The 72,089-nt window shown below is 34.7% G+C and overlaps 3 protein-coding genes across 3 annotated transcripts; 2 read left to right on the top strand and 1 right to left on the bottom strand.

Annotated features, from left to right (window-relative positions):
• The first annotated feature begins 18,678 nt into the window (after nucleotides 1–18,678).
• On the top strand, nucleotides 18,679–20,714 carry LOC110713669. Its single transcript, XM_021892128.1, has 4 exons — nucleotides 18,679–19,151; nucleotides 19,245–19,565; nucleotides 19,671–19,770; nucleotides 19,872–20,714. The coding sequence occupies exons 1-4, from the start codon at nucleotides 18,706–18,708 to the stop codon at nucleotides 19,959–19,961; spliced, it is 957 nt and encodes a 318-aa protein (XP_021747820.1). The 5' UTR covers nucleotides 18,679–18,705; the 3' UTR covers nucleotides 19,962–20,714.
• Nucleotides 20,715–24,138: 3,424 nt separating this feature from the next.
• LOC110713668 (protein DETOXIFICATION 14-like) lies at nucleotides 24,139–54,556 on the top strand. Its single transcript, XM_021892127.1, has 8 exons — nucleotides 24,139–24,171; nucleotides 51,684–51,947; nucleotides 52,274–52,818; nucleotides 53,123–53,209; nucleotides 53,448–53,504; nucleotides 53,600–53,838; nucleotides 54,008–54,213; nucleotides 54,302–54,556. Exons 2-8 carry the CDS (start codon nucleotides 51,708–51,710, stop codon nucleotides 54,365–54,367), a joined length of 1,440 nt encoding a protein of 479 aa, XP_021747819.1. The 5' UTR covers nucleotides 24,139–24,171; nucleotides 51,684–51,707; the 3' UTR covers nucleotides 54,368–54,556.
• Nucleotides 54,557–54,855: 299 nt separating this feature from the next.
• On the bottom strand, nucleotides 54,856–60,065 carry LOC110713667 (adagio protein 3-like). Its single transcript, XM_021892126.1, has 2 exons — nucleotides 59,548–60,065; nucleotides 54,856–57,067 (listed from the first exon to the last, which is right to left on the bottom strand). The coding sequence occupies exons 1-2, from the start codon at nucleotides 60,054–60,056 to the stop codon at nucleotides 55,486–55,488; spliced, it is 2,091 nt and encodes a 696-aa protein (XP_021747818.1). The 5' UTR covers nucleotides 60,057–60,065; the 3' UTR covers nucleotides 54,856–55,485.
• Between the last annotated feature and the right edge of the window lie 12,024 nt (nucleotides 60,066–72,089).

A 72,089-nucleotide genomic window follows, 5' to 3' on the forward strand; every position in this document is an offset into this window, starting at 1 on the left:
TGACAAGTTCAATTAAGGGTTTTGAAGTTGGGCCTTTGGATTGTGAGTTGGAAATTAGTGTGGAAATGGTATCCGTGTTTGAAAAGTGAGTACCTCTGAGCTTTTAGGAACAACAAGTATTTAACCATTATATATTTACTTATTATATGGTGGTAGGTGTGACATATATGACTTTACGCGTGTGTAATTTATGGAAAACAAACGTGTGGAACAATACCCTTTTTGATAATGACAAAAAGGGGAAGAATATGTATGATGCTTATGGTATATAGTAGTCTAAAGTTCTTACATCATGATCGTTTAAAGTATATATATATATATATATATATATATATATATATATATATATATATATATATATATATATATATTGATAATGATGTGTACTGCTAAGTTTCTAACTATGTGAAGTTCCTTGTATGTTCCTAACTTGTTCTAAATGTTATTTCCTTGAAGAACTAAGGGGGAATAAATGTACAACGATTGTCCTTTAATGTGTGATAAGCATCATTAGTTTGTCATCATCAAAAAGGGGGAAATTGTTGCGTAATAAGGTTTTGATGATTGTAAACTAATGATGATTATCTATCTAACATGTTTGTTAAGTTGTACATAGAAAGAACAAGTTATACTTGGAACAGGATACAAGGAACTTGAGCAATGACAAGTATATAAGGAACTTAAGCAATATATGATAAGAAATAGAAGAACAAGAACAATGATGAGTGTTATGGTTGATAAGCATGATGATGGCTAAGGAACCATGAAGTTAACTATGTAAATAGGTGTTTGCATATGTTAGCTTCATAAGGTAAGTACACTATGCATACATGAGTTGTATATGTGTAGGAGTATTTACATAAGCTTTAAGTTTAATTAGTTCTCACTTGAAGTTTTTTTATGACAAACGAACTTCAATCTAATGTTTCTCTTAAGTGTTTATGTGAATACAGGAACTGACTTAGGTGAAGTCAATGGGTTGGAACATAAAAGACTTCAAGAGGAACAAGAGAGAATGAATAAACCTAAAGCAGGTTCTCCCACAAGAACTAAACCACGAAGGAACTAGAAGATATTCTCTACAAGATGCAGAAGGAACCTTTGGCAGGCTTTCCCACGAGAGCCGGAGCATGTTCCCTAACAGGTACATGAAGAGTTCCATGTTCCTTACAGGTACATGAAGAGTTCCCTAAAAGGAACTTAGTTCTCTGAATAGAATTATCTAAGTTCCCTAATAGGAACTTGCCCCGAGATCTAGAATACATCAATACTACAAGATTCCAGAACAAGAGTTTCAAAGAAACAACATGAAGACGGAGAAATCAAAGTATATCGCTCTAGGATTCATGTAAGTATGTTGGACATAAAAGTTAGTATGGAACAAGTCTAAAGAATCAAGGTGAACTCATGATAGTCAATGAAATTAGAGTTACTGACTTGTCAAGAACTCAGAGACTGTCAGAGTTCCGAAACCTAATCAGAACTTAGGTCTGCACGTCATTAAAGGTCGCAGGTCGAATTTAATGATATAAAAATTTACCTAATACGTGCATATCTTTTAGGGATTTGGTTTTACAAAATAAAAATATTTATTTTCTAATAAATCCGTTTTGGAAAAAGATAAGTTATTTTTGGAAAATATTTTCAGTAAAATAAGTTTTAAATAAAATCTAATTTTATGGCAGGTATATCTTTTGTTAAAAGATATGGTAAATATATCTTTTGTAAAAAGATATGGTAAGTACATCTTTTATAAAAAGATATGGCAATTATATCTTTTGTAAAAAGATATGGTAAGTATATCTTTTGTTCAAAGATATATTAGTATATTTGAAAAATATAAGATTTAGATAAAATCTGATTTTATGGTAAATATATCTTATTATTATTGATAGAATATTTTCTTAACAAAAGATATATTTTTGGAAAACTTATTTTTGGAAAATATCTTTTATGTCTATCTTTTAATAAAACTTATCTTTTACGAAAAGGATGATTTGGGTGTATAAATATGCTCATATGTATTCATTCAAAGTCGAGGTTGACGAAGTGCAGTGGGCGTGCTTAATGTTTTCATCCTTCACCACGAAGCTAAGTCAAACCTCCAGATCGAAGTTCCAGTCATGTTCCACTTACAGCTCGTCCAGTAAGTTCCAGATAAATCTCAACTGTCCAACATATTAGTTTTATCTCTTTATTCATTGGTATGTATTTAGAGTTATTCTTTGAGATCTTGTAATTGGGAAAAAGGGTTTTGAGTGTTTTATGTATTGGGGTGTGAGAGTTTGTGAGGATTCTCGTTATAATTATATTAAGAGTGTAATGTGTGAGCTTCTAGGTGAAGCTGTGAGTTTTGTACTTAGGTGGTACAAGTATTTTGTACTTTGGCAGTACGTGTAGTACTTTGGTGGTACGAGTGAATCTAAGTTTGGTGCTTAGATTGGGTAGGATAGGGTCCTATCAAGTAGCAAGTCCAGTGAGGAACTTGTGAAATAAAGGTCCGTGTTTAATAGGTTGTAACTTGGTGTTTTCCCTATTATAGTGAAGTGTTTTGTGTATGAAATCCTTAAGGTAGGGTCGAGGTTTTACTTCCAGTTGGGCCCTGGATGGTTTCCTCGTAAAATCCGCTTTGCATTTTCTAAGTTCCTAACAACAATCAGTTTTATATTCCGCGAAAAGTAGGCACTAGGAACATACTACAATTCACCCCCTTTCTTGTAGTATATCATCCGAAATAACACCACTCTTCCATGTAAATGCTAGATAGAGAAGGAGGAGAAAAGAAATGGTAACCCGTGTCATCTTCAGTTCTCAATCTTCTAATTTCAGCTAGCCCATGGGCAAGTTTATTAGGTTGGCGTTTGACATGAAGAATTGTAACACTCCAATCCTTGTATAGCAGGCTAACCACATCATTTATAATGTTGCACAGCTCATGGTCCATATAGTAGATTGGATTTTCAAGCATATACTTCACAGCATGTGCATCAGTTTCAGTTTGTAATTTAGAATAACAAATATTGTACTTTGCAATTTGCATATAAACATCAATTTGAAGCACTTATTTAGTTTACTAGCACTACTTATTATTGTTCCTTTTTAGAATTACATAGTTTCTATATTATAGTTTAAATAATATTTAGGGCTTTTATCAAAAACTACCTATAAAACCTTTGTGAGAAACCATCAAATAAAAAAAAAATGTTGTAATAAAGTACCTAATAAAGGTAAAATGTTGTAAAAAAAACTACATAAGAAATCTATTTGGATTTCCACCGTTGATCGACCTCAAAACACTCTCGAAACCACCGCTTTTATTCTCAAAATTAACACAACAAGCTTGAAATCGCCTCCACCACATCTAAACCACCTTTCATTCCCAAAACCACCAACTCTAACCCCAAAAACCACCATCCCAAAGCATTAATCTACCCTCACTATCTTGGAATCAGGAGCGGAGCCAAGGGGAGGCTGGTAGGGGCCTTGTACTCCCCCTTGGCTCAAGATATTAATTAAATTTGCTCATAATTGTCACAAATTTTGGTGCAGCGGAGTTGGTTTTTTCCATGTGATATTATATGGAAGATGCCAAGGGATCAAACCTTGTAACTAACAAAATTTGTTTTTTTTTTAAAGTAAATGTAATCATTTCAATAGTTGCGAAATTATATATACATAGGTATAATCTTGGACCACCTCATTTAAAAATAATTCTTGCTCCGCCACTGCTTGGAATATCCTCCAATTACCCTGAAAATTACCTTACCACCTTGAAAACCAACCCTGACGATGGTTTCGAGGGTGTTAACGGTAGAAATTCGATCAAAGGTATAGTGTCTTATAACATTTTATCTTTTATTAGATAAGTTTCTTACAAATTTTATTTTTATTAAGTAGTTTATCACAACATTTAGGCTTAATTAGGTAAATTTTCACAAAAAAATCCTAAAATTTATTGATACTCAAAGTAAAACCCGAGATATCCCTCTGGCCACACACTAAAAGGTAACAAAACATCGCCTAAGAATATTATTGTAATCACCTAAGAAGATACAAGAGTATTTACAGTTAGGGTCAAGGGAGTTCAACTAGTGAGATATTAAAACATGGAGTATATGATATGATCTTTATTTTAGATTTATATAATCATTGTGTCATTTAATTTACACTACTAGAAAATAGCTAATTTTCGACGGACCCATTATTCCGTCGGAAAAACAAAATTTCCGACGGATTTTTCTTCCGTCGGATATTTCCGACAAATTCATCAATTCCATCGAAAATCCACCGGAAATTTATGATGGAATAAAAATCCGTCGGAAATTTTGCTTTTTCCGACAGATATACAGTTGGTCGGAAGTTTCCGACGGAATATTCCATCGAAACATTTTAAAAAAAAAAACCCATTTCCTCTACAAAACGCTAAAGGCAGCCAACCCCGCCTCTTTCTTCTTCTCCTCTCCTCTTGTTCTCCTCTCTCTTCTCCCTCTATCTCCTTCTCTCTCCTCTCTGTCGTTCCTCTTCTCTCTCCTCTGTTTCTTCTCTCTGTTTCTCTCTCCTCTCGTTCTCCTCTCTCTTCTCCCTCTATCTTCTTCTCTAAATCTCCTCCCCTCCTCTCTCTGTCTTTCCTCTTCTCTCTCCTCTATCCTCCTCTCTCTCTCCTCTACTTTCCCCTCTTTTAACCACCACAGCACAGCAACATTAACCACCTACATCAACAACAAGTAACCACCGACATCAACAACAACAAAGGTTAACTACTCGAAAGGTTTTTTAGGCCAAATTCGACCATTAAAAGCCTAGATCTAGACTTTTCATGGCCAAACTTTGCCTTGTTAAACCGTTTCCGTGGTGAAATTCAAAGCATATTTCAATTTAAGGTATGTTTTATGTTTTAATTTTTTGATTTTGTTTCTGATAATATTTTTTTTAAAAAAAAATGGATTTCGGTGGTGGTGGTGGGTGTGGCTGATTTGCGTGCGTGTGGTGGCTGGTGTAGGGAATATTTAAAGAATTACCCCAAACTTGAACCCCACTGTGATCATACACTAAAGCATGGTGGCGTCCAAAGGGAAGGAAGCTAGAGCAAAAGAGTCGCCAACAAGTTTTGTGAACTTGTAAACCGTTCACAGGGTGAAGGTTACACCCCTTAACGATCCAGGAGATCGTTAACTCCAATAGATCTGGAACCAAAATTGAAAGTTCGGGGATGAAGGTAAAAATACAATCTAAAAGTGAAAGAACTTTCCCTAATAATAGGCCTCTACTTTATTCTTCTCGTATTCATGTACACTTTCTGACTAACATGCAATCAATAGGTTAACCCTAAACCTATTTAATCTATGTTGGTTGAATATTAATGAACAAATTAAACAAATCTATTATAGGCGATCACTTGAATTATAATCATATTAACCCTAAATAATATTATTAATTTTCTTATTAAGCGTGATTACAAGTACCAATTCCCTTTAAAAATGCATAAAAGGTGTGATCAAGCAATAACAATAATATTAAGCAACATAATAATCACAATTTTAACAATTATAAAAATAATAATCATAATTATATCAATCATGTTAAAGCATAATAATAACAAGAACCTAGGCATGATACTAACAAGATTAATAACAAACTCTAGCATGTCACTAAACATTAAAAATCAAAGCTTTAACCCTAACATGAATATTAGGAAAGACAATAGGAAGCATCATAGAAATCATAAAAGCATATTTGATATTATAACCTTTACCCTAAACATGATACTAGGAATCATTGTTGTCATTCAAAACATCAAATTAAGGAAAACATTCTAACATGATACTAGGAATCAAAATAAAAATCTAGACATGACTTCTATATAATATCAATTAAACAATTAAAGCACTTACTTGGATGCCTCGTATCTCTTTCTAATCACAAAATACACGCGTTAGTAACTTCAAGGAAAATATAAATCAAGACAATTAAATTAAATAATTGAAATAAGGATTTAGGACCAAACCCTCAGAAGTATCAAACATTTCACGTCTAGGGCGAAGGCAACTTCGAACTTGGCTAAGTGTGTCTAGATCTTGTGAATGCGGAATTTTGTGTTTAGGAAAGGCTAGTTTAGAAAAAGAGAGAAAGAGTATATCAAGAATTCCTTGATGGGAGTTGATGAGATTTGATGGAAATTGATGATTGTTGATGATTGAAAACGGAGGTTTTAGGAGGCTATTTATAGAGAAAATCAGCCGGACATGATAAAAAACAAATCAGAGTTTCAAAAAGAATAAAACACGACGCTGTCGCCAAACACGTGCCTATCGCTAGACGACAAGGCTGCCAGTCGCTGCACGTGTCGCCAGACGCCAGGTCTATCGCCAGGCGACAGACGTGTCGTATGGCGCTGCAATCAGTTTTTCACGCGTTTTCTTATTTTGATAAAATTTAAGCGCACGAGAGGGCAAAACTGTAATTTTTTTAAAGCACTTCTTTTGTTCCAATTAAAACTCTTAAAAGTCAATTTATCAATGCTAATTAAATTGTGATTCAAAAGAACGTTCTAGAAGATTTTAAATGACTATAATCAATCCTAATCGCATTAGGAATGATTAACCATAATAGGCCCTCCTCTAGATCATTGGGCCGCATATAAAAATCAAACCGGGCCCAGTTTAGTAATTTGGCCATAACTTCCTCATTATTTATCGAATTTGGGCTTATAATATTGTAATCCCTCGTATTTTTAAAATAATTTATAAATGGAGTTTTATTTCATTTATAATAAATATTTGTATTTTTCCGGAATTTAATTTCAAAAGTTTCAATTTTTAATTTGGGTCGAAAATTATTTTTGTACAAATTTTCTTAAATACAATCATTCTATAATTCATGTCCAAACAATCAAAGTCAACCTCACTTTACTTACTTAATTAGCCCATTAATTTTATGAGGCCCAATATTCATATTTACCCCACAAATCTCTCTCCTATAAATACTCCATACATCCCTAAATTTTCCCCACACAAAAAGGTTAGTATTTTCTTTTCCCTTTTATTTTTTTATTTCCTTTCTTTTATTTTTCTTTTTCCTTTTTCTTTCTTTTCTTTTTCTTTTTTTTTTCTTTTCCTTTCTTTCTTACGTGAGTTTTCACTCACCTTGCTGCCCCCCACTGACTGCCACCTACTGCCACACCACTGCCGGTCACCGACGCCGCCCCCTGACCGCCGGCGCACCACCAGCAGCGCGGCCCACGTGGCTGCTTGCTCTCTTCCCTTTGTTTTCTTTTTTTTTGTTCAATGTTTGTTAAATTAGTTTTGGGTTTTGATTTTATAATATAAATTTTATATTTTTAGTATCAAATTCATGTTTTTCATATCTTAAACTTGTAATTTCAAATTTTAATTATGTTATAAATTTTCAGATTTTGTGATTATAAAACTTAGGGTTTCAATTTATTGAAATTGGAATTTTAGGGTTCTTATGATCAATTAATTTGGGGCTTTTATTCCTATTATATTTCTAATGACTAATTAAGCATAAAAACATGTTTTTTGATGAAGTTTTAAGGAGTTTTAATCTAATTTATATTGCTGGAATTTTTGGTTAAGTATTAATTTATTGTTGTTGGTTGTTTTCTAGAAGTGATTTTTACATATGAGACTTTTAAGTAATTAAAAGTGGCACAAAGGATTGTTTACACGAGGTACGTACATGTCTACTTCGTTATAAGTAGTACCATGTTTAGGTACCAAAAGGAAAGAACTTAGTTTCATGATTAGGGAACACTTGGATGGAAATTGTTTGGTTATACATTGATTTAATTCATGTGGTTATGTTTATGAGGCATGTTTTGGTGTATTGAGTATGTTTGTATGGAATTATGGATGCAAGTATGTTGAATTATATTGGATTAATTGTTTGTATGGAATGTTGATACAAGCATATTTTTATTGGATTGGTTTGTTAACCACATTTGGATTATTATTGAATGGTTTAAGTGGAATGAATTTATTAATTATTCCACAAGGTTGTTATTTATTTTATTACTCAATCATGACTTGTTAGTATGTTGAGTAAAGGTGGATTAAGCCGAAATGGCTAGGTGAGTTGACTATGTTCAACAATTTGGATAATTTGGAAGTTTAATGAAATTAAAGGTCAATTTGTGATGTGATCACCATTGTCCTAAATAAGATTAAAAGTAAATTGATGTATGATTTTTATGTATGGTCTATTGGATTGAGTCGGCTATTAATTAAAATTATAATCACGTAGAGTGAAACATGGATGAGCAACAAAACTCTAGAAAGCGTGCACTTCTAGAGTATTAACAATTATGGGTTGGGGTACACGGTGGTAGCCCGTGGCTTTCCAAGGCTTGTTTGATCAACATGTCCTCTTCTCTTTTGGTATTTACATTTTATTTATAATGAAAGTTAGATGGGATCCTAGACTAACTTTGTGAGAATCGAGTCGCGCCCATTCTTGCATCGCGCTAAACTTTTATTTTAAATGGTCATTTGGGACCAAAATGATTTGGTGGATTGGAAAACCTCGTCTATTGCTTACTCCAAACTAAATAATTATATTAAATATAAAAGTCGAGTGTTTAGAATTGGTTAGAAAGTATGTTGAGTCAATTGAATTGTTTGAATGTGGAGTCTTGATTAATGAATTCAAGTTGTATGTTTATTTACTTTAATTAGTTGAGCATGTCAGGTTTTGTGCGTTGTAGCTTGTATGTACTCAGCTTTGCTGATTGCGTGCTTTGTGTGTCTTTCTTTGGTCATGGCCTTCGCCTTTCAATGACCCTGTGATGATCCAATTCTTACACTTGTATTATTAGGGAGCAGTATTGCACAGGTTAGCTTGATTATGTGAAGTTCAGGGATTTGATAAACGCATTGTCAAGGGATTGGTGTGATTGAGAGTATTCGATTCTTGTGTTGAACTTATTTATGTTTTACTACTTTAATTATGCTTTGGGACTTTGATTATTGGTTTGGTTTTAAATAAGGGCCTTTATGGTTCCAATTTGTAAGCTTTGACTTATTGGGTTTCTAAATTATATTATTTTAATATTTAAGTTGGATTTCCGCTGCAATACTTTGATAAAGCCTTGACGTTTTAACACGTGGCGGTGTAGACACCTAAAAATGTCTCCCCGAAACCAAACCCGATGATGAACAACCTTTCACCGCCATTATTGGTCGGGTTGAGTATTTAATCTTGGAGTGCTTAAATCCATATTTCCATTTCATAAACCAACATAATTCCTAGCCCATTTCCCCAAACCATAACTTATTTTCCTCTTTTCGTGCCTTTAAACCCAAAATAATTCATTTCGTGTCCTTTAAAATCATTCATTTCGTGTCCTTTTTATAAAAATGTTTGATCCAGTTTATTTTGGTCCATAATATGGGTCCAATGATTAAATAGTTGGATGGGCTTGAAAAGAGCTTTCCAACGATATATTATAAGCCCAAATCCGAGTTATAACGAATAAGTTATGGCCAAAATATTAAACTGAGCTCAAACCGAACCTAAGCCCACCTTACCTACGACCCAGTGATCATGTGGAGAGTCCAAATTATTTAATCCCATTCATAAACCAATTAGGATTAATTAGAAGCTTCTATAAGTTTCTAAAAGATCTTAATTATCCTTTTTGAAAAGATAAGATTAAAGAGTTTGAAGTTGAATAAAACTTTTCTTTTTGAAAGATCTTAATTATCCAACTATATCATATTTATCTTATTCCAATTTATGGATCAAAAGATATGATAAAAACAAAAACCGCAAAAACTGCTATCTATTGAGTTTTATTCCGATTTAATTCGGATCTTATCTTAATTCTTCGACCCTTCTTTTTTCTCTATAAATAGAGGTCATATCACCCCTTTTCCAATCATCAACAAGCTTGATCATCAATTAATTCTCTATTTTTTTCTCACTTCTATGCTCTAGCCTAAACACTAGCCTACCCTTATTCTTTCAAAATTCCTTCTTCAAGCACTCCCAGGAGTCCATACTTTACTCGTGGTTCTGTCCTTAGGCCAAGGCGTGAAGGGTACAACTGTTTGAGGGTTTGGCCCCAAATCAATTCTATTTAATTTAATTTAATTATTGTTTTATTATTATTTCCTTGAAGTTACTAACTCGTTTATTATTTTGTAGTTGCAAACAAAAGAATCAAAGTAAGAGTTATGTTCCTTTTATTTCTATTATTTTTCTAACGATTTTGTATTGTTAGAACTATTGTTAAATTGCTTCCAATATTGATGTTATTTTATTATTTTTATGATCACCATATTGCATGTTAAGGAGAATATGTAATTGAAAATCACGCCTAATAAGATAATTTGGACGACCGGTTTAGGTTTATTTTAAATCTTGTTGTTAAATCAAGTGATCACAAATATTTTAGAATTATGTGCTGCATTAATATTAAACCAACTTAGCATAATAATATTTTGGAGAAAATTGAATATTTTGTTTGTATGCCTTTGAGATCGTAGGAATCACTTTTCACTATAAGAATCGAGTAGAGGCCAATACGGGCAAATGTGACTCCATGACTCACTTCGTACCATCATCCCCAATCCTCCTTTTGTGGTTCCGAACCATATGGAGTTAGTAATCTCATGGATTATGAATGGGGTGTAACCTTCATGGGTCAATCGTTGTTGCCTATCATTGTCCCTTTATCGTGGTTGCCTTTTATGATCCGTGAACGGTTTACAAGTTCCTTAAAAACTTGTTGGCGGCTCCCTACTTTCCTTGTCCCTAATCGTATTATGTCAATTCCCACTTCCTATGAGTGCCAAGCATATTTACACATGCTTTTAATGTAGGCGAACTTCGAGCGACGCCTACAATTTGGCGACTCCACTCGGGAGGATTCTTGGTTATTTATCGATTTGAGTGATCGGTATTTAATTAAGATGAGTGTATGAGACTTGAAAGATTCTTGAATTGTATTTCTGCGATTTAATTGGCATTGTCACATATGCATATGATTTTTTTGAGGTTACCTATTTTGCCACAATAGTACGTGTTCTACGTATGTGGCTAGCCCAGGGGATTTAAGCTCTAACAACCCAAAAACGCTCATGGCAATAAGGGTTCATCCGAGTTTTTAAATCCACCCAAACCATGGAGTCAAGTTCGATTTCATCACGAACTCGCGGAGCCGCCCGTTGGCATATACCCTCAAGGGAGGCCGCCTTGCTAACACGTCCAAACTCTTAACCATGGTACCCTTTGACACCCTTTTAAGCTTGACCATAGTCGAACATAGAGCTTGACTTTAGGTTGCGAACTTCATTGCATCATTCGTGACAATGTGCTTATATGTGCATTTTTTTTAATTATTTTTTTTCTCTTATCAAACCCTTTTTATTTTTTTTAGAGTCGAGTCATAGATATTTTTAAATTTGAGTCAAGTCGGATTTTTATTCCCATATACTACATAAGAGTCAAATTGTTTTGGTCATAGCCGAAGTTCTAGAAAGAGTTACGTGTCGTGTAACCTATGGATCTGTAGCCCGGAGTTGTATCTTTCATTTGGAGCTGGTTTTGTCCTAATCAGAGTCACAGATCAAAAGTTATAACCAATATACTACAGCCTGTCAAGTTTATGTGTCTTTTTAGCGTTACCTTTTTTATTTTATTTTTTTTTAAAAAAAAAAAATTTGTGTCAAGCTAGTTTTAGCCAAGTCCTTTAATCCGTGTCAACTTGTATAACATAGGATTATAGATTTTTATTTTTATTTATTTATTTATTTATTTTTATACACATGAGTCATAACTCTTCTAGATTCCTAGTCCTCTTCCTAGTTTCTTGTGATCGATTTTTGTGCTAACCTTAACATGTGTTCTTTGTCTTTGATTGTGGTTGATCTTATTCATGAATAACGATTGACAATGGACCGTTTTCACCTAGTAAATAGCATAAACATTAAAATTGGACAAAATTAATCAAGTTAGTTTGTCTTTTAGTCTTCCATGTTATTTGGTCATTGGGTCTTTTGTTTTTCACAACGTCTTCATGTCTAGCCATGCGATCATACCACGAGTCTTAATAAACTCACCTAATATCACATGTTGAGTCATTGCACATACTTTGTCTTTGAGTAATGCAATATATTGTTTATGATCGTATACTAGGACCATGCATGCATCGATTTCCGTCGTAATAGAAATGAGTGGAGTATTTCCCATCAGTTTTCAAAATTGTTTCATACACTTTTCCTTTCCAATTTGAGTATTGAGTGAATGCATTAAGTGAGTTCATCCTTACATAGTACTTGAGTCTAAAATCACTAGGCAATAGTTGGAAGAATAAGGGGAACATTACTCCTTCCTTCTTTCCTTCCAATCAAAGCATCAACAACAAGAAACTTTTTTCCTCACCAGGCGGCAAGAAGTTACTCATAAACAGCCATGAAGATAAAGCACAATGCAATCTTCTCACCAAGATTTCATGTTTTCTTCTTCTTTTGTTTCAAACCCTTCCCCCTAAAAGTCTAGCATAGGTTCTCCTTATCCATGTGTCTATGTGTCACATTTCTTACCTTCTTCATAAATGAGCATCTCTTTCTTACATTCGATCACGTAATTAGCAAAAATAAAAAATAAAAATTGTCGAACTAAACACAAGGTACACCAATGACTTGAGGCACCTTTGCAACCCATTCATTCCCCATTAACCATTCAATCACATATCCATTTTTTCATCAACCACTTTGAGCCTCGGCTAACGTTTGTCCTTCATTTTTTCAACCCACATTCACTCAACCCTGGAATTAGAAGATGTGCAATTTGTGTAACATTCAAAAAACAAGTAAAAAAAAAAGCAGCAAAGTAAAAATAAAACAATGTCTAAGGGCAAGTGTTCCAATGTCTTTTATACGAACACGTCTCAAATTGCGTCTCTCATCGAGTGCTTGGTACCGTGCCTGAGAAACATGAATGATAAGTGAGTGATGGACCGCATGATCAAAGATTGCCTACATTGATTCAAAAGAACAAAAAAAAAGAAATTAAAAAAAAATAATATATGAAAAATAAAACTTGCAAAGTCTAATACACTACTAAAAGTCGGTGTTTTTACGAATGTTTTATTGCGACGGGCCAAAAAAATGGTCGCAATTAGTATTATTTACGACCGTTTTATAGCATGTCGTAATTTTAATTAATTGCGACCGTTTTTTAATAAATTGCGGCTGTTATAACGGTCGTTAAAATTATTAGAATTAATTTTTTTTTAAATAATAACGACCGGTCTAACCGGTCGTAGAGCCGGTCATAACCTTTTAAATTCTTTTTTTTTTGTTTCGCTAAATCCTAAATAAAAACAAATATGGGCTTTCATTATTTGAGAAGGGGAAGTTTGAAGCAGAGAAGAAGGGGGGAGAGGGAGAACACCAAGGACGGACGCTGCTCCGGCCTTGTTCCCACCGAAGACCTGTCTCCGGCCAGCGACGCTACACATAGCTATGCCGTACTTTTTTTTTTGTTTTTGATTTTAATAGTTTAGTTAATTGGTTTGAAAACCCTAACTTTGGGTCTCAATTCAACCCCCACGCAGACCACCATCGCCGGATTCCCCTCAAGGCCGTCTCTCCTTTGCTTTCCGACGATTGTATCAAGGTAAGTTGATGGTATTATTATTTTGTTTAGAATTTTTGTTAATTTGGCCGAAAACCCTAAAATCGGGTCACAAATTTGCAGGCCGTACGTCCCCGATTTCCTCCTTCTATCTTAGCATCTCCTTATTCCGTCGAGTATAATCAGGTAAGTCATGCAATTTGGGGTTTTTTTTTATTTATTATATTTTTTTAAAATTTATTTTCTGTTTATGGCCTTCTCTCTCTCTCTCTCTCCGTTTTTTTAGAATTTATTTTCTGTTTTTGTTTAATTTTTAAAATTTATTTTCTGTTTCTGTTTAAAATTTATTATATTGTAATGGTAGGGAAACACGATTTGTTGGTCTGAAAAACACAAGTCTTTTCAAGACCTTGATTTTGAATATGTTGGATGAAAATTGCTCGATGAAAATTGACTAAATATGTTTGGCAATTGGCAGTTTGGCACTCATCGTCAATACTCCATTACTTTTTCCACCCCTTTTAATGGAGTAATTAGCTTTCCTCAATTAGCTTAATTTAATTATGATATGATTCTTATAAGCAAAATTAAACTGAATTTTTAGTAACTTTAAAACGTACTTTGAGCTCCTTTCCTTTTTTTTTTTTTTTTTGACAACGACAGCTCCTTTCCTCTAATGTTAAATAATTTACATATTTTAATTGCTTCATAAATCTAGAGCTGGCATATGTATCATGTTAAGAAACCTCAATACTAACCTCATAAGTTTAATCTTGTGTGATTACATATACAAAATTGAAAACATTTGACATTGATATACTTTTTAAGTGTTCCATATCGAAGTGGTGGCCCATTTGATTATGTAGATCATAAACCCTTGACAATAACTCTTTTTTTTTTAATGATCATGTTAAGTAAACTTTTGTCACGTCTTAAAAATTTTCTTTAATTTCATTGATGACATATTAGAATCAAATTCAAGGTATGTAGGAAATAAACATTGTATTTCCTAATTCATGGCCTCTAAGGTGGAAAGAAACACCTAAATAAACATTGTACACCATTTTGATTGGTTACTTAGTTTACACTAATTAGAGTAATTAGACTAATAGAAATATAGAGTATCTAGTTAATTTTAGCTAAAAACAAAATTACTATAGTAGCAAGATAATCTATTTGAAAAGTCCACTCCCAATTCTTTCATGATTAAATTTGACAAGAACAATCACACAAAGCTTTAAATGAGATGGTGTAACATCCCTATTCCCTCATACTAACATCAGCAATAATAACATGTTGTAAGAATTTAATCTGTATTGGTCACGTAAATGGGGAACGGGTGTATGTGTCGAGTCAAGAACTAAAAGAAAATTATACTTGTACTTTTTCATTATTGACCACAAAATATCCCATATAATATCATTGCATAATCATAGGACTGAATGACTAATGAATATTCAGGTGATGAACCTGAATATTATGTTTAATTTCCTTAGTAATAGTAGTTTGAACTTTCTTATGGGCAATGGTGAGCTGAATACTTGGCTCTTTGGGTAAATTACAATTTGAAAGTAAGTTAGGAAACCAACCAAAACAGAAAGTAAAATCCAACCAAAAACATTTTAAAGCAAATCAAAATGCATAAATTAGGTAATTTAAGATGGAAAAATAGGGCAGCCATTATATTTGTTCATTATTTTTGAGATTAATTTTGGATGTAATGAAATTTTTCTGTCTTGAATCGATTAAATAAGCCATGTAACTTTTTTTTCTTTGAGATTTACTGTTGAATTTGTACATGATTTTATCTAATATGCAAGATTCATAATGACTAGTTAAGAATTAGACATGGTAAATGTGCATTCCAAATAAGCTACCTTATCGTAAATGTGTATTAATACATGGGTTTATCTCATTGTAATTACTTTAATATCAGGCTACATAGTTGAATATTTTCCTTAAATAGTATAAATATCCTTTTCGGCTAATTTTTGGTTAAATATGGTGAAATTTAACTCTTGAACTTTTGATTAAAGCTATGTTCTCGATCTTGACCTTTTGGTTGTTTTTTTTTTAATTTTTTTAAATTTCGTTATTCAATCTGAAATAGCTAATTGTGAGTCGCAAATTAACCCCCTTTGCAGCTCCATCGTCGTCGGATTCCTCTTCTGCCCGTCCCTCCTCCTTTTTCTGTCTTTTTCCATCGCCCCCACTAGGTAAGTCGGCTGTAGTTATTTATTTTTTTCATTTTAAAATTTTTTATAAATACCCTGCCTAAAAGTGTAACACCACCATATACTAGGACCACCTTCGTCGCCGCCTCTGCTTTTCTGGTCAACTCCTCCGCTGTGTGTTTTTCTTCCCTTCTTATTTAACTACTTCTTTTACTTATGCAATATGATTCATATTTATGTTAGTTGTTTATGAAGTTGTGATCTAAATTTTTTTTAAAAAAACATCCTTATTAGATGCATTTTGATTTTAGTTTATTATCATTACTTTACTTTGTCAATATGCTACTTGTTTAAGCGGGTTTTCCTAGTGATTCTTAAATGGTCATTTTAGTATTATCAAGAGGTTTGCTATTGATAGCTTGGTTCATTGTTGGATTTTTTACTCTTTATTGTGCGTAGGCTAGAACTTGGATGTGTTTTGATTGGAATAGAAATTTATTTTGCTTTATGTCTAATGTAGGACTATTGGATGGTATGAACTCATGTGTTGGATAATTTTAGTTTTCGTTTTAAAAAAAAATTGATTCTTATTGAATTACAATGGCTTTATTAGAAATATGTATGTTTAAGGGGTTATGATAATCTTTTGAACATTAATTTCATTATGTTCTATAAAGTATTTTGTACATTATTTTGTTTTTTCATGAAGGGTTACATGTGGTTGTTTTTTTTTTAATATTTTTATATTTTGATTTTTGTTATCAAACTCCCATCTTTGTTAACTATACAAATCATATTGCTTCTTTTATTTTATTAATGTTACATCAATTTACTTTGAAATGGTATAAATATAATTTTTTAGTGTAAGTTATAAATAATTTAATCAATATTGTAAATTATATATAATAAGTATTTTAGAAAACGTGTAAAAATTATAAGTATTTATCAAGTTAGAAGCATGTGACATAACATATGTTTAAATCTCTTAATAAAGAATGTGAAATCAGCTTTCCTGTTCAAGTCATGATAAGGACCTTTGGATATCATTTTGATTCTAATTGTATCGTATGCCTTTATTGTAATGAATACAAGTTCAGTGTGAATTATTAATGTGATTTGTTTTTCATAGTGTTGTAGAATTTTTCACCATGAAAAGGAAAGAGCGTTGGTGGATGTACGATAGATACGATGGCGGTAATGCTTGTAGACTTAGGCCAGAGTTTGTGGATGGTGTTGAATAATTCATACGGTTTTGTGAAGCTCATCCTAAGAGCCCGGGCATAGATGAAGTAAGATGCCCTTGTCTGTTATGTAAGAATAGACGTCTTCATGATGCCAACACAGTAAAACTCCATTTGTACAAAAAGGGGTTTATACCTGATTACTATGACTGGGTTTCTCATGGTGAAGGGTTCCCTATATCAAGTGTAGACCAACCAAATAATTACCGTGAAATGGTTCTCGATGCTCTTGGGAGTAATCATGAACCACCAGGTGACGATAGTACTAGTGGTTCAGAAGAAAAGCCAAATGCTCAAGCAAAAGCATTTCACGAGCTTTTAAAGGCTGCCGAGCAACCACTATACAAAGGTAGCTCCATGTCTGTGCCAGAAATGGCATCTCGAATTGTATCTTTGAAGTCGGAATACAATTTTCCCCATAGGTGCGTTGATGGGTTTGCTTCATTACTGAACGAAGCGATTCCCGACAATAATAAGATGGGGAAACATTCTATGATATAAAGAAGATTCTTAACGGACTTGAGCTTCCGCACAAGAAGATCCATGCATGCCCAAAGGGTTGTATGTTATTTTGGAAAGCTGATGCTGAGTTGGATAAGTGTAGAGTGTGCAAAAGGGATAGATACAAGAGGACTTCAAAGGGGTCATTGGTTCCAATAAAAGAACTCATCTATTTCCCAATCACTCCAAGGCTACAACGGTTGTTTGCAACAAAGAACATTGCGGAGGAAATGACTTGGCATTCCAAAAATCCAAGAGTCCAAGGAACAATGGCGCATCCTAGTGATAGTGAAGCTTGGAAGCACTTGGATAGATCCTTCCCCGATTTCGCATCTGAACCTAGAAATGTGAGACTTGGTATGTGTACCGATGGGTTTGCTCCTAATGGAAAGTTTGGGGGTCAGTATTCATGTTGGCCAGTCATTCTGACCCCTTATAACTTGCCTCCATCGATGTGCATGAAAAAACCATTTATGTTCCTTTCTTTGCTCGTTCCTGGTCCTAAAAATCCGAATGGAAACTTGGATGTGTATATGCAACCGTTAATTGAAGAACTGAAAGAACTGTGGGATGTTGGTGTAACAACTTACGACATCTCGGAAAGAAAAAAACTTTAATTTGCGTGTAGCAATCTTGTGGACTATAAGTGATTTCCCAGCCAATGGTATGCTTTCTGGATGGGCAACAGCTGGTAAAAAAGCATGTCCATATTGCTTGGACAAATCAAAATCTTTTTGGCTTGAACATGGTGGCAAAATGTCTTGGTTTGATTGTCACCGACAATTTCTTCCTCCCGAACATCCTTTTCGAAACAACAAAATTGCTTTTTGAAAGAACAAGGTTGAAAAGGGGACACCACCTCACATAATGTCCGGCGATGAGCTATAGCAACAAGTTCAACACTTTGCTAAGGCAACAGATGGACCAGAAGCACTTGCAAGCTTGAAAAAGAAGAAACTAGCTTGGTTTAAGCAAAGCGTTCTTTGGGAGCTACCGTACTATAAGACTCTTCTCCTCCGCCACAACCTCAATGTGATGCATATTGAAAAGAATTTCTTTGACCAACTAATTCACACAGTGATGGATGTGAAAAAACATACTTCAGACACAGTTGCATCAAGAATTGACATTGCAAATATTTCAAACGACCACAACTACATGTGACGGAGGATGCGAGAGGCAAAGACACTATGCCGAAAGCCCCATTCTCACTCGACAAGGCTCAAAATAAAGTGTTATGCGAGTGGGTAAGGAAATTGAAATTTCCCGATGGTTATGCTTCTAATTTGAGTAGATGTGTAGATTTAAAATCATGTAAGCTTCATGGTTTAAAGAGCCACGACTGTCATGTCTTCATGGAGAGATTTTTGCCAGTTGCTTTGAAGGAATTGCTCCCAGTCCATGTTTGGAAAGCTATTACTGAGATTAGTCTTTTCTTCCGTGATCTTTGTTGTTCCACCATCAAATTGAGTGATATGGAAAGATTGGAACAAAACATTGCAGAAATTCTTTGTAAGCTCGAGAAGATATTTCCACCAGCATTCTTCAACTCTATGGAACACTTACCAGTTCACTTGCCTTATGAAGCTAGGTTATGTGGTCCTGTCCAATATCGTTGGATGTATCCGTTTGAAAGGTTTAAGCTCCTACAAACTCATAGCTGCCATTTTCGTTTATACACCTATAGTTGTTTTCATAACATATACTTATTCAATATTTTTTATTATAGGTTCCTTAATCATTTGAAATGTAAAATTGGCAATAAGGCTCGTGTGGAAGGTTCAATATGCAATTCTTATCTAACGGAAGAGATAGGGTACTTTTGCTCTAACTACTTCCAACAAGGAGTGGATACCAAAACATGGGACTTAGGTCGTAATGTTCATGATGATGTTAAAAGCACTTTGGATGATAGTGTTCTAGAACTGTTTAGGGTTGATCATGGACATGCTTCTACTGGTGGAGTTCGTCGCTATTTGGATGAAAAAGAACTGCAACGTGCTCATTTATATGTTTTGGGAAATAGCGGTATTCTGGAACCATATGAGAGGTATTAAATTTGTAAATTATCACACTCACTAAGATTTCATTGAATTTTACATCGTATCCAATGTCGACCACCTTCATTAATACTCTTTCTCTGGTTATATGGAAGGGGGTTTGAGGACCACATTGTTCAATTGCAACCCACTATTCGCAAAGAAGATGTGTGGATTAAACATGAAGCTGAATTCCTCGAGTGGTTTAGGTTGAAAGTGAGTATGATACGCATTTGACATCAACACGTTTTCTTACTTTGTGTCTATAACTTCACGACTAATATCAATTTATTTATATAATTATGCCATATGAGCAGGTGATTCAAGAAAAGCCAAATGATGAAATATTGTTTGCTTTGGCTATGGGCCCATCTAAGCGAGTGCGTACTTGGAGACAATTCATGTGAATGGATACAAATTCCAAACTTATGGCCATGGAAAACATAAGTCAATAATGAACTATGGAGTAAGCGTATCGAATGAAGATGGTGGTGATTATTTTTGTATTCTAGAGGATATCATCGAGTTGGAGTTCATTGGTGCCCTACGGACTTATAAGACTGTTCTTTTCAAGTGCAGTTGGATGGATTCCACTAGGGGTATGAACATTGATCCATACAAGCTTGCAGAAGTGAATCATACCAAAAAATATCCCAAGTACGATCCATTTGTGCTTTCTTACCAAGCAAACCAAGTCTACTATGCACCTTACCCAAGTCTGAAAAGAGACAAGGCTCAATGATGGGCAGTGTTCAGGACAAAGGCGAGGTCTGTTGTTGATGCACCAGTTGACGAAGACTTTCTATAAGAAACCAGTGCTGACATTCCAACTCTTTGTGCTCCGGATGACATTCTGGACTATGAAGGTGATGAAGATGGTTTTGGAGATTCAGATACTGAAAATGAAGTGTTGCCCGATGCCCCTCCAGACGAGTCCAGTTTCAAATCTACTGATAGTGAGGACGAGGATGAGGATGACGGATTTTGGGATGACGATACCGATGATGATCTTAGCGCTGATGGGGAGGATGATTCAACTGAGTTTTAGGATATTGATTGTAACCTTGTTTTGACTTTTTAATTATGTAATCTTAATGGATGTCAATTTATTTTAAAAGACCATCCTAGTTTCAATGTGATATACTTGTGTAAATATGTTATTATTTATATTTTGCAAAGCCAAGGTTATGTGTGACAGTAGCTTATAAATCGTGATATAACATGGATATATGTGGGGAATAGATTTCAAGCGTTAATCCCACTAGCTTGAACCCCACTGTGATCATACTCTAAAGTACGGTGGCGTCCAAAAGGGAAGAAGATAGAGCAAAAGAGTCGCCAACAAGTTTTAGGAACTTGTAAACTGTTCACAGGGTGAAGGTTACACCCCTTAACGATCCATGAGATCGTCAACTCTATAAGGTCTAGAACCAAATAAGGGTTCGGGGATGAAGGTACAAATCCAACCTAAAAGAGATTGAACATGCCCTAATAATAGGCCTCTGTTTTATTTTGATCGTATTCATGTGTGCTTTTTAATTAACATGCAATCAATAGAATTAACCCTAAACCTGTTTATCTATGTTGGTTGAATATAATGCACAAATAAATCCATTATTGGCGATCACTTGAATTATAATCAAATTAACCCTAAACAAGATTATTAATTATCTTATTAAGCATGATTACAAGTACCAAATTCCCTTTAAACATGCATAAAAGGCGTGATCAAGCAATAAAATAAATAATAATATGTATCAAGAAACATAATAATAATCAATATCATGAATAATAATTATAATAATCATAATAATATAAAATAATCATCATCAAAATAACAATAATAATTATATTCACAATCATCATAAATTATAATAATTATAATCGTAATCATGTTCATGTTAATATTAAAGCATAATAATAGCAAGATCCTAGGCATGATACTAACAAGATTCATAACAAACCCTAGCATGTCACTAAGCAATAAAAACCAAATCTTTAACCCTAACATGATACTAACATGAACAAATATTAGGAAGAACATAGGAAGCATCGTAACAATCATATTTAATATTAAAATTACCCTAGACATGATACTAGGAATATCATAATAACAATATAAACATGATTTCTACATCATAATATCAATTAAAACCATTAAAGCACTTACTTTGATACCTCGTACCTCTTTCTAATAACAAAATACACACGTTAGTAACTTCAAGGAAAATAATAATCAAACAATTAAATTAAATAATTGAAATAGAGATTTGGGACCAAACCCTCATAAACTAAACCTTTCACGTCTAGGGCGAAGGCAACTTCGAATATGGCTAGATGTTTCTAGATCTTATGAATGCGGAATTTTGTATGCAAAAGAAAAGTTTAGAAAAAGAGAGAGAGAATAATCAAGAAAATCTTGATGAGAGTCGGTGAATATTAATTAAAACTGATTGTTGATGAGAATCAGTGAATGAAAACGGAGTTTTTAATACGTTATTTATAGAGAAATCAGCCAAAAAGATAAAATATCAAAACAGAGCACTTGGCGCACGCAAAACAAGGTTGGCGCACGCAAAACAGAGCTGGCGCAAGCACCAGCTAATTGGCGCCAGGCGCCAGGCCTGGTTCTAGGCGCTGATTTTAAAAATTCACGCGTTTTTGTTTTTATCATATCTTTTGATCCGGAAGTCCAAATAAAGATTATAATATGTCGTTGGAAAGCTATTAAAGTTTACTTTCTAACCCAGTTAGAATCAGATTAAAAGATTTTGTAGATAAAAATATATGGCCGAAATAGTGGGACGGTGTAAGTTTTGGATAGAGTTCCATGTCTCATTCATATCTTTTTCGTTATAGATCGGATTTAATATTATAATATATCATTGGAAAGATAATTTCAAGATTTATCCAACCATATAAAATTTGGATAAAGATTATGAGGCACAAAAATAAAATCTGACTGTCTTTGAACATCTTTAAATTCGAATAGAATTAGGATTTAAGAAAAAGGAAAGTTTTAAAAACGGAAAGTTTTTATTTAACTCAAATTCTTTAATGTTATCTTTTCAAAAAGGATAATTAAGATCTTTTAGAAACTTATGGAAGCTTCTAATTAATCCTAATTAGTTTAGGAATAGGATTAAACCTTTGGACCCTCCTCATGATCATTGGGCCGTAGGTAAGATCCGGTTCGAGCCTAGTTTAGTATTTTGGTCATAACTTCCTCATTATTCATCGGAATTGGGATTATAATATATCGTTGGAAAGTTCTTTTCAAGCCCTATCCAACTATACCATTATTGGACCCTTATCACAGACCAAAATAAACTGGAATGTACGTTTTTCATAAATAAGGTAAGAAAATAAATATTTTCAAAAACATAAAGAAGAGATATTTTAATAAAAACATCCTCATCACTAGACTTTTCACACTTTCGCTTTATTCGATAATCAAATGACATGAAAGGTATTCATCACTGGGTTTGGTTTTGGGGAGACACTAATGGGTGTCTACACTATATGATTTTTACCGATGTTCATAATGTTTTTCTTATTGTAGGTTGTCATGGCCGATGGTGGTCGTCAGAAGCTGGGACATGCCACCCCGAGAGAATTGTTTCCGTCAACAAGTCATGCAAATACGGAAACTTCTCCGGAAGTTACCCCATCCCCTGAGCCATGTGTAGGTGGTTCTAGGACATCTACTCAGGTTCCTAAGACGCAAGACGGTAACTCTCCCATGGGTGAGGTTCCTACCCCCGTTGCGAGAAGGACTTTGCACCCGACGGGGTTATGGTAAGTTACTCATGGTTATCTTAATTTGCATTCCAACTTGAACAATCTTGGTTAGATTTGTATGTAATGACTTCATTTGTTTGCTTATTGGTACAAAGGTTCAATGATAACACCGTGAGCACCTCCATTACAAATATTTTTCAAGCACATTAGCGCGAACCATGGCTTAAATATGACATGGTTGACAAGGTTACTAAGACCCACTGGTGGAACTCGTTTACGGTATTATAAAACCCCCAAGTTTAGTTTACTCATATAACTTTGTTGTTTTTTAGTTACTTATTACAATAAATTATTATACATTTTATTTTTCTTGTTTGCAGAAACAATACCTTTGGAATGCTGATCTTGATGCCCTCGTGAAGAAGGAATATGAAAAGAAGGCACATAAGAGGATGAAAGAGATTACATACAATGTTTCGGTCAGAAACAAGTCAGTTCCCAGATGGATGGGAGAGGCTATGTTTGAGCGAATTATGGAGAAAAGAAAGGATCCGGTATTTCTGGAGAGGTCTGAAAAAGCGAAGAAGAACAGGAGGGGCAGCTCCCTGTCTAATCCAATTGAACCGTCACACTTCCAAGGTTCTATCTCTGTATCAAAGCATGCAAAGAAAATGGTAATACTTAATGGTATATAATGATACTGATAAATTTTAGTAGTTACATATACTAAGCATTTATGGAGTTATTTGATTTGTGCAGGCTCAGAAAGCCGGTGGAGTGCTTCCAACTGCTCCTGAGGTGTTCCTAAAGACACATTTCAAGGAAGTTCCAAGAAAAGGAAAAGTTGCGGCTAACAAGAGGGCACAACAAATCTTGGTAACACATCTAACTTTGGAAACTAATGAAATTATTTTTTAAGGAAGCAAGCAAAACATAGGCACTTATACTTGTGATTTGAAATTTGAGGAACCTATAGACTTGTAAATTCTTGAAAATATCTATGATTAACCAATTTGAACCTATAATCATGTTTTTTATGCTAAATTTGAGTTGTTTGATCGATAAAATCTTAAAATATTGTAAAAACAAAGAATATGGCTAAGTTAGAATGCCATTTATGCCATTTTAGCCTCGTCATGAACCTATAGCCATGAATATGCATGAAAATGTGGAATTTTTTGCAATATGAACCTATAAACATGTTTAATATGCTTATTATGAGTTGTTTGATTTCTAAAATCTTAGAATATAGCAAAAACAAAGAAAATGGGTAAGTTAGAAGGTCATTTAAGCCATTTTAGCCTAGTCATGAACCTATAGCCTTGTGTATGCTTGAAAATGTGTATGCTTTAGCAATTTATTCCTATAAACATGTTTTGTATGCTAAACATGAGTTGTTTGATTGCTAAAATCTTAGAATATAACAAAAACAAAGAAAATGGGTAAGTTAGAAGGTCATTTAAGCCATTTTAGCCTAGTCATGAACCTATAGCCTTGTGTATGCTTGAAAAAGTGTATGATTTAGCAATTTATGCCTATAAACATGTTTTGTATGCTAAATATGAGTTGTTTGATTTCTAAAATCTTAGAATATAGCAAAAACAAAGAAAATGGGTAAGTTAGAAGGTCATTTAAGCCATTTTAGCCTAGTCATGAACCTATAGCCTTGTGTATGCTTGAAATTGTGTATGCTTAAGCAATTTATGCCTATAAACATGTTTTTTATGCTAAATATGAGTTGTTTGATTGCTAAAATCTTAGAATATAGCAAAAACAAAGAAAATGAGTAAGTTAGAAGGTCATTTAATCCATTTTAGCCTAGTCATGAACCTATAGCCATTAATATGCATGAAAATGTGTAAGTTTTTGCAATTTTAACCTATAAACATGTTTTGTATGCTAAATATGAGTTGTTTGATTGATAATTTCTTAAAATATAGCAAAAACAAAGAAAATGGCTAAGTTAGAATGTCATTTATGCAATTTTAGCCTAGTCATGAACCTCTAGCCATGAATATGCATGAAAATGTGTACGTTTTTGCAATTTGAACCTATAAACATGTTTAATATTCTAAATATGAGTTGTTTGATTGCTAAAATCTTAGAATATAGCAAAAAAAAGATAAAGGGTAAGTTAGAAGGTCATTTAAGCCATTTTAGCCTAGTCATGAACCTATAGCCTTGTGTATGCTTGAAAATGTGTATGCTTTAGAAATTTATGCCTATAAACATGTTTTGTATGCTAAATATGAGTTGTTTGATTGATAAAATCTGAGAATATAGTAAAAAAACAAAGAAAATGGGTAAGTTAGAAGGTCATTTAAGCCATTTTAGCCTAGTCATGAACCTATAGCCTTGTGTATGCTTGAAAATGTGTATGCTTTAGCAATTTATGCCTATAAACATGTTTTGTATGCTAAATATGAGTTTTTTGATTTCTAAAATCTTAGAATATAGTAAAAAAAACAAAGAAAATGGGTAAGTTAGAAGGTCATTTAAGCCATTTTAGCCTAGTCATGAACCTATAGCCATGAATATGCATGAAAATATGTAAGTTTTTGCAATTTTAACCTATAAACATGTTTTGTATGCTAAATATGAGTTGTTTGATTGATAATTTCTTAAAATATAGCAAAAACAAAGAAAATGGCTAAGTTAGAATGTCATTTATGCAATTTTAGCCAAGTCATGAACCTCTAGCCATGAATATGCATGAAAATGTGTAAGTTTTTGCAATTTGAACCTATAAACATGTTTAATATTCTAAATATGAGTTGTTTTATTGCTAAAATCTTAGAATATAGCAAAAAAAAAGGATAAAGGGTAAGTTAGAAGGTCATTTAAGCCATTTTAGCCTAGTCATGAACCTATAGCCTTGTGTATGCTTGAAAATGTATATGCTTTAGAAATTTATGCCTATAAACATGTTTTGTATGCTAAATATGATTTTTTTTATTGCTAAAATCTTAGAATATAGAAAAAACAATGAAAATGGGTAAGTTAGAAGGTCATTTAAGCCATTTCAGCCTAGTCATGAACATATAGCCTTGTGTATGCTTGAAAATGTGTATGCTTTAGCAATTTATGCCTATAAACATGTTTTGTATGCTAAATTTGAGTTTTTTGAATGACAAAGTCTTAGAATATAGTAAAAAAACAAAGAAAATGGGTAAGTTAGAAGGTCATTTAAGCCATTTTAGCCTAGTCATGAACCTATAGCCATGAATATGCATGAAAATGTCTAAGTTTTTGCAATTTTAACCTATAAACATGTTTTGTATGCTAAATATGAGTTGTTTGATTGATAATTTCTTAAAATATAGCAAAAACAAAGAAAATGGCTAAGTTAGAATGTCATTTATGCAATTTTAGCCAAGTCATGAACCTCTAGCCATGAATATGCATGAAAATGTGTAAGTTTTTGCAATTTGAACCTATAAACATGTTTAATATTCTAAATATGAGTTGTTTTATTGCTAAAATCTTTGAATATAGCAAAAAAAAAGGATAAAGGGTAAGTTAGAAGGTCATTTAAGCCATTTTAGCCTAGTCATGAACCTATAGCCTTGTGTATGCTTGAAAATGTATATGCTTTAGAAATTTATGCCTATAAACATGTTTTGTATGCTAAATATGAGTTTTTTTATTGCTAAAATCTTAGAATATAGAAAAAACAATGAAAATGGGTAAGTTAGAAGGTCATTTAAGCCATTTCAGCCTAGTCATGAACATATAGCCTTGTGTATGCTTGAAAATGTGTATGCTTTAGCAATTTATGCCTATAAACATGTTTTGTATGCTAAATTTGAGTTTTTTGAAGGACAAAGTCTTAGAATATAGTAAAAAAACAAAGAAAATGGGTAAGTTAGAAGGTCATTTAAGCCATTTTAGCCTAGTCATGAACCTATAGCCATGAATATGCATGAAAATGTCTAAGTTTTTGCAATTTTAACCTATAAACATGTTTTGTATGCTAAATATGAGTTGTTTGATTGATAATTTCTTAAAATATAGCAAAAACAAAGAAAATGGCTAAGTTAGAATGTCATTTATGCAATTTTAGCCTAGTCATGAACCTCTAGCCATGAATATGCATGAAAATGTGTAAGTTTTTGCAATTTGAACCTATAAAAATGTTTAATATGCTAAATATGAGTTGTTTGATTGATAAAATCTTAGAATATAGCAAAAACAAAGATAAAGGGTAAGTTAGAAGGTCATTTAAGCCATTTTAGCCTAGTCATGAACCTATAGCCTTGTGTATGCTTGAAAATGTATATGCTTTAGCAATTTATGCCTATAAACATGTTTTGTATGCTAAATATGAGTTTTTTTATTGCTAAAATCTTAGAATATAGCAAAAACAAAGAAAATGGGTAAGTTAGAAGGTCATTTAAGCCATTTTAGCCTAGTCATGAACATATAACCTTGTGTATGCTTGAAAATGTGTATGCTTTAGCAATTTATGCCTATAAACATGTTTTGTATGCTAATATGAGTTGTTTGAATGAAAAAGTCTTAGAATATATCATAAACAAAGAAAATGGGTAAGTTAGAAGGCCATTTAAGCCATTTTAGCCAAGTTGTAATCCTATAGCCTTGTAAATACTTGAAAATGTGTATTTTTCGCAATTTGAACCTATAAACATGTTTAATATGCATAATTTGTTTTGTTTGATTTCAGGAAGCCTACCAAAAGAAGCTTGACGAGTCTTCCACTCAAGAAGGGTCACAACCGGACCCTAACCAGCTATACTGGGAGGTCGTTGGTGGTAGGAAAAAGGGTGTAGTGAAGGGCCTAGGTGCAAGTGCTAGTTTGTTTTACAGCCCCTCTTCCAAGAAAGGCTCGCAATCGTACAATCCTTCTATAGCTTCACAGTTGGAGGAACGTGTGCAAGCCGAGGTTGCCGAGCGAATAGAGGAGGCAAAAGTGCAAATGCAGGCACAAATGGAGGCACAGTTTGCAACACAATTGCAGGAGGCATTGAAGAAGGAGCGGGAGGAGGTAGCAATTGAGAGTAAGCGAATGATGGTGACAATGATGCAGAACTTGTTCTCTAACTGTTCAGGTGGTCCTCCATTTCAGTTTCGTAGGGAAGATGACCCGGACATGACTGGTGGTGGGCTTGGTCACCAGACTCCGGTGTCGTAGTTTTTGTTCATAAAGTTCTTACATTAGTATTGTTGATATAGGCCTTAGTATTTTTGTAGGGGAATATAGGCCTTAGGTTTTTTTTGGAATATAGGCCTTAGGTTTTTTGGGGGGGGGATATATGCCATTTTGTTATTTTTTTGGGGAATATAGGCCTGAAATTAGTATTATATTGTCACATGTTGGCCTTATCTATTTTTTGAAGGAACATAGGCCATTACTTATTCATATAGACCTAACTTAGTTTTAAAGTTAAGCTTATAAAACTATTACTAACTAATTACTATTATTATTAACTTGAACATTGTTATTGTATGTATTGTTCGAAGTTGGACTTTTTAATTATTAATATTATTATCTATATGAATTATGCATTTTATTTTTATTTTAATTTTATATTAATTTTGAAATTAATTCACATGATAACGGGTTATAGGTTCAGGTTAGGATGGCATCGATAAGGCAAATTGCATTATAATAATATCATATTTGCGACCGTCTATACTGTCGCAGGTTTAATAAATTGCAAACGTTTACCTACCCTGTCGCAGATCCCTTGTTTTTGCGACCGTCAGGGCCTGTCGCAGATCACAGGAATTTGCGACCGTCTTAAGCGGTCGTAATTTATTGAAATTTGCGACCGTCAGGGCATGTCGCAGATTCCATGTTTTTGCGACCGTCAGGGCCTGTCACAGATCACAGGAATTTGCGACCGTCTCAGACGGTCACAGTTTACTGAAAATTACGACCGTCTTAGGCAGTCGTAATTTTCAACAATTGCGACCGCTTTGCCTGTTACGTTAGTTTAAAAAACGATCGTTGAAAATACGAAAATCAGTCGCAATTTGATCTGCAACCACCAAGTGGCCACAATTTTTTTTTTGCGACCATTTAAATTACGATCGTGCCTTTGCGACCGGTGAAGGTCGCAATTTTCAATAGCGACCGTTTTGCTCATAATTTGCGACCGGTGCTGGCGGTCGCAATTCACAGATCACAGGAATTTGCGACCGTCTCAGATGGTCGCAAATTCCAGAGTTTTGCGACCGTCTTAGGCAGTCGTAATTTTCAACAATTGCGACCACTTTGCCTGTTACGTCAGTTTAAAAAACGGTCGTTGAAAATACGAAAATCAGTCGCAATTTGATCTGCGACCGCCAAGTGGCTGCAATTTTTTTTTTTTTTTGCGACCATTTAAATTACGATCGTGCCTTTGCGACCGGTGAAGGTCGCAATTTTCAATAGCGACCGGTGAAGGTCGCAATTTTCAATAGCGACCGTTTTGCTCATAATTTGCGACTGGTGCTGGCGGTCGCAATTCACTGGTTTTTTAGTAGTGATACATAATTGCATATCTTGGGGCTTCTCTCGGGTCTTGAGCCTTTTACCCCTTTCTTCTTTAAACCTTCAACTTAACCACATTACAACCCTTGAAAGACCTCTTTGAGGTGTACACACACTTGTGCAAAGTTCGGTTAGAGCTTCGTTGGCTTGATTCCTAACGGATACGTAGCCAACCTCACATCGAGGTGCGGCCATATTCACATTCATATTCACATTTATATTCATACCCATGCTTGATTGAGTCAAAGAATATCCAATGCTTACCCCTACCTATTTAGAGCTGGGCTTGGGGGCTTGAACCCACATCATTTAGCCTACCCAGCCTGAAGAGTCATCATCTTTGACTATTCTCACATCTATTTCCATCACCATAACCTTTGCAGCCAGCCTTAGTATCACATTCACACACTTCACTTACACATCCATATCCATATCATCCTTCCCTTTAAGAACCCTTTATCATGGAATCTTGTTTAAACAATGTGCATGTTTCATCGTCTTTCATGAAAACATTCATTACAAGAAACATTGTATACTTTCTTAGCTTCCTGTCCTGAGCAATATTCATTGTTTCACGCATCGCATAATATGCTAAGCAACGTTCATTATGCAATAATCACTTCATCTGTATACGTGCTTAGCTTCCAGACCTAAGTGACGTTCAAGATCGTTTCTTTACACCATATATGATGCTTAGCTCCATGACCTAAGTTCATTCATCGTGTCACATGATGTAATTGTCTTTAGCCTCCTTGCCTAAGGACATGCATCATGCATACATTACTTTCAAGAAAAGCAATTCAATCCATGCGATTTATTTTGTCTTGCTCAACGAGGAAGTTCAAAACTTCTTTCCTTTTTTCGCGTCTTTCCTTTTGAGGAAGTTTAAAAAAACTTTTTCAAAATTTTCTCATCGAGGGAAGTTCGAAAATAGAAGTTCAGTTTTCACATCTTTCTTTTTTCGGGAGAAAGTCGGTACCCTCCACTCATGACAAAAATTGACGGAAAATTTTTGCTTTTGCATCTTCGTTTGCTTGTGTCTGTACACACACACATATACACACACACACTCACAAGTCATACACATGTCATTTCACATCAAGTCAAACTTGGTCAAGTCAGTGGTCAAGTCAATCACAATATATACGAGTCCATTGGCATATTTATTTTTGCAGGTCTCATCTACAGCCCACGTCCGAGGACAAGCGGACCATCTACAGCCCACGTCCGGGGACAAGCGGACCATCTACAGCCCACGTTCGGGGACAAGCGGACCATCTACAGCCCACGTTCGGGGACAAGCGGACCATTTACGGCCCAGGTCCGGGGACAAGCAGACCATTTACAACCAGCCCACATCCGGGGACAAGCGGACCATCTACAGCCCACGTCCGGGGACAAGCGGACCATCTACAGCCCACGTCCGGGGACAAGCGAACCATTTACAGCCCACGTTCGGGGACAAGCGAACCAACTACAGCCCACGTCCGGGGACAAGCAAACCATCTACAGCCCATGTTCGGGGACAATCGAACCACCATCATTTCATGACGCAAGGTTCTTGATACACAGAGACTTGCAATCTCATCATCTGTCGACTTTCCTCAAGCATGGAAAGTATTATCCGGTGAATTTCTTCAAGCATAGAAAACCGCCAAATTCCTTTGTCGGCTTTCCTCAAGCATGGAAAGCATTATCGGTGAATTTCTTCAAGCATAGAAAAACGCCAAAATCATATGTCGACTTTCCTCAATCATGGAAAGTGTCATCCGGTAGGTTTCTTCAGGCTTAGAAAGCTACCAAACAAATCTTTCAGCTTTCCTCAAGCATGGAAAGCATTTCATCAAACGTCATCCGGTGGATTCCTTCAAGCATAGGAAAATACCAAACTCATTTGTCACCGATACACTGGTGTTAGATAAGCATTCTATCCCTTTACTCTTTTATCTGTAGAACTAACATTTTTTTGCAGGTATCGGCGTATACAAAGTGATTAGGATCGCAGAACGTCTTAAATCATTCTCCATCCCTATCGACTACTTTGACTATCGTTTTTAAAACTGACGTTTCTACAAACTCAGTCAAAGTGGGGGCTTCTGTAGACACCTAAAAATGTCTCCCCAAAACCAAACCCGATGATGAACAACCTTTCACCGCCATTATTGGTCGGGTTGAGTATTTAATCTTGGAGTGCTTAAATTCATATTTCCATTTCATAAACCAACCCAATTCCTAGCCCATTTCCCCAAACCATAACTTATTTTCCTCTTTTCGTGCCTTTAAATCCAAAATAATTCATTTCGTGTCCTTTAAAATCATTCATTTCGTGTCCATTTTATAAAAACGTTTGATCCAGTTTATTTTGGTCCATAATCTGGGTCCAATGATTGAATAATTGGATGGGGCTTGAAAAGAGCTTTCCAACGATAGATTGTAAGCCCAAATTCGAGTCATAACGAATAAATTATGCCAAAATATTAAACTGAGCCCAAACCGAACCTAAGCCCACCTTACCTACGACCCAATGATCATGTGGAGGGTCCAAATTATTTAATCCCATTCCTAAACCAATTAGGATTAATTAGAAGCTTCTATAAGTTTCTAAAAGATCTTAATTATCCTTTTTGAAAAGATAAGATTAAAGAGTTTGAAATTGAATAAAACTCCTTTTTTTGAAAGTCCTAATTCTATCCGAATTGAAAGACATTCAAAGATAGACAGATATTATTTTGTGCCTCATATTTTTTATCCAAATTTTATATGGTTGGATAGCTCTTGAAATTATCTTTCCAATGATATTTTATAATATCAATTCCGAGCTATAACAGAAAACATATGAATAAAATGTCAAACTCTATCCAAAATTGACACCGTCTCACTATTTCGGAAATATCTTTTATTCTATAAAAAATTTTAATCTTATTCTAATTGGTTTAAAAGGTAGACTTCAAGAGATTTCCAATGATATCTTATTTATCTTGTTCCAATTTCTGGATCAAAAGATATGATAAAAACAAAAACCGCAAAAACTGCTATCTATCGAGTTTTATTCCGATTTAATTCGAATCTTATCTTAATTCTTCGACCCTTCTTTTTTCTCTAAATATAGAGGTCATATCACCCCTTTTCCAATCATCAACAAGCTTGATCATCAATTAATTCTCTAGTTTTTTCTCTCTTCTATGCTCTAGCCTAAACACTAGCCTACCCTTATTCTTTGAAAATTCATTCTTCAAGCACTCCCAGGAGTCCATACTTTACTCGTGGTTCTGTCCTTAGGCCAAGGCGTGAAGGGTAGAACTGTTTGAGGGTTTGGCCCCATATCAATTTAATTTAATTTAATTTAATTATTGTTTTATTATTATTTCTTTGAAGTTACTAACTCATTTATTATTTCTATTATTTTTCTAAGGATTTTGCATTGTTAGAACTATTGTCAAATTGCTTCCAATATTGATGTTATTTTATTATTTTTATGATCACCATAATGCATGTTAAAGAGAATATGTAATTGAAAATCACGCCTAATAAGATAATTTGGACGACCGGTTTAGGTTTCTTTTTAATCTTGTTGTTAAATCAAGTGATCACAAATATTTTAGAATTATGTGTTGCATTAATATTAAACCAGTTTAGCATAATAATAGTTTGGAGCAAATTGAATATTTTGTTTGTATGCCTTTAAGATCGCAGGAATCACTTTTCTCTATAAGAATCGAGTAGAGGCCAATACGGGCGAATGTGACTCCATGACTCACTTCGTACCATCATTCCCGATCCTCTTTTCGTGGTTCCGAACCATATGGAGTTAGTAATCTCATGGATTATGAATGGGTGTAACCTTCACGGGTCAATTGTTTTTGTCTGTCATTGTCCCTTTATCGTGGTTGCCTTTTATGATCCGTGAACGGTTTACAACTTCCTTAAAAACTTGTTGGCGGCTCCCTACTTTCCTTGTCCCTAATCGTATTATGTCAATTCCCACTTCCTATAAGTGCTAAGCATATTCCCACATGCTTTTAACATAGGCGCACTTCGAGCGACGCCTACAGGCGGTAACATGTCAATAGTTATCCACTATTTTATTTAAAGTGGTTTGAAAAAGGGGAGAATTATTGGGGTCTTACAAATATATCGTTGGAAAGCTCTTTTCGAACCCGACCCAACTACACTATTATTGGACCCTTGCTATGGACCAAACCAAACTGGATTGGTTGTTTTCTCAAAATAGGTTTTCAAAAACAGAGAGAATAAAAGAAAAGAATTAAAACTAACCGCAACACTAGACTTTCCACACTTTCACTACATTCGATTATTATTCGACATGAAAGGTACTCATCACTGGGTTTGGTTTTGGGGCGACACAAATAGGTGTCTACAGAAGCCCCCACTTTGACTGGGTTTGGAGAAACGAAAGTTTCGAATACAAAAACCAAAGTAGCGATAGGGACGGAGAATGATTCAGAACGTTCTGCGATCCTAAATCATTCTTGTAACGCCGATACCTGCAAACTAGCGTTAGTTAAACAGATAAGAGAGTTAAGAAACGCGTATCTTGCACCGTCGAGCGCACGTCTCTGGAGGTAACCGATTGTTGCTGCATTTGCTGTTGTGACAACCTTTCGCAAGCTAGGGAACGCCATCCTGCTGTTTTGACGATCTTCCGCAAGTTAGAGAATACCTTATGAAGACTGCTACGCCTGTAACTGCCTCCGTCGTGATAGACTTATGCAAGCTAGAGAATCCCATCGAAGATTGCTTCGCCTGAAACGACCTTCATTTGTTGCGATAATACCCTAAAGAGTATCACCGAAGACCAACGCCTGTCGATCCTTTAAAGTTCGCCTGAACTTTGCTTTTGCTATACCAGTGCGTCGGCGCTTTGCTGCTTTTGAACCAGTATGTCGATGCTTCTGAATTGTGAACCAGTATGTCGGTGCCTTTGTGTTTATGAACCAGTATTTCGTTGCCTTTTACTGTGATGACAATCCTTTTTTCTTTGGGAATAGTTGCCAACACAACTCTTGTATGAGGTATGACATTTCGATTTAGGGAAAGTTCTCAATTCTTCGTATCAATCCATCCTTGGAAATGTTGCCACGATGAAGCGACAATTCGTATCTCGGAATATTTGCCAAGATCCAATTTTGGGAACAGTTTCCAATGCTTCGTAACAATCTGTCATAAGAAATTTGCTACGATCGACAATCCACATCTTAGAATATAATTCTTGAAAGCAATCCACCTTGGAAACTTGCCAATGCTATGCGACAATCCTTTTAGGAAAATATTGCCACAATTGACAATCCACGTCCTGGAACATTTGCAAAAAAGAGTCGACCGACAATCCACTTCAAGAAAATTTTCCACTTACTTAAATGAATGACAATCCTTTTTGAGGAACCTTTGCCGAAATTTATGATGAGTAGAGACCTATAATAATCCTTTAGGAAATTTTTCCACAGGGAACCATGTGTATGACAATCCAATCTCGGAAAAATTGCCAACGATCAATGAATGTATGACAGTCCGAACTTGGAAAAACTTTCCAAACAAAGAAGGACGAGCACGACAATCCACGCTTGGAAACTTTGCCAGAGATGACAACCAACCTTGGAAAAATTGTCGTATAAGTGCTTGCTTTGCTTTTGAACCGATGTGTTGATGTATGTTTGTAATGAGCCAGTTCTTAGGCGCTTAAGCTAAGTGAGACGATCGTCGTCAGGTCAATCACTTACTACGATTGTAATCGAGACGACTACTAATCATGTCAATTTTCTTATAGCGGCTAACTGGCACACCAAGGAACCCGAAATTGCTCTATGAGATCGAAATAACCATTCCGAGAGGCTTCGAGCTCTTGCGCCGCGATATTGCTCTGTTGCAAAGCAAAAGATGTTGTCGCCAGGCGACAGGCTTATCATCTGGCGCTGGAGTCGGGTCTTCCCTATTTTACTCTTGCTACTGCTGTTCGTTTCTCGGTTTCGCTCCGAACTTTGAACTTGTTCGTTTCCTTTCAACCAAATCCGCTCAAATCTTCTGTAAATTAAAGCTCTTCATCTCTAATTTACTGATCTACGTAATTTTTCTCAAACTCTTCTCATCTTGGAAGAATCTCTTGTGTCATATTCGCGGTTTTTCGAAAAAATGCGGGAATGTTCTTGCTTGTTGGGATGCACCTGCATTTATATCCTTTACTATAGGAATTTTCTTATCTTTCTTTAGGGTTGGCCTAAGACTTAGTGTTGCTTGACTCATTGACTTGACATGACTCAAGGTAAGACGACTCGCCTCATGTGACTCATGTGTGCATAGTGTTGACTCAATGTGATAACACGACATGACTCAATGTGTACATGACTCGTGTGTGCATTGTAATGTGATCGTGCGACTCAAAAATGCAAAAAAATAAAAAATTTCCGTCATTTTTGTAGAGGGTACCGACTTTCTCCCGAAAAAGAAAGACGCGAAAAAGAATCAAAGTGTTTGATGGTGCATGTTGAATGAGCTTAGTCAAATGTTGTTTGATACTATCTCTCAAGGTGCAAGGATTAATTCATCCTAGGCTCTCCAATTTGACTCAATAATGAAAGTATTTAGGTAACTTAGGCGCGGAGGCTAAGTACTTCATACTTTGTGATGCGATGATGAGTGATGTTGATATGACAAGGCATGCTTCAGCATTAAGATTTCATGACAAAGGGTTCCTAAGGGAAGTATATTTGGTCATGTATCTGTGATGTGTGTGATAGTGACACTAAAGCTAGGCCTCAAAGGATAAATGTATGGGAAAGCATATTGAAAAGAGTCAAATGGTGGTGACTCTTAGGCTAGGTAAGCTAATGATGTAGGGATCAAGCCCCCAAGTCTAGCTCTAAGTGAATAGGGATGAGCATTGGAGATCCTTTGATATGATCATGGTGTGAGTGTGTGAATGTGAATATGAATATGAATGCATGTTTATTACAACCGCACCTCGATGTGAGGTTGCCTACGTATCCGTTAGGAATCAGGCCGAACGTAGCTCTAGCCAAACCTCGCACAAGTGTGTGTATACCTCAAAAAGGTCTTTTTAAGGGTTGTAACGTGGTTTGGATAAAGGTTTGAAGAAGAAGGGGATAAAGGCTCAAGACCCTAGATAAGCTCCCAAGGTGTGCAACCTTGCTTTTGAATCTTTATATTTTTATGTTTGAGGCTTTTAACTCTTTTTTAGCTCTCTCTTTTGCTTTAGCATTAATTTTATTTTTATAAGTGTAGGCAATCCCGATCATGCGGTCTATCACTCACTTGACATTCATGTTTCTCAGGCACAGTACCGAGCACTCGATAAGAGACCCAATCTGAGACGTGTTCATATCAAAGACATGTTCATGTCAAAGATATTGGAACACTTGCCCTTTGGTACACTTTTGTTTATTTTTTATTTTTGCTATTTTAATCTTTTGATACACTCAAGCTTTTGTTCTTTAAAAATTTCATAAGTTGCATACCATCCCATCCCAAGGTTAGGTAGATATGGGTTGAAAAATGAAAGGTCTATCGTTAGACGAGGCTCAAAGTGGTTTATCAAAAAATGATTGCATATTTGAAAGGTGAAAGGTAATATGATGTGGCTACAATGGGTGCCTCAAATCATTGGTATACCTTGTGCTTAGTTTGAAATAGATATTTTTATTTGTATTTTTTTTTTTTTTATTTATTATTATTTTTTTTTTTTTTTTTTTTTTGCAATGCAATGCGATGAAATGATCATATGCAAGGAAATAAATGCTCATTTAATTATAAGGAAAAAGAAAAATCCTACAAAATGAATCTAAGGAAATTGAAAGGTGCCTATGCTAGACTTATTGGGGAAAGAAAAAAAATGACAAAGAAATAGAAAAACTAGATCATGAAATCTTGTCGTTGAAGCTCGCCTCTTGTCTTGTGTCGTTTGCTTTATCATCACCTAGTCTTCTCGCTAGCTAGAGGCAATGGGATCTTGTTTGCTTCTATGAGATCTTGAATGAGATTTTGAAATCTGTAGCATTCCTCGGTGGTATGACCATTTCCTTGATGGTACTTGCAATAGGAACTGGGATCCCATCTTGAAGATCGTTTTTCAGGAGTTGGATCCTCCATAGGGCCAATAGGTTTGATTAACCCTCGTTCGTAGAGACGATCAAAAGCAACATCGTAGGTCATTCCAATGGGTGTGAACTCTCTCCTGGGTTTCTTTTTATATCCTTTATTATCCATATCTAAAACACTGTTATGGTCAAAGGTACTAACATTGTTACTAGAGTGGGCGTTTTCGAAAGAAGAAGGATTGTCGTTCTTCTTTCCTTTCTAGCCACTGTGGTTACTATTGTTAGTAGCTTTTTGCTTTGCGAGGTCATCTTCGATTTCAATTCCCATGTCATAAACGGCCTTGAAAGTATTCAAGTTGTGCTGATATTTTAAATGCTTCGAATACTTTTCTTGTAAATTTTTGATGAACATCCTCATAGATTCTTTTTCGGAGGGCACCTCAATCATCTTAGCGGAAGTTTCCCTCCACCTATTAAAGAAAGAAGTAAAGCCTTCATTCTCTTTCTGTCTTAGCATCTCAAGTTGTCTATAATCAGTTTCAACTTGAATATTACACTTATATCTATCAATGAAAGCGTTTACAATAGCGTCCTAAGTAGAAGTTTTCTCTTTATCAAGAGAAAAGAACCATTGTTGACAAACGGTTTCAAGAGATAAAGAAAACAAGGAATGAAAGACTTTCCTATCAATCCCTTTAATGTTCATTATGGTTTCAAAAGCTCTTAAGTACAAATAAGGATCATTTGTTGCCTTGAACTTAGGGATGTCAGTGGCATTGAACTTCTGCAGAAGAAGTTCCTTGTCCACTGAGACCCCTTGCGAGCTAATACCCTGGAATTTATAGTCGTTGGATATTTTGCTCAAGCTTTCTTGTATGAGATCCATTTGTTGTTGCTTTACAGGGTCATTAATTTGGAGGGTCAAAGTCTTTAACACCTCAGTCACGTCACCCATTTGCTTCTTAAGCTTATTGACTTCTTCTTGACTTGCCATTATCTTCTTAGCTTTTCTTTTTTGACCAACCGGTTTATCAAAAAGTTGTATTTGAATAAAGGTGTTGTCTTTGATTAATCGCCCTTCTCTTCTTGACCAAATACTGTGGAAAGGGAAATTAAGGAAATTCACTGTTAATTATTTGACTCAAACTATATTCAACATGAAATAGATGGAAAGAGGTTAGAAAAATGAATATTGTGACATGGGGAAAGCATGTAGAGAATGAAAAGATGATATAGATGGAGAGATATGAAAAAATTAGGATAGAATGTACCCCCAATTCAAATGACGGAAAAAAAAACGACTCATGCATGAACCTAAGACATGATCATGGTGACATATACACAAAGTGTGTGCTACGACTAGTGAGTGTAAGTGAGTGTAGGTGACATGTTAAGACTCTTGTGTAAGACCATGTGGCTAGACTATGTGACTAGACTCAATTAAGGACATAACAAAGGTACTGTTATTAACAAAATAATCGAACTGATTAGCAAACTGTTTAATTAGACTCGTCGTGATGACTCGAGTAAGATGATGAACGGTCGCCAAAGCAACAGGACTGTCGCCGCACTCTGTAGTGCAGCGCCAGACGACAGGGATGTCGTTCGGCGTTGCACAGCAGCGTGTGGCGCTGCAGCCCAAATCATGGCGCTATTACTGGAGCATTAATCTGGGACTGCTATTAGTATTTTAACTCTTCAGGACATACCTAAAGTCGTACTAATTCAATTCCGATTAAATTATTAGACTTTAATTACTCAAATTAATTAATTAATTAATTAATAAGGCAAAGTCCTTTTAGTCATTAATCAGTTTATTAAAGGCTTAACCACAAGTCAAACAAACGGTTAGGAAAAACACATAGAGTATGCACAACTAATAATACACAATTAGTCAAGTATGCACAATATGATAAAATCAGTTTGCAACTAACCTTACCATGGCTCTAGTTCTCTAAAGTTCGGGATATGGGTTAGTCAAAGAGGGATCGTGGTTATTTGTCCGGATGCACCGTGCGGAAGCCTTACCTTTTGAAGGGTTGGCACGAGTGGATGGGACACCGCGAGTTAAGAAAAAACTCGCTTCCATGGTTTGGTGAATTCAACATTCTCGGATGTACCCTTTGTTGCACAGAGCATTCAATCAGGTAGATGGAGCATGAATTCCGAGAGGGTTATGTCCACATGTAGAACACATATGGGTTTCAAAAAAGTGAGAAAAAACTCAATCAAGAAGTAAAATCGAGCAAACAGTGCTAAAACTGGTCAAAATTAGAACTCATATTTCTGGCTCGGTATTGGAAGAACATGGCACAAGCGAACAGAGGCCATCGCCGCAATATGGCTCTGTCGCCTGGCGACATACTCTGTTTTCTAGATGCCAATTCCTACAAGCCTCAACAGCTTTCTGTGCTCGATAAAATTTTTTAGTTTTGCGCAGCATTATTTCGATCCTAGTTGTGAAAGACATTTCTCAAATTTCCTATGTGTAAAAAATCCTATGTTTTTAAATCATTACGGATGGTCTTTCCAATGAGATCTTTTTTATGCATATGACAATAATGTTAATCAAAATTACGCACATGAAATACTTAGAACTTTTCGAGTCTCATCCACTCATTCTAAATCATTGCCGAAATAAATTTCAGGAATTAAAATAGAAATCCTCCCCAATGGAGTCGCCAAAAAACTGTAGGGAATATTTCAAGCATTACCCCAAACTTGAACCCCACTGTGATCATACACTAAAGCATGGTGGCGTCCAAAGGGAAGGAAGCTAGAGCAAAAGAGTCACCAACAAGTTTTAGGAACTTGTAAACCGTTCACAGGGTGAAGGTTACACCCCTTAACGATCCAAAAGATCGTTAACTCCAATAGGTCTGGAACCAAAACTGAAAGTTCGGGGATGAAGGTACAAATCCAACCTAAAAGAGAAAGAACCTGCCCTGATAATAGGCCTCTACTTTATTCTTCTCGTATTCATGTGCGCTTTCTGACTAACATGCAATCAATACGTTAACCCTAAACCTATTTAATCTATGTTGGTTGAATATTAATGCACAAACAAATCTATTATTGGCGATCACTTGAATTATAATCATATTAACCCTAAACAATATTATTAATTTTCTTATTAAGTGTGATTACAAGTACCAATTCTCTTTAAACATGCATAAAAGGTGTGATCAAGCAATAACAATAAATATAAAGCAACATAATAATCACAATTTTAACAATTATAAAAATAATAATCATAATTATATCAATCATGTTAAAGCATAATAATAGCAAGATCCTAGGCATGATACTAACAAGATTAATAACAAACCCTAGCATGTCACTAAACATCAAAAATCAAAGCTTTAACCATAACATGATACTAGCATGAATATTAGGAAAGACACTAGGAAGCATCATAGAAATCATAACAAGCATATTTGATATTATAACCTTTACCCTAAACATGATATTAGGAATCATTGTTGTCATTCAAAACATCAAATTAAGAAAAGGAAAAATTGAAAAGAATAATCCCACCTTTGCCCAACCTGCTCAAAACAAGCCAACCTTTGCATATTCTGGGAACAAGACCACCTTTCATCCTTATTTTCTCAAAACAAGCCCTTGACCGGTTGTTAAAGTTGGTGACTGATTTAAGAAGGTGACATACCACGTGTCACCTTCTCATTGGTCCTTTATATTTTTAGTTTTTTAATAATGAAAAAAATAAAATTAATTACTTTTTTTTTAGAAAAAAAAAAAACTCCTGACCCCAGCCACCCCCAGGCCCCGACCCCCACCTATCAACCACCTCTCATTCACCCGAAACTGCACATACCCACCCCTATCACCATCGCCTTGCTGCCATATCTACATAACTCAACCGAAAAACCACCCACACACCGCATCCTCTCTTCATACGTTGCCCCATCCACCTGAAAACCAACCCACCAGCCATGAATACCCCCCACCCCATCGAGCTTCACCAACCCAAAAAATGAAACCCCAAAAAATTAAACCCCAAAAAGAAACCCAAACCTAGAGATGAATTGATGAAATAACATGTTCATTCAAAAATATAGTTCCCTAAGCAACAGAAGTAAACTACAACCCAAAAATATGGTAACAATTTCATTCATGCATTTCACCGAACACTTGGTGTGCAACACAAATAATATAGTTCCTAAGCAGCTAAGCTCAAAAAAATCAATCATTAAAATCCATTAAACACTACAACAGTCCAAATCGGTTCCTATTCAATTAACAACAATAATCCCTAATTAGAAAACCTAACTTATCGAAAACAGAAGCTCGAGGATGTGGTGCCGTCGTGGTGGTAGGTTTGGACGGCAATGAAGACGGTGGTTTTTTTTTATACAAAGACGGTGGTTTGATGGTGGAATGAAATGATAAAGATGAGAGAGAGATAGGGAGAAAGAAAACGTGGTGGTTGACTGCTGGTGGGGGAAGGGGAGGAGGTGGTGAGTTGGTGGCTGGTGGGGAGCTGGGAAGGGAAGAGAGAGGATAGAGAAGATAGTTGTTTTTTTTTATGAAAAAGATTTTTTAAAAAAATTAACCTGTAAAACACGTTGTAGGTAAAAAGCATTTTTTTGAGAAAATAAGGGTGAAAGGTAGGCTTGTTCCCAGATTATGCAAAGATAGGCTTGTTTTGAGCAGATTGAACAAAGGTGGGATTATTCTTTTCAATTTTTCCTTAAGAAAAACATCTTAACATGATACTAGGAATCAAAATAAAAATCTAGACATGATTTCTATATAATATCAATTAAACAATTAAAGCACTTACTTGGATGCCTCGTATCTCTTTCTAATAACAAAATACACGCGTTAGTAACTTCAAGGAAAATATAAATCAAGACAATTAAATTGAATAATTGAAGTAAGGATTTAGGCCCAAACCCTCAGAAGTATCAAACCTTTCACGTCTAGGGCGAAGGCAACTTCGAACTTGGCTAAGTGTGTCTAGATCTTGTGAATGCGGAATTTTGTGTTTAGGAAAGGCTAGTTTAGAAAAAGAGAGAAATAGTATATCAAGAATTCCTTGATGGGAGTTGATGAGAATTGATGGAAATTGATGATTGTTGATGATTGAAAACGGAGGTTTTAGGAGGCTATTTATAGAGAAAATCAGCCGGACATGATAAAAAACAAATCAGAGTTTCGAAAATAATAAAGACGACGTTGTCGCCAAACACGCTCCTGTCGCCAGACGACAAGGCTGTAGCCAGACGCTGCACGTGTCACCAGGCGAAAGACGTGTCGTATGGCGCTGCAATCAGTTTTCCATGCGTGTTCTTATTTTGATAAAATTTAAGCGTACGAGAGGGCAAAACCGTAATTTTTTTAAAGCACTTTATTCCAATTAAAACTCTTAAAAGTCAATTTATCAATGCTAATTAAATTAGGATTCAAAATAACCTTCTAGAAGATTCTAGAAAACTATAATCAATCCTAATCGCATTAGGAATGATTAACCATAATAGGCCTTCCTCTAGATCATTGGGCCGCATATAAAAATCAAACCGGGCCCAGCTAAGTAATTTGGTCATAACTTCCTCATTATTCATCGGAAATTGGGCTTATAATATATCGTTGGAAATCTCTTTTTGAACCCGACCCAACTACACTATTATTAGACCCTTGCCATGGACCAAACCAAACTAGATTGGCTGTTTTCTCAAAATAGGTTTTCAAAAACAGAGAGAAAAGAAAAGAATTAAAACTAACCGCAACACTAGACTTTCCACACTTTCACTACATTCGATTATGATTCGACGTGAAAGGTACTCATCACTGGGTTTGGTTTTGGGGAGACACAAATAGGTGTCTACCGTTGGCATTGGTTTGTGGTGGTTGTGGGCTTAAGTGGGTTTGTGGTTAGGGTGGGGATAGTTTTTAGATCTGGGCTTAGGTTAGTTTGGGGAGAGTGGCGGTCTGAGTGGTGGTGTGGTTCGAGTTCGGGTGATTTGTTGTGGTTAGGTTTAGGGTTAGGGTTAGGGTGATTGTACTAGTGGTGTTAGTGGCTGACTGGGGTGTAGTGGCGACGGACGGCGGTGGTGTGGTTTAGGGTTAGGGTGATTGGTGGTGGTTGGGTTTAGGGTTCGGGGGAAGGTTAAGGTTAGAGATGATGTGGGGGTAAGTGGCGGTGGTGGTCAGATGGGGCTAGGGTGATGACACGCCGTGCCAAGGGTGGTGCGGCGTGTGTTTTTTTCGACTGAAACATGACGGAAATTCCTACGGAAAGTTACGACAGAATACTATTCCGTCGAAGATTTACGTTGGATTTTCTCGGGCCAGAAACTTTCTTTCGACGCATGAATTTCCACGGAATTTCCGTCGAAAAAGGTCGATTTTCCTACAAAAGGTTTTCCGACAATAGTTTCCGACGGAATTCCGTTGAAAACACGTTTTTCGACCGAAAACACAAGGTGTTTCCGAGGGATTTTTTCCGTCGAAAAACAACAGTTTTCTAGTAGTGTTATTAATTTCACTTTTTACTTACGACCTATTTTGTACTCTATGTATCATTCTCCATAATTTGAAATAAACTAGTCTTTTATGTATTCGATTTGTGCGTAAGTTAAATTACCTAATGAAATAGAGCTTTATTGCTGTTAATTTGATGTCTAGTTTTATAATTGATTCACCTAATTACCTTTGTATGTTCATATACCATCCATTCATCCCTTTGTTGTTACGTATCTCGGATTGTATTTTCGTCCATATACATTTAAATTTGAACAACATTATTACTAGCAGATAGATATTAACAGTCATGATAATATTTGTCGTAGATCTAGTACTCCGCATGGGGCTTACGGCACTACTTCCCCAGCCGCAGCCACCTTGAGGACCCCACTGCCCCACCCTCTCTCGTCCAGCAGCCCAGCCCAGTCATCCACAGCCTACTCCACACCACCGCGGCGTGGTGTGCCCCCCATTCAACCTACTCGTCCACCACCTCCCTTCCCTCGGGTCACTCGTAGTCAACGGGGTATTTTTAAGCCTAACCCGAAATATTGTAATCTCACCGTTCAACACTCGGGTCCACCTCACCTCAAATCACCACTTCTAAAATCATATAAACAAGCTTTAAATGACCAAAATTAGAATGCAGCGATGAATGATTAGTATGACGCTTTAATTAAAATAGGGACATGGGAATTGGTGCCTAGGCCTGAGGGTCGGGGTGAATATTGTTAATTGTATGTGGCTATTTAAGCATAAATACAAGTCTAATGGTGACCTTGAAAGGCATGAATTTTGTCTTGTATGTGATGGCTGGTCGCAGAATATTGGTGTGGATTGTGATGAGTTATTCAGTCCGGTAGTTAAACCGACAACTATTTGCACTGTTATTATCTTAGTTATGGCTAAGAAATGGTCAATACATCAACTAAATGTCAAAAATTCCTTTTAACATGGTGACTTGCAGGAAATTGTTTAAATGCATCAGCCTCCGCGTTTTGTTGATCGGAGAGCACCCTCTTATGTATGTCGGATAGGCCTCAAGGCTCTTTTGGTTTGAAACAAGCTCCTAGAGCTTGGTACCAATGATTTGCAAACTTTCTCATCAAATTGGGTTTTATCATTGTTAAGAGCGATAACTCTCTCTTTCCTTTCCGGCAAGGTTATGAGATATGGCATATTTGCTTCTATATGTTGATTATATTATGTTAGCCACCTCATATGATAGGTTGCGTGTAGGGATCATATCTCAGTTGCAAACTGAGTTCCCCATGCAGATTTGGGTCCATTGAGTTATTTTTTAGGGATTTCGGTGACCCGTTGTAGGGAATATTTCAAGCATCCCACACTTGAGCCCCACTGTGATCATACACTTAAGCATGGTGGCATCCAAAGGGAAGGAAACTAGAGTAAAAGAGTCGCCAACAAGTTTTAGGAACTTGTAAACCGTTCACAAGGTGAAGGTTACACCCTTTCATGATCCATGAGATCGATGACTCCATAGTGGTCTGGAACCATGACTGGATATTCGGGGATGAAGGTACAAATCCAACCTAAAAGAGATTGAACCTGCCCTAAAAATAGGTCTCTACTTTATTCTTCTCATATTCATGTGCGCTTTCTGATGAATATACAATCATTAGATTAATCCTAAACCTGTTTAATCTATGTTGGTTGAATATTAATGCACAAACAAATCTATTATTGGAGATCACTTGAATTAAAATCACATTAGCCCAAACAAGATTATTAATTATCTTATTAAGCTTGATTACAAATACAAATTTCCTTTAAACCTACAAGAGAGGGCGTGATCAAGCAATAACAATAATATATATCAAGCAACAATATAACAATAAATCATCATCATAATAATAATCTCAATCTCATGAATATTATTAGCAAGATCTTAGGCATGATACTAACATGATTAATAACAAATCCTAGCATGTCACTAAGTAATAAAGATCAAAGCTTTATCCCTAACATGATACTAACATGATAGAATAAAATAGGAAGCAACTTAAACATTATACTAGAAAGCAATAAATAACATCCTAACATGATACTAGGAATTATAATAATCTAATCATGATTTCTAAAGATATAGAGCAATAAAACAACTTACTTGGTTGCCTCGTATCTCTTTCTAATAACAAAATACACACGTTAGTAACTTCAAAGAAAATATTAAATAAAACAATTAGTAACGTCTAAGGCGAAGGCAACTTCAAACTTGGTTAGGTGTGTCTAGAACTCGTGAATGTGATATTTTTATTTGAAAAGAGAAGGCTTATAAAGAGGAAGAAAGAAAAGTTATTAGCTTGAGAGAGAAGAGAATAGAATATTGTTGATTGTGAATGATTAAAAACAGGGAAATACGACCCTATTTATAAGAAAAATAGCTCAGAAACAATCAGAAAAAAGACTGAATCCTATTAAGAATATAAAACTGCCCATGTCGCACAACGACAGGGTCCAGCGCGACGCGACAGGCTTATCGTGGCGCGCCAGCTTTGTCGGTTCACGCGTTTTCTAAAAAACTGTACAAAATCCTTAATCTAATTAAAATCGATTAATAGTGTATGTACTTATCTTTGAAAATCATATTTAATCTCTTTAAAACACTTGTTTTAACCCAAATAGAATTCTTTATTTTCATAAAAGATATAATAATTAATCCTAATCTCATTAGAACTCAAAATAACTTTCTAGATTATTCTAGAAGATTAAAATCAATCCTAATAGCTTTAGGAATATTAACTAATGGGGCCTCCACTAGATCATTGGGCCATAAAACCATTTCACGCCGAATTTAGTATTTTGGCCATAACTTACTCATTATTCATCGGAATTGGGCTTAATTATAATATATCGTTGGAAAGCTCTTTTCGATCCCAATCCAACTACACCATTATTAGACCCTTATCATGCATAGACCAAACTGAATTGGACTGGACATTTTTCATAAATAGAGTACATTTTTAAAATAGAAAGAAAGAATATTTTTATTAAAATAACGCATCATAAGACTTTTCACACTCTCACTTTGTTCGATAATCATATGACGTGAAAGGTACTCATCACTAGGTTTGGTTTTTTGGGAGGCACAATTAGGTGTCTACACCTGTACTCCCTCTTATTTGCTGCTTTCACATGAAAAGTATGCACAGGGGATCTTAGAGCGTGTAGGTATGGGCTCTTGTAAACCTGCAGCTACTCCAGTTGACACTAAGTCCAAACTTAGTGCCGATTCAAGATCACCGTTTCGGGATCCTACTCTGTACCGAAGTTTAGTAGGTGCTCTTCAGTACCTCACTTTCAACAGGCTAGACATTGCATATACGGTACAACAAGTGTGTCTTTTTATGCATGATCCCTGAGAATTTCATTATGATGCTTTGAAACGCATTATGTGTTATGTTCAGGGTACCATTGATCACGGCTTACATTTATAGCCGACTGCTGACTGGAGAGGTTGTCCCAATACCCGTTGTTCCACATCGGGTTATTGTTGCTTTCTTAAGGACAACCTCGTTTCCTGATCATCTAAGCGTCAACATACTTTATCTAAATCGTGTGTAGAAGCAGAATATTGAGGCGTCGCAAATGTTGTCTTTGAGGCTTGTTGGCTCCTTAATCTGTTACTTGAGTTACATTGTCCTCTTTGACAGATCACTATTGTTTATTGTGATAATGTCAACGCTATCTACCTTTCTGGCAACCCGGCCCAACATTAACGCACCAAACATATGGAGATGAATATTCATTTTGTTCGAGAAAAGGTTGCTTTAATTTGGGTCAAGTTCGAGTTCTGTATGTTCCTTCTAGATATCAGTTTGCGGACATTTTCACGAAAGGCTTGCCACGAGACTTATTTTTGGATTTTAGATCCAGTCTTAGCGTACGACCTCCTCCCGCTACTACTGCAGGGGTGTGATTGACATTAACAGTCATGATAATAATTGTCACAGAATAGGAAAATATTGTATATATTCTGTATCCTTATCGTACTAGGTTTACGATATTTTTTGTAAGACTCTATATACTACCTCCGTTACATATTAGTTGCAACTTTTTCCAAAATGGGGTGCTACATATTAGTTGCAACTTTCCATTTTTTCCTATTTTAGTAAGTTTTTTTAAATAAAAGTACAAACATACCCTTACTAAAGAACTTATAAACACAATTAACTATCTAAATCAGATTTCATTACATTCCTCATCTAACTTATTAACATAATATTTTCACCTAATTTAACTCACCTAACACATAAATTAAAAAAAAAAAAATTCAATTCCAAAAATCATTCGACTACCAAGAATTTCATAACACGACCTTCTCATCATCGTCGCCGCCGCATCTAACCACCATTGTCACCGTCAATGGCTCACTGCTGCATCCACCACCACCGTCAACGCTGTCGCTGCTCATCACCATATTCAAAGTCGCAGCCTACTCCTCCAGTGTTCCTTACTCACTCCTCTCTCTCTCTCTCTCTCTCTCTCTCTCTCTCTCTCTCTCTCTCTCTTTTAATAGTGTAGATGTGATGGTTTGAGGGGAAATTGGGCTAGTTTGGGGTTGTTTGTGGATGGTTTGGTGGGATTCAAGGTGAGGAAGGGTAGTTTTGGCTTGGGTTGGTTTAGGGTGAGTGTGGGTAATCGTGGGGCTGATTGAGGGTGGTGGTTTATGGCGAGTGTTGGTGGATTTAGGGAGGTTCGGCTATGAGGAGTTGGTGTCGATATGGTTAGAGTTGAGAGGTGGTGGTTTTGAGTCGTTTGGGTTGAGATGAGGTGATTTTGGATTGTTCGCGCTGCGGGGGTGGTTTTAGGGTTGTAAGTAGGTGGTCGACTTGAAATGGGTGGTTTTGGGCTGAGAGGTGATGACTTTGGGGTTGCTCGGGGTAATAGGTGGTGGTCTTAGGGTTGTTCGGGGTGCGTCTGGGTGGTTCGGCCTTAGAGCAGGTGGTTTCAGGCTATGAGATAGGTGGTCTAAAGGTGGCTGCAGTGGAACGTTGGTTGTCGTGTGGCTGATGTTGTTGTTGTTGGTCATCTTTTTAATTACCTCCACTTTCCCTCTCCTACCCTTAATTTACTACACTTTAATTCATTAATGAACCATTATGAAATTTTGTCTTAGAATCCGTTTCAAGCTCAAAGTTGCAATTAACTTAAAACGGAGGTAGTATATTGATTAGGGGTGTCAATCGGGTTTTCGATTCAGTTTTGGGTTCGGTTTATCAATTTTTGGTTTGTAACGGGTTGGAATTATTAACACGGGTCAGTTCGGTTTGGTTTATTTTATTACAGTTTCTTTTTGGGTCGGATTCTAATCGGGTCGGGTTATAATTGGTTCGGGTCATAATCGGTTTGGGTTAAATTTGGTCGGTTTAAAAATGGAGTTTGTCAGTTTAAAGCGGGTTTTGGGTCAACACATATCGGGTTGTAATCGGTTCGAGTTGAACTTAGTCGGTTTGACAACTAGTTTTGCCAGTTTTAAACGGGTTTCGTTTACTTATATCATCTAGTATATCCTCAATATTCTTTAATTAGTTATTTGAGTTGATCATACCGAGTATTAATTAATTGTTTAGTTTTATGTCCCTTTTTTGTATAATGATTTTAAGGATCAAATAATAATAACAAATCTAGAGTTAGCTTTTGGTTTAGATTTTTAATATTTTTTAATACAATATAGTGTTCCATAAGCCATTACTCGTTAGTGGACGATAATATTGTAGCATAAGAGTTTCAATGACATCAAAATTCCAAACCTTTTCAATATAAATATTTTATAATTCAAATTAAACCCTTTTGTTTTACTATTGATAAAATATACCCAAAAAAAAAAAAATTCTACGGTCATAACGGGTTAAGGACTTACGAATTATAAACGGTTCGATTAACCGATTACAGGTTGTAAACGGTTCCATCATAACTTATTACGGGTTATAAACGGTTCAATCCTAACCAGTTACAGGTTATAAACGATTTGGGTTTATTGGGTTTTTGTCGGGTTTAAACGGTTTCGGTTTACAATGGGTCGGGTTGCTATCGGGTTCAAAAGTACTCGGTTCGGGTTGTTCTCGGTTTCGGGTTGTATCAGTTTGGCTTGATATCGGGTACGGTTCATTAACGGTTCTCAAACATTCGGATCGGTTCAGTTTCAGGTTTTAAAAAATTGGGTCGTGTCGGTTTATGGTTTTAAAATAACATGTTCTTAGCGGTTCGGTTCCTTTTTGGAACTATTCAAAACGGTTCGAATTCACCAATTCGGGTCGGTTTTTGACACCTCTAATATTGATCAATGGTACACACTCCAGATTGAGGAGTTTTCCCGAAATCCAACACTAACCTATAGTACGGGTAACAATGTAACATTTAACTATTTAAGTGACTTCTTGAATTAGTTATCTCTATTTCTATACTATATATCTTTTAACTCCTAACTCTATGGTCTGTAATAATTGTAACTTAGCTCATTCGAAGCATCCTTAATCTAGCTTTTCTACCACTTTAACCAAAAAAAAAATATTAACTTTACGGATTAAATTCAAATCAAACTTGTGGCATAATAATAATAACAATAATATACATTTAAAATTTTAGAAATTGGCGTAATTTGGCAAATTTATTTGAATATTTTGCTATACTAATAGTAGTAGAGGCAATTTGGGATTTTGGGGAGTTCAAAAATCGGACACTAACTTTTCACTCTATCCCCCTTGGCTTATAATAAAGATATCCTTTGTTATAATATTAATATACCATCATTTTTTAATCCTCTCGGTATAATTAAGCAGCTATAATAAAGCAATACGGAGTAGCTGTAGAGATTAAAATATAATAATAGATTCACCCAAGAAATAAACAAAAGACATGACAATAACTATGTTTTCAAGTGTACTTTGACAATCTTTCAAATCTCTTAGAGAGGCCATTACCACACCTATGCCATATTTAATGTCAGAATCACAACAAAATTGATTCACATAATCACATTAAATATAACTAATAGAGTGCATTTGCACACATATATTCTCTTTGATTGCTTCTTCTTCATTTTCAATCTGTCGGGCTTCTAAGGTTCCATTTTATTTTTTAGTCAATTTGATATACTTTCATGTTTTATGGTTTGCTTTTCATTTTTTAAATATTGGGTTGTAAGACTAGAGAGATTTTAATTACTTGCTAGCTATTTAAAATATTCGATTTATTAGCTAATGAAGGTAGTTTTGTTCAAAATGTCCATTATTCGGATTTAATGTGTTATGTCTCTCAGTGTGTACACTTTTTGTATTCAGAAATCAGACTAATATTTTTCACATTTCAAGTTATAAAATTTGCACAGGGTTATAATGGAGTCAGGAGCACCAGATCCAGGGATCGACGAAGCTAGTAATCTTTTCACATGGAAAAGATTGATTAAAGAGGTAAAGAAAGTGAGTCTGCTTGCAGCACCAATGATAACAGTGGCAATACTCCAATATATGGTGCAAGTCGTGGCGTTGATGATTGTCGGACGTCTTGGTGAACTTCCTTTGGCTAGTGTTTCCATTGCCCTCTCTGTTACCAACATCTCCGGCTTTAGTCTTTTTGTAAGTTGTATGCCTCTTCTTTACCTTCTTTAAATTTTAAAAACTAACACAAGACGAATTGAGTATATGTACTCGTAACATAGATTATATCTTATTGGGATGCATTCGCAACAAGTCTCTTTAAGATAATATAAAGTCATCCCCTAAGCAATATAATAATGCAAGTTAAAGGTGCGTGGACACGTTATAAAAGTCACTTCTCAACAATATAACAAGTCACCTTAAATTACTATACTCACGACTAGCACAATTAGTGTCATCAATTATAAGAGTTGATTAAGTTAATAATATGCGATTTATTCTTGCATTCTATAATTGATTGGCAGATTGGACTATGTGGTGGGTTGGATACACTATGTGGGCAAGCATATGGAGCAAAGCAATACGAAAAAATTGGAACATACATTTACAGTGCAATTATATCTCTGCTTTTTATTTGCGTTCCTATAAGCCTATTATGGATTTTCATGGACAAAGTACTGATTCTGATAGGGCAAGATCATCAAATCTCAGTTGAAGCACAAAAATTTGCAGTTTGGCTAATCCCAGGACTCGTAGCAAGCGCTTTCTACGATCCCTTGGTTCGATTTTTACAATGCCAAAGTCTTGTTTTCCCTCTGCTAATGAATTTTGCAGTTGTTCTTGGTATAACCACTTTATCATGCTGGATTTCTGTCTATAAATTGAATTATGGAATTCAATCAGTTGCCTTCTCTCTTAGTCTTTGCGGTTGGCTTAACGTTATGTTTCTTGGGATTTACATCAAGTGTTCTTCTGTTTGTGAAAAAACTCGTACCCACTTCTCCAAAGAAGCTTTCTATAATATTTGGCCTTTTCTTCGGTTTGGCTTCCCTGCTGCTTTGATGATTTGGTAAATTTCCTTAATCTATAGTTCTCAAATTATGTTGATGAGTTAAGCTAATTGTTAGGCAACTATTAGGAGACCAAATGTTGGTATGCAGCTCCCTAGTGCCTACTTCCTTACCACAATATGCCAAATAAAGTCTAAGGGTACAAATATCATTATATCCCTTTTAGTTACCTAATCAATCAAGTGAACAGATTTTTCTTGTGAAAAATGTGATACGTCGGAATTGTCAAAGTGGAATGTTATCCTTGATTGATTTCTAACTGTCATATGCTCATGTCATGTAACATGTTAACGCCAACAACAGCCTCAAGTGGTGGGCTTTTGAAGCTGTGGTGTTGCTTTCAGGTCGCCTTCCCAATCCACAACTTGAGACATCAGTGCTTTCCATATGGTATGTCAATACTTTATAGTACATATGCTTGTGCACTTGTGCTTTCAGTAGCAGAGTAGTCCAAATTGCTGACTATTCCAGTACATTTTCAATACTCCGTAGTACATCTAACTTAACTTCGTGGTTACTCCCACCATCCGAAAGAAATTATCCATTTCGTAAACTGTGACTCACGTCACAATTTGCAAAATGGACAATCTTTTTCGAAACAAGGGAGTACTATTATCTTTATTGGCAGTCTCAACATATCAACATTACTTTTCACAGTTCCAGTCGGATTAGGTGTTTCAGTAGGGTAATTCTCTTGCCCTCATAACAACTCTTTCGCTATCCATATCTTCACACTGCATCCAACATGATTGTTAGAAGTTTATAATGATATTTTTGCAGCATAAGAGTGGCAAATGAGCTAGGTGCAGGAAATGCAGAAGCAGCAAGGCTATCTGCCTGGGTTGTGACAAGTGCAGTTGTAATAGAGACCTTTGTAGCAGGTGTGATTTTGTTTTGTGTTCGACATATAGTGGGATACGCTTATAGTCATACCGAACAAGTTGTGAGTTATGTTGCAACATTGGCCCCCTTCCTTTGCCTTTCCATCATCACTGATGGCCTACAAATGGTCCTTTCTGGTAAGTAGTTCACAAAAGCTTAATATTGTTTCATAAGGCTAATCACAACAGTGTTTATTATTATTGAGGTTAAACTTTCCTATACTAATAGCCTAATATCCATAATTACTTATATGTAGCTAGCAAAACTAACTGATACTAAATTCTGAAATGCAAAAACACGATGCAGGAGTTGCAAAAGGAAGTGGATGGCAGCGTATAGGAGCATATGTGAACCTAGGAGCATTTTACATAGTAGGAATCCCAGTAGCAGTAGTGCTTGCTTTTGTTCGCCATTTGAATGCAAAGGGTCTATGGATTGGTATATTGGTAGGGTCAATCTTGCAATCGATATTGCTGATCATAGTTGCGGCTCTTACAAACTGGCAAAAACAGGTCTAACCATAAATTCTTTTGCAATTTTCTTATATTTTTATACACATTGTGCTTGTTAGTGAGCTGAAACAGTCAAAAATGTTTGCAGGCTATCAAAGCAAGAGACAGGGCAGCTGTAGGTAATGCTGAACAGAGAACTAATAACACTCAGTGATGATGAATAACCACCAAAGTTTGAGATCAAGTGTTTTTTTACTGTCGCAGACCTCACTGACTACAGCCGGATGTAGTTGTCACATTACCAATTCAAATTACAATATCAAACTAACAAGCAACATTGATTGGTGGGCGTGTGGAACTAATCAATATCTTCAATAAAAGAAAACCTTAATTGAGTTTTGAAGAGCCATAATATAATTCGCAATGTAGTTTTGAATGTAGGTTATAGCTGGGAGAAGTCCCAAAAACTTCCAAACAAATACAGATAGCATGACTCAATTTTATTGGCACCTTATATGAATCTTTCTCATCCTCTCGCCTTCCCTACTTGCATTAAATATCCAACTAAAGGAAGGTGCATCGCTCCTTTTTTTTCTTTTCTTTCTTTCCCTCCATTTCTCTCTATCCAACATAGTGTAAAGGTGAAAATCACACACTTTTAGGTTTCAAACAAATTACAACACAAATACGTAGTATATTAAATAGTATAGCCTCACAAATAGAAGCCTTAGCTTCTCCTCCTTCACTTGAATATAAATTCATGTAGCATACAATTCTACTGTCCTCATGTGATTCTCGATTAAGACTAGCTCAACTGAAACAGATAAATATGAAAAAGAAAAGGAACACAGGGCCAAATTATGGCTAAGAACATACTGACTCGAAACTTTAAAGGAGGCAACAAAATTGCACTGAGCAAGCTGTACCAAAGCTACTTCAACACAAGTACCGGTCCCTGATCTGGCCACAGCACCCAAATCAACCGAGTCACTACTGCCACCAATACACAATATAACAATCATCTTGAGCTCCTTTGTGTGAAAGCATCTTGACAACCCGGCCTCATAATCGGTATCAAGTCACACAGAATACTGAAAAGGTCCAACACAAGGATGCCAATCGTATAAAAATCAGGAAACTACAAGGATAAAGATTGTGGTGCTAATATACAATGATACAACAAAATTTTCGTGCATTACTACAACAGCAACTGCAATTGGAATGTAACACACAATAGAAACTTCAGAGCATAAATACAAAGGATAGCAGCTTCCCAGTATATAATAAACCCTCACATCATTACTGAAGAGGGATGCAGCATGATGAAAAGGTTCAGAGGTCAGAGTCATGCTTGCTGGCCAAACACAGTTCATGCAACTCATTCAGTATCCATTCTTCACCTGTATGCCCACCTAACACCAAAACTCGGGTTCCACCAACGACACATGTACTGTGACCCCATGCAAACTTAGGCGGCTGCCCAGGAACATTAAGAGTCCTCCATGACGGCTTTTCCTCTGATGGATCCAACAGAAAAAGCTGAGAAGGAGAATGCAGGTTAGCAATCGAACCACCAAATATAATGATCCTGCCACATGGCATGCTCACAGCTACATGATCAAGTCTTGGAGGAGGAACCACCGCACCTTGGCTTCCCGTACCAGCCAGTGCACCACACTCTAATTCCCTCCATCGAGGGTTTTCGGTCTCTATGTCAATGGTATAGGCCTCACCAGACCGTAGCCTCAACTGCCCACTTTTCACCAGTCCCCCAAACATGAATAAATTTTTCTTCCCATAAACGGAAAGTGAGTGACCAAGCCTCGAAGGTGGGGCCCAGGAAGTAGGAATCTCCGTCCAAACTGGCCTATCTGTTGTAAGGTCGAGCAAGTATGTATCACTAAGGAGCACCCCAGAATCCGTGCATCCCCCAGATACAACCAACTTGGAGCCATCTACAGTACAAGAACTATGCCAGGACCGACGGACTGGGGGAGTCCCACCAGAGATTTCAGTCCAAGTTGGCTGCTTGGCATCTAGGTCAAGGATGAAGACATCATTGAGCAATCCTTGCCTCCCACACCCTCCAAATACAACAAGCCAGGACTCATTAAGGCACGAGAGTGTGTGACCCCATCGTCCAGGAGGTGAGGACTTGACACTCACACGGCGCCACTCTGGATGCTCAGAGTCAAGGTTGAGTACAAAAGTGTCATCCATAGGCTGCATTCCAACACCCTCACCACCAAAGAGTACAAGACGATTTCCAGCGGCACATGCACTAAAATTACAGCGCGAAGGCTCAACTGATCCCCCTACAGTAAACTTCCTCCAAGAAACTGCCTCGAGAGTGGTGAGTTCCCTTGCCAATCGAACCCACCCCAAGTTTTTCGTCATTCGCTCCAAATTATATGTCACTTCTCTACCCCATAGATTTTGACAAACCATCTTTCTGACATGCTCGTTTTTTGTCAGCTGGTATATCCTTTTACAAACAGATCCAATTGAAGCTACATCTCTTGGAGTCAAGCGTGATAATATGTTATAAGCCAAGACCTCATCGGAAAGTTGGAGAATACCGCAGGTTTCTTCAACCTTTGTGGAATGCTCATTTACACACTTGAATTTCTGGTCATACATCTGTTTGAAAACTGGATAAGATACATGGTTAAGGTTTATCTTTGCTTCTGAGAAAATCTGAATGCCTATGACATGCGTGACAATTCCATCGTCATCATATATTGGTTGAAGCCTCAGCCTGTTAACCAGGGGAGTGCCATCCTTTCTGAAATTGAGAAGCTCCCCTTGGAACTCTACACCGTCTTCAAGACATCTTCTCATCTCAGAAACGACAACAGGATCCACCAGAGGATGCCTTCTTTGAGCATGAGGGTCCCTGTACTGTAAAAAACGACTGGAAATAGTTGCAAGGAATCAGTGCAATCTCTAGCAACTTTGGGCAAGAACATCATACCAAGGGGAAAAAATAGCACAAGAATGATAATAATCTGAATGGAGCTGTGGACAAGCAATACAATACATACAGAAAACATAGCAGATAAAGTACGTGATAGGATAAAAGATTAAAAGAGCAAGAACGAGAATGACATACTGACATCCAACTTTACCAAGCAGTTGCAAGCCTTGCAGCAACAAAATGTTCTTTACATAATTAAGCTAATGATGTTGTAATAACATAGCTCATGACATTTTCAGATTGAAAGACAATGTTGAATCTCCTGCAACAAAACCTATTGTTTTAACTTGACTTAAATAAGCAGGAAGCCACCAGTACTAAGGTAAGGACTCTGAGCATTGCTAGCGTAAAAGATTTCACCAAACTGGGCAGATTTGTTTTGTATGAAACGACAATCGTTCAGAATAATCTCATAAAACACCCCCCCTTTTCAAATTTATGGTGAAATTCATATAAAGGAAAGCAAATCATCATGTAACTGTGTCCTCAATTTAAGTTCACATGATCAAACAAGTCTAAAGCAGAGCATTTGTTAATCCTAATATAATAACTATAATTACTACAAAAAAAATAATTTCACTGTCTAGCAATATGCGGAGTAATTCACTTTAAGACTTCTAGCTAACTAGCTTGAGATAATAGAGAGTACTCATTTAATTACTGCCTAGAATATCATCAAATGTGTTTCTTTTCATAAAGAGAGCCACAATAGCTATGATGTACTCCGTAAAAGGAACTCAATCCTATAACAAAGACCTTAACCTTTGCCTAATCACTAATGTCAGAACTTGTTCTCTGAAATATTAATTTTGTTGAACTTACATTATTTTTACTAAACTAAAATTATATTTTACAAGGTCTTATAATGATTTTCACAAAATTGAAATTATTTTTACTCATTAAAATGAAAATTAGGGGTGAACATGGTCTGGTTTGGTGTGGTTTGAGTCTAAACCAAACCAAACCGCAAAATACGGTTTGGTCAATTTTCCAAACCAAACCAAACCATATTAGTATTGAAACCAAACCAAACCAAACCAAACCGTAATAATGCAGTTTGGTGCGGTTTGGTTTGCGGTTTATGATGAGACGGCATTTTTTCCTAAAAAATGTCAAATATTAATAAATTTATAATAAAATTCAAATAATTAGCCTTAAGGGATTAAATTCTACTACAAATTTTTAATAAAAATAACAACCAACTAATCAAGTGCTAAGTGCTAACACATAATAAAAATTATACATAACAAATTAACAGTGGAAAAAAACATAATACATTTGTCCAAAAAAATCATTCATACTGCATTATAGTTATATGACCTATTGAATTTTAAGTATTGATATTTGAGATTGAGTATAGTAGTATATTGACCGTATAGTCCTCTAATGATTTTTCATGTTTTTTTTTTATTTTTTTTATAATATGTAATAACTATTATAATTAATTTAAAAATTATATAAATATTAAAATGCGGTTTACTGGTTTACGGTTTGGTTTATAATTTTTGAAAAACCAAACCAAACCGCAAACCGTATTTCCCAAAAAACCGAAACCAAACCAAATTTTTCCAAACCGTAAACCAAACCAAACCTGGTTTGGTTACGGTCCAGACCAAACTGTGTACAGCCCTAATGAAAATAGACTAATTGCAAGTACGAAATTTTTACAGATTCACTAGCGTATTTTTTTTATTACTTCGTATAAAGTTACTAGTTAATATTTGTACTACAATAAAAAAAAAATAAAAAAAATTTACTGTAGGCCTGTTAATTTCACCTTAAAAAATTAATATTAACTAAAAATAATATCAATTAAGTAAAAATAAGTTCACTTCCGTAAAATTAATTTCACTCCCGTAAAAATAAGTTTAGTTAAGTAAAATTCAGTTAAGTAAAATTCAGTTATCTTAAAGAAAAATTATAATAGAAAATCAATCAAATAATTTCAGTACAGCGAAAATAATTTAAGTTTAGTAAAAATAATTTAATTTCAGCAAATATAATTTTATTTTAGTAAAAAAAAATTTAATTCAAAAAAAATAAGATGAAGTTCTAACTTTTTTTTACTAGCTGCCTATAACTAAATTTATCAATCCAAACTTAAATAATAATAAATTCAAAAAAAACACAGACACAGAGAAATATCTTCCCCTGCATTTTCCATATTTAAAATACTTTCCATTTGAAACATAAAACACTAAATTTCAGCATAATACACAGCGCATAATACAACAAATAATCAAATTAACCCCAACTAAATAAATCATGCAATCAAATAACCACCAGCTAATACATTAATATAAAAATAAAATTCATAACTATCCCATAAAATAAATCTAAGAAATTTAAAATCCACTATCAAAATTACTAAATCAAGAGTATATATACAAATATAAAAGCATCCAAAAAAAACTCACCAATTGTGGCCAAGAACTTCATTAGCACGATAGCCAGTAAAGATCTCGAAAGTGGTATTAACATAGATGATGGGAAATTCAAATTCAAGCGCATCACACACAACAATTGAAGATGGTGTTGGTGGTGTAAAATAATAATAGTTATTATACAAATAATCTTCATCTTCATCATCTTGTTGTTTGATTTTCTGGGTAAATTTTCTGGGTTTTTTTGCAGAGCGATTATTGGGTGATTGTGGTTGTCCATCAGAGTCTTCCAACATAGCCAGATGATTATGCATCATCTTGTTGTGTGTTGTGTGTTGTGTTTCTCTCTCTAAAAAATATGGATTATTTGTGTTTCTCTCTCTAGGTGGGTATGGAGAAGAGAAGTTATGGCCTTTTTTGGAGTTGTAGTTGTAATTGTATCTTTTAGAGTATATGTTGACAAATGTGTTTGTGGAAATGACCAGCTTTGGTGAGATATTTACAACAATGCCTAACCAACTGTTTTTTCTTTGATTTGGCATTATTATTTTTAGGTAGTGTGGAAATGACTTGCTTTGGTGAGATATTTATTTATAATGTTTTAGTGTGTTAAATATATGAAATATCGGAAAATACATATGAGCATTTAAATCTTTTAAAAACGAGATACTTTGTACGGAGTATGAGATATCGAAAAATATATCTGGCATCTCTAATATAGTGACTAACTTTTTAATATATCCTTCGTTTTTTTAGTTGCATTACTTTGCAAATTGCGAACTTGTCGACAATTTTTGGAGATGAAATAATAAAAAATGGAGTCATGTGATAGGAGAGAGATAGAGAGAGAATTTATTAACTATGGAGTAAAAAGGATAAGTGATGCAACTAATTTAAATTTTCCATTTTAGAATAATGATGCAACGGAAAATAAAAACGGAAGATGTATAACAATCATGTGGTCTTACAAACAAGATACTACGTATTTTTCAGTAGAATAAAATAAGTGTTTTTCTTTTATAAGATATAAGTTTAGATAATTTCAAATAAACTATGACAACATAAATTTTTTTTGTTTGGAAAATTTAAACAACATAAATTGAAACAAACAAAGATTAACACGTATTCTACGTGTTCTCTAATGCCTATAATTAACCGTTGATATACTTATTGTGTATTATTAAAAACACCGTCAAAATACTTTATATATACCTTTTCATCGCTTTTTTATCCCAATTTCTTTTTAAGTGTGTCTCTTGATTTTTCGCATCTATTTTTAGGTTTATAGGATCATACCTAACAACCACTTCATTAATCCCACCACTTTTTTCTCTCATCATTTTTTCCAACGAAAAATTAATAAAGTAACATTATCTCTATGGAGCAAAAAAAGAATGGAGGGAGTATCAAAATGAAACCCACAAATTGGTAGATTGTCTAGACATTTTACACATCCTCTAAAACAACTTGGTATATATGTATGCTAACAACCTACCACCCATGTGGTTTGGCTAATCGGCTACATGAGAATTGAATTAAAACTCCCCCCTCCCCAAAAATTTTTTTACCTCGATCTCTTTAGCTTGTAGTCCTTGTACTATTCAAAATTAAATTCCCATTTTCTTATTTATGAAAGAATTCCATACATTATATATTCGATGGAGTACGGACACTATGGAGTATACATTTACTCCAATATATTGTGTTCAACTATTTTTTATGATTTAGGGAAGAATGGAGCAATAATCTTCATTTTTTTTAAAATCAATGTTTAATACTACTGTGATTATTATAAGCCCAAATCACTTATTTCAGGTCAAAGATTTTTTAATATTTGCATTTTATGATGATTAATTCTCATGATTTTTGTGCATGTGGTTCTAAACCTTAACATTTAAGCAACATGGATGATCGTATTTGTATCATGTGACATGCATGGTGATTTGCCTACAATATCGCAATGGATACTATTTTATCTTTTATTTATTAGAATTTAATTGACGCATATATCATAGTATATTATTTCTGAAAAAGTTTTTTTTTTGTTTTTTTTTTAATTTTTTTTTAAAGTGTTATACTTTGATAGATACATAGGGTCTGTTCACATTTATTTAATTTCAATTCAGTTCAGCTTCAATCAGCAGCTCAGTTCAGTTCAACTCCTAATTTCCCTCTCTCATAAAATATTCATTACAGCTTAGTTCAGTTCAGTTCAGCTCCAATCAGTTTAGTTCATTTCATTTCATTTCAGCTCAGTTCAGTAAATGTGAACAGACTCATAGCTCTAGACAAAATCTAATATATATATATAAAGGGGAGTTTTTTCCCGAGTTTTTAGAGAGCCACGTAGGATCTGATTTTCTCGGCGCGCCATGTAGGATTATAAATCTTAGTAGTAGCCAATTAAATAAGAGATTATTAATTTCTTTTAGAATTAAATAATTTAAATGCCATGTAAGCAAAATTGGCGAATGAGATTTTTAAGTTTAAGTTAATTAAATATTATATATTATCTTTTAATATTAGGAATTTTATCTAAATATATAACAAATTTCAGGCTCATAAATATAAAACAAAACATTATTTAAAAAAAATCAAACAAATCGTGCATCGCACGGGATTCATCTAGTTAAATATAAAAGGTACTTAGTAGAAAATGGGGTTGTGTAATTAGAAAATTACCGTGAGAGGAAGTAAAGGTAGTAAAGTTGATATTTTGTTGAGAATTAAGCAAGGAAAAAAAAGTGTATATTGTGATAATGTACTGTAATAATCAAGCACTTGTAGAATTGTACTTAGATCTTTATGAATATCACAAGTTAAAAGGTTAGATATTTGAAGGAACATAGACTACATGTTAAAAGAGTAATTAAAAGAAAAGGTAGAGGGTAAAGTGGGAAAAAAGCAGTCCACGGTGTGTGTAGTGACAACCACGTGTAAAAAAGGATATTTTCGGAGAAAATATCTAATCTCCTGATGAGCCACGCAACAAAGTCCACGTCATCGGTAGGAAGATATTTATGAATTAGCAAAAATGGGACGGTGCCCTAAAATAGAATGAGACATTTGAATATGAGTATTAGGATTTAGGATATTGCACTTTTGCCCCTCAACAAAGACACAATCTATTACGTAGTATAATAATCTACTCCCTCTGTATTTAAATATTTGCTTCACTTTTTTTTTCGACCGTTTTTAAATACTTGCTAGATGAAGCTCGTGTGATGCACGGTTTATTTGAATTTCTTAAAATATTTTTTTTATTTATGTGCTAAATTTATTACATATTTAGATAAAATTCCTAAAATCAAAAGATAATAGTTTATATTATAAATTAGATTAAACTTAAAAATCTGATTCGCCAATTTTGCTTATGTGTCATTTGAATTATTTAATTCTAAAAGAAAATAATAATATCTTATTTAATTGGCTACAACTAAAATTTATATTCCTACATGGCGCGCTAAAAAAATTAAATCTTACATGGCTCTCTAAAAGCTCGGTAAAAAAAAACTCCCTTTACATATATATATATATATATATATATATATATATATATATATATATATATATATATATATATATATATATATAGGGGAAGGCTCTTATGAGAATTTAGGTCTTATATGAGAAACTCACTTATATGAGAATACATCTTAGCCGTAGATTAGATTCAATCTAACCGCCCAAAACATTCTACAGTAATGGCAAAATTGTAATTTTGTTTGCTGATATACCCCCTTCTCTTTTTCACTTTCACTGATTTTTTTCTCTCTCTAAAATTAGGTTTTTCTCTCTCTAAATTTCATCCACTCTCTAAACCCTAGTTCATGCATGCTACTTCGTGAATCAGAATATGGATTCGAATCAAATTCTACCAACATCTCCAATTGTTACTTATGAAAGAAGGTAATAAGTTTATGTTTATGAATTTTGATTGTATTTTTTCACATTTTTCTCCTCTTTTTATTGTTAATTTTTGTTAATTTTTTTGTAGATCAATCGATTCACAATGTATGGATAAATCTCCAATACAAGCCATTTGTCCATCAAATCAGTAAGTAGCGATTTTATTAGGGTTTAATTATTTGATTTTGGTTTAATTTTTAAATTATCATGTTTGAACACAAAAATTAGGGCTCAGTTTTGCTCGATTTGGGAGGGTTTGGCTCGAATTTCTTAAGCATATACAGTATTAGGGTGTCAAATTTGTTAGGTTTTTACAAATCATTTTTGGATGCTTATAACCTGTTCGATAAAATGCTAATCTGAAATTTACAAATCACAAGTAAATAGCATTTACATATATCCTTAGCAATCAAGAACATACAGTACAACTTCTAAAACACCAAATGTACCAGTAAAATATGTACATTTTTTATATATAAATATGTGTTATTGTTACCTGTGAAGGATGTGACAAACAGGTGTACATGCCTAGCTTGCAGCAGTTTGGCAGGGCAGCAGCAGCTACAGCCTTGCCAGCTGCAGCCTCGGCAGGCAGGCAGCAACTGCAGCCTTGCTAGGAGCAGCCTCGGCTGGCAGCAGCAGCTGTAGCCTTGCCAGGAGCAGTCTCGGCTGGCAACAGCAGCTGCAGCCTTGCCAGGAGCAGCCTCGGCTGGCAGCAGTAGCCACCTGCAGCAGCAGCTTCAATGTGAATTTAAAGTGCTATGTAATCTTCAAGCAAATCAGATAAAAACATCAAAAATGATATATTGAGAATATACAAGATAATTTATATGAAACTGGCCTGGAAGAGTAGTATTAGGAGGATACAGGAGTTGAAAAATGAATTTTAACTCTTATTTTACTCACATTTTTATGTTTTCCTCTTGAATTTTGTTCAGTATTGCAGTATGTATACATTATAGTTCAATTGTTAATTTTTGCTACAAGTTTATGTCTATATTTTTTACTCATATGTTCTAAATTTTTGTACAAATGTTCTAAATTATTACACATATGTTCTTTTTTAATTATTCCCTTGTTTTCTAAGCTTTATATATGTTTTATGTCTATGACTTGCAGTGATAATCTTGTTGGTGTTGATGGTGCTACAACCTCTAATCAGTTTGCTACAACATCTTCTGGAAATGCAAACAAGAGTACCAATGTAGATAATAAAGAAGGTGATAAAATTAAGGGGAAACTTAAAGTTAGAGCTAAAGATGTTCCGAAAAACAAAGCAATGAAGAAAGAATCAAAGAAGGAAGGCAGAGGGAAAAAAAGGAAAAGAAAGGTTGATGAGAGTGATTCTGATGATGATATTGAAGTTGTTCATGCAGATCAAATGGAATGTAGAGCATTAAGTCAACGAATTACTCCCAAGAATTTTATGAACACCGTGCTTAAAGATTTGCCAAAATCTCATAAGGCGGCTATTAGAAAAATTGGCTTTGGAGGTTTCTTAGATTTGGATTTAGATGCACATAAATCTGTATTTTGCTCTAAGCTTGTGTCGAGTTTTGACTGTGATAGGGTGTCTTTAGTTCTTGAGAGGAACCAAGAGATTGAAATTACACCTGTAGACATACATTTGGTTTATGGATTGCCGATGGGAGGAGAAATTATTAAAGAGCAGCAGCAAGAGGAGGATGAAGAATGGGTTGATTTTATTAGACAATGGAGATCTTATTTTGGGTTAAGTTGTGGAAGTCCATCAAACTCTGTGATTATTAATCGAATTGAAGAGTTAAAGAAGCAACCTGTGTGTGATGAATTCATTTGGCATTTTGTAGTTTCTGTTGTCAATTGTTGTATGAGATCCACTGCCAACCTATCATTAAATTACAGGTTCTTGTATAGTTGCATGGATACAAAGAAGATCGAATGTTTGGATTGGTATGAATATGTTTATAGGAGTTTAAAGTCGTCTGTATCGGAATGGAAAGGTGGTTCAGCTTTCTTCACCGGTCCATTGCCTTTCTTGATGGTAATTTCTTTTTTTTTTTAATATATGGAAAATTTTTATATTAATTTGTCTTTTTCTAAATTTGTCCTTGTTTAACGCATTTTTTTTGTATTAGATATGCTATTTTGATCGTTTGCAAAGATCTAAAATAAGCAATCCATGGAAATTCCCACTCCTTTCTGTTTGGAAGAAAGATTTGATCAAGGAACGGATGAAATTGGAAATGAAAAGAGGATTTGGAAAGGGACATGTACTTGATATAATGGAAGTTGATAGGTATGATAACAATGTATCACAAGTGGTTGGAGATCCCGAATTTGGTGGAAGTGATGTTAGTGGTTCTAATGAAATGCTGGTATGCATTTTTTGGAACATGTTTTAAACTAAAGTCTTATTATAGTTAGTTATATGTTCTAAATATATACCCACATGTTCTAAATATTTAGTCATATGTTCTAAATATATAAAGTGGATGTTCTAAACTTAAATCAGATGTTTTACATGGTTATTCAATTGTTCTAAATTTATATAACTTTTGTTTGTTAGGAATTCCTTCAAAAATTCGGAACATTGGCTAAGAAGCTTGCTGAGAATTTAAGTGAGATGCATGCCATGTTGGATAAGGCGAATGAAATATTTGCTAAAGAAGAAGCATCTGATATGAACACTTTTATTCAGAATATTTGGAATAAGTATTCCATGAGAAGGAAAGAAAAACAAAAGGACAGCCCCTCCATTCTAAGTCAAGACAAGCATTTGTTTGACGAACCAGCTTTCATCAAGGAGTTAGATGATGTTATGAAAAGATCATGGGAAAAGTTCAAAGGGAAGAAAAAGACACCTTTAGAGATGACTCCTCTGAGTTTTGATTTGTTTTCTCATTCTCAAACACCTACTCCTCCTCCTCCTCAAACTCATGAGCCTTCTTCCCCTCTTCGTCCTCCTCCTCAAACTCATGAGCCTTCTTCCCCTCGTCCTCCTCCTCCTCCTCCTCCTCAATTTCAAGGGCCTTCTCCTCCTCTTCCTCATCCTCAAACTCAAGGACCTTCTCCTCCTTTACCTCCTCCTCCTCCTTCTCAAACTCAAGGGATTCCTCCTCCTCCTCAAACTCAAGGGTTTTCCACTTAAATTTTAGGAGGAGCATGCTCAGGTGCTAAAGTCCAACAATATGTTCATGGAGAGAAGAACAATATTCAAGCAAATGAAGAGAAGAACAAGAACAATGATGAGAAAGAAGATTATAAGATGGAGGGGTAATGTAGTTATGTTTAGGGACACTATTAATTATTGATGAATTAATATTTTATTTTTTAAGAACACTAATTATTAGTTTGTTTGTTTTGGGACACTAATTATATATATACATTTATAATTTTAGAATTTGTGGTATATTTTTTTGAAATATTCTGCTCATTAAATATTTGTATTCGTTCACCTATTTATTTACAGGAAAGGAAATGTAGGAAAAAGGGAGAAAAGATGTCCCGAAAACCTTCCAAACTGTATTCGTTCGCCTTTTATGGTTCAGTATGACAACATATTCAAAAAGGTTGATGGACACAAGAAGAGAATGGCAGAGTATGCATTTGCCAATGGATTACCTAAGTAAGCTCTAAATTTACTTAGTAATTTTAAAATAATTAGTCATGTATTCTGATTTATTAATCATATGTTCTAAATTAGTATTCATATGTTCTAAATTAGTATTCATATGTTCTAAATTAGTATTCATATGTTCTAACTTAGTATTCATATGTTCTAAATTAGTATTCATATGTTCTAAATTAGTATTCATATGTTCTAACTTAGTATTTATATATTATAAGGTTTAATCTTATATTATAACATTTAATGCTATTTGTTTTTATGTTTGTAGTGAGATTTTATATGATGATGGTCAAACTACAATCCGTAGAGATGAGATGTCAAGCATTGCAGCGAACAATCATGTGTTTAATAACATTGTTGATGCTTGGTCATTCATATTGAACATTGAAAACAGAAGACGAACCCCGGGGTCAACAAACAGATTGTTTTTTTCAACGCAAGCTTATGTATGATTCTTAATATTGAACTTGGCTTCTTTCATGTTATAAATTGAGATTTCATAACTTATGTTTACATGATTTCAGGAAATTTTGTGTACGAATTATCACTTTTCTCCAACTGTGAAAATTCAAGATAGATATCATACTTTATTTGAAAGGTTGGAAAAAGAGATGAAGCACTCTAAAGTGCAAAACTTTGATAGAGTTCACTTGGTAAGACATTAAGAAATCCAAAAGAATTTGAATATAGATTTTCTTCTTTATAAGCTTTCTTCTTTTTTTCTTATTTCGATTTCATGTTATATTATTATATGCAGGTATTTTTTCCAGTTGTATCTTCATCACATTATTACCTGCTTTGTGTAAATTTTCTCAACAAGACTCTCGACGTGATTGACAACAGATATTTGGAATATAAAAATTCTTTTTGGCACAAATACAAAAACAAACCGAAGAATTTGGTAATATCTATCTGTCTCATTTACTTGTGCTTAGAATTAGATTTTCTAAACATTTATTTCAATGTTCTAAAGTTTAGCTCAGATGTACTAAAATTATACTCATATGTTCTAAATCAGATGTTTTTTAAAAAAATTCATGTTCCAAATAGTACTTATACATTCTTAATATTTTCTAATACTTATTTTAATGTTTAATTTTAGTTGAGGGCTTTTGCCATGTTCTTGTCAACCAAGAGATCAAAATGCGATCAAGAGGTTTCTAGTTTCAAAACTAGGACGTTAAAAATGAGTTGGAGGACAAATGATAACAATGATGATTGCGGTGTGTTTTTTCTTAAACACATGGAAACCTATCATGGTGAGAAAGATACCAATTGGGAAAACGGAATAAAATTGAATGATGTAAGTTTGTTTTATAGTATTACTCATGTTCATATGTTCTAAATTTTTATACATATGTTCTAAAATTTCATACATATGTTCCAAATTGTGTAAATCTTTTTTTTTTATAATGATGTAAAAAGTGAGATAGAGGATACCAAATTCTAATGATTTTATCTTATTATATTGCAGATCAATCAAATGAAGAAATTGAGGGTGGATTTTTGTGCTATCACACAAGGAAAATGAGCTACATCGATAACTTCAAGATCACGGAAATGGGCTAAAGAAAATAGTTTGTAATATAATTTTAGAAATAGCATGTAGAATTTTGTATAGTACTTTAAATTGTAAGCCTTCACTCGCAAACTATTTTTCTAAAAGGTTGTATTCGAATATATAAGCTTGACTTGTCTTTCTTGTGGTCAAAATACTAATTATAACTCATATGTTCTAAATTTTTAATGATATGTTCTAAACATTTAGTCATATGCTCTAAATACTAATTATAATTCATATGTTCTAAATTTTTATTCATATGTTCTAAATTTTTAGTCATATGTTCTAAAGTTTTAATCATATGCTCTAAATACTATTGTCAAAATATTACTCATGTATTTAAGAACTAAGAATTTAAGTGATTAATTTTAATCATATGGTCTAGCTAAATAAAAATTTTAAAATCGCATTGGAACCATACACCACACATGATTACTAATCATAACTCATATATTCTAAAATTTTAGTCATATGTTCTAAATTTTAATACATATGTTCTAAATTTTAATACATATGTTCTAAATTAAACTCACAAGTTCTAAACTGTAATAATTTCTATAATAGAAAAAAGTGTTATTCAATACACAAATTCAAAAAAATATTCCAAAATTATTAAGTATCATCTAACTTTTTTTGGACAATTTCGAATATCGTGGTGACTCAATTCCCCACAACCCTTGCATAACCTCTTTTTTTCTGATTTTGTTCTACCGCCTTTTCTTTGTCCCCCTTTAGTCTTTTCCCACTTCCAGATCTTGTTTCAACATTTGAAGTCTCTATAGATCTTGTTTCAACATTTGAAGTCTCTACATATCTCGTTTCAACATTTGACAAATGAACTCCTGTACCTTTGTTCTTAGAAATTTTTGGAGGTTTGATAGATATTTCACTTGGAACACTAGCTCCAATTAATAGTTCTATGTCTTTTTCTTTGTTAGTAGCATTCCTTTCACCATTACTTCTTGCATTTCTTTTAACTTCCAAATCCAACCTCAATCCTCGAAGATTAATCACAAGGTCTTTAATATCTTCATCGTCACCCTCTGACAAACTAACACAATTATGTATCTCTGACCACAACTCATTCAACAACTTTTTCTTGTCGATTATATTGGCACATTATTCCAACAGATTTCCTCCTAGGTCAAATATTGGTCTTTTCGTTGCCATAGTAGTCCATCTGTTTAGAATATATTGCTCAGGAATAATTTCAAACCGTTTTGCTTTCCAAACCCAAACCATGTGCATGCATGGAATGCCTTGCCTATAAAACAACTTGCAAGAACATGTTGTCTCTTGGTTAGTCGGATTAAACACAACATCAAATGTTCTACTCCGACCCCCTTCACTTACTTTTACAATTTCTAATCCATTTTCTCTCTTAAACTCTTCACACCCACAAGCAAAACAAGTCATTTCTACCTCATATTGGAAATCATAAAAAACAGAAATAGTGTATATGGTTGAGGCATACTTTTCTATCCCTAGTGGTGTCTTGCACTCTGGGTATTTGTGCTTTGAATCATTGTCGTTTTGACCTTGAGCGTGTCTCTGGGCATCAATTGAAGCTTCATATCTCATGTAAAACTCAACAAGTGAAACGTGAGGATTGATAAAGGAGCAAAAAAAGTTATTTTCACTTTCTGATCTTGACGTGGTACGCATTATTCCTCCCAGGAACACATCTCTGAAATATGCCGGAATCCACTTATCCCTTATCTCATACATATAACACAACCACTCATTACCTTCCAGTTCAAACTCAACCATCACCTTATTCCACCTTTCTTCAAACTCAGCTGGCTCAATTTCAAGATGCCAAACACAGGCACATATTTTTTTCAGGAATCCCGTTTCCTCCTTTGTGATCGCTCGCCCTACTTTATCTGGAAACTTTTTCATTATATGCCACATACAGAACCGATGTTCAGATTTTTGAAACACTCTACTAACAACAATTTTCATAGCTGGATCTTGATCTGTGATCAGACAATTAGGTTCATTATTGCCCATTGCCTTAAGAAATGTTTTGAAAAGCCACTCAAATGATTCAATATCTTCCTTTGCTATGAAACCAACCGCAAAAGTGATACAACTCTTGTGATGATCAACCCTTGTAAATGGAGTAAATACCATGTTGTGCCTGTTTATAACATGAAGATCAAATTTCATTACATACAAAATATAGCACTACCGTTTTAGAACATGTGAATAAAAATTTAGAACATATGAATAAAAATTTAGAACTCATGATTAAATATTTAGAACACATGATTAAATCAGAACAGAAGAAATTATTTAGAGCATAGATTTAAGACTAAAGTTTATAACACATAAAGGTTATAATTTAGAGCATAAAGGTTATGAGTTTATAACACATAAGTTGGAGCATTAGGCTTAAAATTTATAACATAAAAAACAAATTTTAGAACATGTGAATAAAAATTTAGAACGTATGATTAAAATTTTAGAACACAAGATTAATATTTTACTTAATTGTAATTGGAACATAAGAATTACTATTAAAACATTTGAATGAAAATTTAGTTGCTAAATCTTATGAGCATATAAAACATAATTTAGAACATTAGACTTAAAGTTTAGAACAGTAGAAGCAATTTTTAGAACATTCGAAACATAATTCAGAAAATAAGACACATGAATTATATGAATCACCTGTTAGTTTGGTAAGTGGTGTCAAAAGATATCATATCGCCGAAGAGAGCATAATTTTTTTTACAAATAGGGTCCGCCCAAAGAGCTCTAGAAAGACAAGAATCATCATCAACTTCAAAATAAAAAAAAAAAAAAAAAAAAAAAAAAACACTCCACATCAACTTTTTCTTTGTGAAATTGTCTACAAACATTTGAGCATCGGAAATTTGAATGAATGTTTTTAAATCTCTGTGAAAAATTTTAAAATCTTGCTTGGAAGCTCCAACATTATCATAACCTCTAAGTATTTCCTTCATCATTCGAAAAGTTTTTATCGGGCCAATATTCACCTATTATAGGCACAAAAAAGTTTTATAACATATTAAGAAACTTTTGGAACATGTGAATAATATTTTAGAACATATGAGTAAAATTTTAGAACGCACTGTAAAAATTTATGAAAGAGTTACCTTAGAGTTATCAACAATCATTTTTTGTGCAAAATGTTCATCTTTTTTCCTTCTTTTTGAAATAGATTACAACTTGGTGTGTAGAGGGGATGAGTATGTCTTTCGTGGAACCGTGTCACTATATACTTTTCATCTTCACAATGTTTTAGAATCATAAGAGCTTTGCACCCAACACGAGTGGCTAATATTTTTCTTGTTATTGAAATCTTGCCTTCCTTGCTTTGTTCTTCTTTATCATTTAGAATACTCTCAACAATAGACTTTTTCTTCTCCTTGAAACCCTGTTTGTTGCATAAGACATATTGGAATGCCAATTTTTTCTCTGTATGCCTTTTACCGGTAGACTTCCTAATGTTAAAACCAGCAGCAA

This window comes from Chenopodium quinoa, unplaced genomic scaffold, assembly GCF_001683475.1.
Source record: "Chenopodium quinoa cultivar QQ74 unplaced genomic scaffold, ASM168347v1, whole genome shotgun sequence".
In the NCBI taxonomy this organism is placed as follows: Eukaryota; Viridiplantae; Streptophyta; class Magnoliopsida; order Caryophyllales; family Amaranthaceae; genus Chenopodium; species Chenopodium quinoa.

Excerpts from the sequence above, each read along its gene's own strand:
- LOC110713669 (XM_021892128.1), top strand. The coding sequence starts at position 18,706 with ATGCCGAAAGCCCCATTCTCACTCGACAAGGCTCAAAATAAAGTGTTA. Across the intron at positions 19,152-19,244 it reads TGGATGTATCCGTTTGAAAG|GTTCCTTAATCATTTGAAAT; the intron begins GTTTAAGCTCCT and ends TTTTTATTATAG. Across the intron at positions 19,771-19,871 it reads TCGAGTGGTTTAGGTTGAAA|GTGATTCAAGAAAAGCCAAA; the intron begins GTGAGTATGATA and ends CCATATGAGCAG.
- LOC110713668 (XM_021892127.1), top strand. The coding sequence starts at position 51,708 with ATGGAGTCAGGAGCACCAGATCCAGGGATCGACGAAGCTAGTAATCTT. Across the intron at positions 53,839-54,007 it reads CCTACAAATGGTCCTTTCTG|GAGTTGCAAAAGGAAGTGGA; the intron begins GTAAGTAGTTCA and ends AACACGATGCAG. Across the intron at positions 54,214-54,301 it reads TTACAAACTGGCAAAAACAG|GCTATCAAAGCAAGAGACAG; the intron begins GTCTAACCATAA and ends AAATGTTTGCAG.
- LOC110713667 (XM_021892126.1), bottom strand. The coding sequence starts at position 60,056 with ATGCCAAATCAAAGAAAAAACAGTTGGTTAGGCATTGTTGTAAATATC. Across the intron at positions 57,068-59,547 it reads GAAGTTCTTGGCCACAATTG|TCGTTTTTTACAGTACAGGG; the intron begins GTGAGTTTTTTT and ends AACTATTTCCAG.